Source organism: Schistocerca gregaria, chromosome 2, assembly GCF_023897955.1.
Source record: "Schistocerca gregaria isolate iqSchGreg1 chromosome 2, iqSchGreg1.2, whole genome shotgun sequence".
Taxonomy (NCBI): Eukaryota; Metazoa; Arthropoda; class Insecta; order Orthoptera; family Acrididae; genus Schistocerca; species Schistocerca gregaria.
In genome coordinates, this window is record NC_064921.1 from 298103440 (window position 1) to 298175528 (window position 72089).

A 72089-nucleotide genomic window follows, 5' to 3' on the forward strand; every position below is an offset into this window, starting at 1 on the left:
TGACTTTTATCTTCTCTAATCTGCTTAATTAGATTATTCCTAATTACAATTTATTCAGCTATTTAACGAAAACATCTAACGAAAAATAAAATAAATTTATCCCAACGTAAAAGACCCGTTATACTACATTGTGCTGTATCTATTAGTTTCTGTTTAAGTCAGAAACTTGTCGCTTATGCGATACGTAATTTTTCAATTTTCATCAGTCGAGTATACAAAGGGGCTGTTGCAATGAACAAGAGAGGAGTTTGACGCTAATGAACATGTAACTCAAAGAACAACACTGCTCTCGGCGGCTCGCCGAAACCGTAATGCATTACGAGTGCGTGCACAGCGTGAGAGAGTTGCTCGGCGTGGCGCACGCTGCGGCTGCCGTGCACGGCTGTGATGTGGGCGGCGTGCGTGACTCTGCGACCGCAGCAGCGGCCGGGCTGCGGTTCGCCGGCACGTGTGGACGCCCGTCAGCGGAACACAAACAGGTGCCCACCGTCTGCTTGCGGTAAGTGACGCAGTGCACGCAGTCGCGGTATCACAAAAACAACTGCAACTGAAAAGCATCGTAGTGTGTCCTCAGTATGCTCACATATGGACGAAAAAGTGGACGGGGAATCGAAATGAAAATTCATATGTTGAGAGAGAATGTGATGTTGTTTCAGTGATTAGAGGATCAAGTCAAATGTACAAAGAAAATAGCTTAGCGCCTGTCGCTTCGCTTGCGAAGACTGTATGGACTGCAGAGACTTTTATTTTATCGAATTTTTATGTGTTCACAAACTGCAACACATTCTAAGCCTTTCACGCTAATTGACTCCATATAAACATGTATCCAACATCCCTTAGAAAAATTTATGAATTTCTGTGCTAGTAAACCCATTGCGTTTTCTGATTTTCAAGCAGCTGAGCAGAGCTGAACGTACTCAGACATATCGCTCTTTACTTACTCTGATCAACACTAAAGTGACACACAATATTTTTAGCGCAACGCAATCTGACTGTCAATAATCCCTACAAAAGAATGTCCCTGACTAACAATAACCTATACCTTTCATGAATCACTTACCTCACAAAAATCTTCGTTATTAGAACTACTGCAAAACAGCGAGCGCCAATACTGCCAGCTAAATAAAAGATTCTAACTACTGAAGTAACTAACTACTGATAGGTATAGTCCCTATTTCACCCTCTTAGGGACTGAGTTCCAAAACCAATGAAACACGTGCATTTTTATTTGTAACCGAGAAGTGAAATACCAGTAGCCACAGATGTAGCTTTAAAAATATTTCAGTAGTCCTTCAATAATGATAAACTGTCAAAAAATTCTTACACGCAGTGGTTCATCCCCATAGGGTTAAATTTCCAAAAATACTGAAACACGTATTTCTTTATCTCTGACCGAGAAACCAAATACCGATTTTATTACGTCTAGCCTCAAAATTGTCACAAGAGACTTAAAAAAATCTCGTCTCCTATTTCACCCCTTCAGCGTTCGAATTTCTAAGAATACGTTCTTAAACAACATTGCAATATACACTCCTGGAAATTGAAATAAGAACACCGTGAATTCATTGTCCCAGGAAGGGGAAACTTTATTGACATATTCCTGGGGTCAGATACATCACATTATCACACTGACAGAACCACAGGCACATAGACACAGGCAACAGAGCATGCACAATGTCGGCACTAGTACAGTGTTTATCCACCTTTCGCAGCAATGCAGGCTGCTATTCTCCCATGGAGACGATCGTAGAGATGCTGGATGTAGTCCTGTGGAACGGCTTGCCATGCCATTTCCACCTGGCGCCTCAGTTGGACCAGCGTTCGTACTGGACGTGCAGACCGCGTGAGATGACGCTTCATCCAGTCCCAAACATGCTCAATGGGGGACAGATCCGGAGATCTTGCTGGCCAGGGTAGTTGACTTACACCTTCTAGAGCACGTTGTGTGGCACGGGATACATGCAGACGTGCATTGTCCTGTTGGAACAGCAAGTTCCCTTGCCGGTCTAGGAATGGTAGAACGATGGGTTCGATGACGGTTTGGATGTACCGTGCACTATTCAGTGTCCCCTCGACGATCACCAGAGGTGTACGGCCAGTATAGGAGATCGCTTCCCACACCATGATTCCGGGTGTTGGCCCTGTGTGCCTCGGTCGTATGCAGTCCTGATTGTGGCGCTCACCTGCACGGCGCCAAACACGCATACGACCATCATTGGCACCAAGGCAGAAGCGACTCTCATCGCTGAAGACGACACGTCTCCATTCGTCCCTCCATTCACGCCTGTCGCGACACCACTGGAGGCGGGCTGCACGATGTTGGGGCGTGAGCGGAAGACGGCCTAACGGTGTGCGGGACCGTAGCCCATCTTCATGGAGACGGTAGCGAATGGTCCTCACCGATACCCCAGGAGCAACAGTGTCCCTAATTTGCTGGGAAGTGGCGGTGCGGTCCGCTACGGCACTGCGTAGGATCCTACGGTCTTGGCGTGCATCCGTGCGTCGCTGCGGTCCGGTCCCAAGTCGACGGGCACGTGCACCTTCCGCCGACCACTGGCGACAACATCGATGTACTGTGGAGACCTCACGCCCCACGTGTTGATCAATTCGGCGGTACGTCCACCCGGCCTCCCGCATGCCCACTATACGCCCTCGCTCAAAGTCCGTCAACTGCACATACGGTTCATGTCCACGCTGTCGCGGCATGCTACCAGTGTTAAAGACTGCGATGGAGCTCCGTATGCCACGGCAAACTGGCTGACACTGACGGCGGCGGTGCACAAATGCTGCGCAGCTAGCGCCTTTCGACGGCCAACACCGCGGTTCCTGGTGTGTCCTCTGTGCCGTGAGTGTGATCATTGCTTGTACAGCCCTCTCGAAGTGTCCGGAGCACGTATGGTGGGTCTGACACACCGGTGTCAATGTGTTCTTTTTTCCATTTCCAGGAGTGTAGATTCACACCTTCTTCAAATTTCAAGTTCCTATCAATAGTGGTTTGGGCTAGGCGGCGGTGAGTCAGTCAGTCAGTCAATTACGACATTGACTTTTACGTGTAGAAGATTGGCCGGATTAACTAAAATATCAGTATCACAATGCACCTCCTCTACCATGGATGCATGCGATGATTAGATTAGTCCCTTGAATTATTTCCTGAGGCAATCTGGCCAACAGCAGTTGTAAATGGTTCTCCACATCGTGGATATTAGTAAATGGTACTGGGATGGAGATGACATCTTAGCCGGTCCCACAAACGTTCTGCCTTGGACGGATCTGGGAACTTGGTGGCTGCACGAGTACGTCAGTACGGTGTAGACGGTACATAGACACACGTTACATATGACGATGAGCACTGTACTGTTGAAAAATGGCGCCTTATTTTTGTAGCATTATTGACTATCAGATTTCTGTCAGTCACTGCAAGCCGTGAGGTGCAGTCATAACTCCCTGCACCAGCACCAGCACCAGGAATAACACCGTCCGTCGTATCTCTTCAACACACTGGAAGAGTGAGACCTCTCTCCAGGTCGCTGCCAAATTTTCCGACGTTACTCTCCTGGGATAGTGAAGGTAAGCAATTCGTCGCCAATGCCAGTGCGACGCCATTCATTAGAACTCCATACATCTCGGGGACGGCATAACTCCCAACGCAGCCCCTTTTGGTGTGTTAACGGCTGCCGCACTGTGGACTGGCAATTCCCTCCTTCGTTTGCCGCTAATCTCTTACCACTGGTACGGGATGACACACAATTTTCCTGTGAGTTCGTTACTGGTACTCGGATGGTTAGCACAGACGTGAAGGTGTTACTATGTGTTTGGACTCAATGCCACGCTCTCCTTGGCGTTCAGACGTGATCGACCAGAACCTCGACGACTAGTATGCTTGCCGTCACCTTCCCACGCTGTCCAACATAGGGTTACTGTAACACCCGAATCCCACATAAATCTGGATACTGCATGATTCAAGCTGACCGAATGAGGACCATAACGAAGCCCCTTGCAAACACTGTCAGGAGCTGATAAAGGCGTCTGACAGGAGTACGCTGAATCCTTCGCCGTGATCCCTCAACATGTGACGCTGTCATCCCACCAGGCCGGATGACAACACTCAATACAAACAAGAAAAATGCAATCTGCTGTTTGCTGTGTCTGACGGAGAGCTAAAACTTAATCATTTTCATTCCCATCGATGGCGTGCACGTGTTCGAAGTTACGTTGACATTGACCATGTCAGGGTGCTTCACTTTTTATGTCAGGCTGTGTATTTTTTTTCCTTGTCGTCATCGGTCTTCTGACTGGTTTGATGCTGCGCGCCACTACTTCCTCTGCTGTACCAACCTCTTCATTCACAGTACCACTTGCTACCTACGTCCTCAGTTATTTGCTGGATGAATTCCAATATCAGTCTTCCTCCACAATTTTTGCCCTCTGCAGTTCCCAATAGTACCATGGGAGTCATTCCTTCATGCCTGCCCCTTCTCCTTATAAGTGTTTCCCACATATTCCTTTCCTTCCCGATTCTGCGCAGAACCTCCTCATTCCGTATCAGTCCATCTAATTTTCAACATTCATCTGTAGCATCACATCTCAAATACTTCGGTTCTCTTCTGCTCTGGTTTTTCCACTGTCCGTGTTTCACTACCATACAATGCTGTACTCCAGACGTACGTTCTCAGAAATTTCTTCCTCAAATTAAGGCCTATGTTTGATACTAGTAGACTTCTCTTGGCCATAAATGTCCGATTTACCATTGCTAGTCTGCTTTTGATCTGCTCCTCCTTCCGTCCATCATTGATTACTTTACTGCCTAAGTACCTGAATTCCTTAACTTCATCTACTACGCGGCCATCAATCCTGATGTTAAGTTTTTCGCTTCTCTCATTTCTGCTACTTCTCATTACTTCCGTATTTCTTCGATTTACTCTCATTCAATTTTCTGTACTCATTAGATTGTTCATTTCGTTCATCAGATAATGCAATTCTTTTTCTCTTTCACTCAGGATAGCAATTTCATCAGCGAATCGTACCATTGATATCTTTCCACCTGGAATTTTAATTCTACTCCTGAACCTTTCTTTTATTTTCATCATTGTTTTTTCGACTTACAGACTGAACAGTAGGGGGGAAAGACTACGTATCTGACTTACACCCTTCTTAATCCCAGCACTTCGTTCTTGGTCATCAGCTCTTGTACATATTGTATAGTACCCGTCTCTCCATATAACTTACCCCTATTTTTCTGAGAATTTCGAGCACCTTGTACCATTTTACATTGTCGAAAGCTTTTTTCAGGTCGACAAATCCTATGAACGTGTCTTGATTTTTCTTTAGTCCTGCTTCCTTTATCAAGCACAACGTCAGAATTGCCTCTTTCGTGCCTCTGCCTTTCCTAAAGCCAAACTGATCGTCATCTAGCACATCCTCAATTTTCTTTTCCATTCCTCTGTATATTATTCTTCTCAGCATCTTGGCTGCATGAGCTGTTAAGCTGATGGTGCGATATTTCTCGCACTTGTCATCTCTTGCAGTCTTTGGAACTGTGTGGGTGATATTCTGCCAAAGTCAGATGGTATGTCACCAGACTTATGCATTCTACGCAGCAACGTGAATAGTCGTTGTTTTGCCACCTTCCATAATTATTTTAGAAATTCTCATGGAGTGTTATCTACCCCTTCTCCCAAAGCTCTTTTAGATTTTGATTGTAGTATTATATCCCCTTTGTCTTCTAAGTCGACTCCTGTTTCCTCTTCTATCACATCATACATACCCTCCCTCACATAGGGGCTTTCAATGTATTCTTTCCACCTGTCCGCTCTCTCCTCTGCATTTAGCAGTGGAATTCCCGTTGCGCTTTTAATGTTACCACTCTTGCTTTTAATGGTAACGAAGATTGTTTTGACTTTCCTGTATGCGCATTCTCTCCTTCCGACAATCATTTTTTTCCGATTTTTTCACATATTTCCTGCAGTCTTTCCACCTTAGCTTCCCTGCACTTCCAATTTATTTCATTCCTTAGTGACTTGTATTTTTGTATTCCTGAGTTTCCCAGAACATTTTTGATGTCCTCCTTCCATCGACCAATTAAAGTATTTCTTCTGTTACCCATGCTTTCTTCGCACTTACCTTCTTTGTACCTATGTTTTTCCTTCCCAACTTCTGTGATGGCCCTTTTCAGAGATGTCCATCCTACTGAACTATTCCTTATTGCTTTATCTATAGCCCTAGACAACTTCAAGCGTATCTCACAATTCTTTAGTACTTCCGTATCTCACTTCTTTGCGTACTGATTCTTCCTGACTAATGTCTTAAACTTCAGTCTACTCTTCATCAATTCTACGTTGTGATCTGAGTCTATATCTCCTCCTGAATAAGCCTTACAAATCAGTATTTCATTTCGGAATCTCTGTCTGATCATGATGTAATCTAACTGAAATCTTCCCGTATTACCCGGCTTTTCCCAAGTATACCTCCTGCTCTTGTGATTCTTAAACAAAGTATTCGCTATTGCTAGTTGAATCTTGCTATAGAACTCAATTAGTCTTTCTTCTCTCACATTCGTTGTCCCAAACCGATGCTCTCTTGCAATCTCTTCTTCTACTCCTTCCCCTACAACTGCATTCCAGTCTCCCATGACTATTAGATTTTCGTCTCCCTTTACGTACTGTATTATTCTCTCAATATTCTCAAATACTTGGTCTATCTCTTCATATTCAGCTTGCGACGTTGGCATATATACCTGAACTTTCGTTTTCGATATTGGTTTGCTGTCGATTCTGATAATCATAATCTTATCACTGAACTGTTCACAGGAACACACTCTTTGCCCTACCTTCCTATTCCTAACGAATCCAGTCCCGTTATAGCTATTTCTGCTGCTGTTGATACTACCCTACACTAATCTAGGCAGGTATCCTTGTCTTCTTTCCATTTCATTTCACTGAACCCTGCTATCTCTAGGTTGAGCCTTTGAATTTCGTTTTTCAGAGTATCTAGTTTCCTTACAACGTTCAAGCTTCTGACATTCCACTCTCCGATTCGCAGAACGTCATCCTTTCTGTTAATTATTTACTCTTGATCTCTTGGTCACCTCCCTTTGGCAGTTCCCTCCCAGAGATCCGAATGGGGGACTATTCCGGAATCTTTTTCCACTGGAGAGATCATCATGACACATTTCAATTAGAAGCCACATATCCTGTGGATATACGTCACGTGTCATTAATGCAGTGGTTTCCATTGCCTTCTGCATCCTCATGCCGTTGATCACTGCTGATTATTCCGCCTTTAGGGGTATTTTCTCACTCCTAGGAAAAGAGAGTGCCATTAACCTCTGTGCGCTCTTCCGCTCTCTTTGACAATACGGCAGCCATTTTTTCCCTTAGTTGATCTCATTTTGTTTTGTATTGTTCGTTGAATTTGTTCGGGGCGGACGTCTGATGACACCCGTTCAGATTCTTTGTTGATCCGTTCACTCAGTTGTTTTCTTTTTTTGTTTATTACAAAGGGTAGGTAACCCTCTTCCCGAACACGCTGAGCTACCGTGCCGGCTCACCTAAACCAAGGCTCTCTAGTAACCAGTTGAGAAGTGATTGCCAGAAGCAAAATTCGGTATGTACAGGAAGGGCGCAGATCTCTATTAGTAATAAAAATATTTAGATAACACACATCAAGTGTGTGAAAAAAAGGTAATACACAGAAAAGACGCACCCGAGGAAATCCTTTAAGTAAAACTGTGTACCATGTTTAAGGGAATAAGATATTACGATATTTTGAGAGCCTGACTTCTTATACGTTAAGAACCAATCAAACGTTCATATGGACAGACTTTTGGAAATCCAGAGATATAGGATGCACATACGATGGATTATTGCTTACTTTGAGCCTAGCTGTAAGAAGAAATTAGTCGGTCCCTGGAAATACGAGGCCGTGCTAGAAAAAAATGCCACCGATTTTATTTTTTATTTTTTTTTTGTAAAAATTCTTAAAGCTTTCTGAATAAAAGAAACGTTATTAACATTCTGCATCCTTATCCTTCTGGTCTAGATATTTACAGCCTTCTCTCGCTAGACGGCTCCGAATTGTAGCGTCTAACTTGCTGGTGGGTAACGTAACTATGTCGGTGCATGAGAAACAGCGTGCTATAATCGAGTTTTGAATCCAAAGAGTTCTTCCACACGTGGAGCACCGTCTCCTTCAGTGTAACAATGCTAGACCATAGAAGAGCTCAGCGACATCTGCAATAATCCTATGCCATCGGTTCATTGTCGTTGATCACACTCCATAAAGTTCCGAATTGGACCAATTAGATTTTCGTCTATTTCCAAAACTTAAAGGACATTTACAATACTTCACTTTCATACTGCTGCAGAGGTGGAAGCAGAAGTGAGGTTGTGACTCCGTCAACAATGTCAAACATTGTACTGTATTAGTATCAATAAAGTGGTGTGTCGCTGGGAGAAATGTGTTCGTCTTCAGGGTGACTGTGTTAAGAAATAAATATGTATACACGAAGAATGAAGATGTAGAGTGTTAATAACGTTTGTTTTGTTTAAAAATCTTTGAATGTTTTAATGTGAGGCATTCAGAGGCGTTACTTTTCAGCATGCTCTCGTAAATGCATGTGATGAAAATGAAACCAAAATTTAAAAAATAGAGTGTTAGGAAACAACTGTAGATGAAATAAATATAATATTTTCCTGAACGGCGTCAACTGACTGGGCAGCTACAAACAATACAAACTCAAAGTTACAGAGATTTTAATGAAACGTTTGAGTGAGATTCGTCTTCCAAACTGTCATTCTAGATTATGAAGACCTCGCGTTCATAGTCGTACATAGTACCGGCCTGTGCAATGTTGGTAGTACTTCGTACAGTGATTATGCTTGAGTGCCGAGGAACTGCACTAGTGCCTGCGTGGCTCGTTACTAGCAGGGCGCTGCTAAATCTTTCACGCGACACGGACGAACACTTCGTGACGCACGAGTGGAGTAGATGCCGCCCATGTGTTCTGCTGCTATCTCTTTAAAGTTACGGCATGGCTAATGGTTTCGTCGGAAGAAAATCTGTTAGTACCCAATGTGGTCATATAAACAAAATTAACGCACTTGCATTCCTGGTGGAAAGATAATCGAACATTGGAGCAACCTGTACTGAGAAACTAAGCGGAGTATTGAACCCTCTGTGCTTAGTTTAATGTATAGTATGTAACGTAAATATGTCAGGGAACAGATAGAAAGTGGTGCAAGGGACTCAAAAGCCGCGCATACTATACATCCATGCCGTAATAATTGACTTACATCCACCTAAAGATGGAAGTGTAATCCTCCGAAATGTGATGTGAATACTTTTTTTCTTTCTACACCCAGCGAAGGTTCGAGTCCTCCCTCCGTCCTGGGTGTGTGTCTTTGTCCTTAGGATAATTTAGGTTAAGTAGTGTGTAAGCTAAGGGACTGATGACCTTACCAGTTAAGTCCCATAAGATTTCACACCATTTCTTCTTTCTACACGTTTTAAAAATTGTTAAAATGACTCTGAGCACTATGGGAGTTAACATCTGAGGTCATCGTTCCCCTAAAACTTAGAACTACTTAAACCTAACTAACCTAAGATCATAACACACATCCATGCCCGAGGCAGGATTCGAAGCGCCTAGAACTGCTCGGCCACAACGACCCTACACGTTGTACTCTCTACAGATACCTCTAGAGTTGTGGAAATCATTGTCTGGTGTCTTAACACACGTCCTGCCACCCTGTCCGCGTTTCTTAAATATCCCTTTCTTCTCCGATTCTGCGGAGAACCTCCTCATTCCATATCTTATCAGTCCACCTAATTTTGAGCGTCATCCTATGGCACGCACCTCAAACCCTTCTATTCTCTCCTCCTCTGGTTTTCCCACAATAGATTTTTTTCGCCAGGAATGCACTCTTTGCCTTTATTAATCTGCTTTCTATGTCCACCTTGTTGCGTCCTTAACTTCCTCTACTACGTGGTCCTCAGTTTTCATGTTAGGTTTATCGCTAAAGTCATTTCTGCTACGCCTCATGATTTCCGTCTTTCGTCAGTTTACTCTCAATACATATTCTGTACTCATAAGTCTGGTCGTAACCTTCAACAAGTCCTGCAATAAGGTGCAAAATGTAACGCAATAAAGATGAATGGTTTCAGTAATTTTTATTTTCAGTTGATATTCGTAAGATTCACTGTGAAGTCTAAGTTGAACTATTCGCATTTAAAGCTGAGAACGAATGTTAGAGAAGTATTTTTCGTCTTAATCTCCATGTAGGTAAGACGATGGGAGCTGTACGATTGTTGCTTCTCGTATGCTTATATGCAGTATCATAAACCCCCGAAAATCGATTCCATAAAAATAATACTGTTTGTCGAGCCTCACACACTGAACTGTATATTTCCTTGATACATGAACACCAATTGCTATCTACCCACGGTTGGACCCCTCCTTTCTTCACCTGTTCTGCCCCTGACTTCGCAAACATGTTTTCGAGGACAGAATATACTAAAAAAAACTAACAACAAAGAAGACCAGACAGCAACATGTAGGTACAGAGACACAAGAATTAATGACAGCGCAGACGACCCCTAGACGATGCAGCTATGGAGATACTCTCATTTTCTGTAGCATTGTTCATAAATGCATTGCGAACTGCCTGCGTCACGATGATTAGTTAATACCATTTTGCGAATATTAGGTTCATAAACTGACCGAGTGGTAGGTTTCGAGTGAGAAGCAAGTACAGAAACAGTATTCACTATAGAAATCCCACGTGGTTACATTTGTATGATTTTTTTTCGATTCCAATGACATCATTAATCAATATCAAATAACGCATTGACTCTATTCGTTCAAGGTTTCCTGATCAGTAACTTTTAGAAAAACAGTTACAACTGTTTCCTTCAGTGCTGAATTTCGTGAAGGACAGCCGAAATGCGTTGTTGTGCGAGATTTCTAGCAAATTCAGTAGTTACCCCGAAGCAAAATCGATGTTGTGCCCCTTGAGTGAAGAAGATCGCCGGCCGGTGTGGCCGAGCGGTTCTAGGTGCTTCAGTCTGGAACCACGCGACCGCTACGGTTGCAGGTTCGAATCCTGCCTCGGGCATGGATGTGTGTGATTTCCTCTGGTAAGTTAGGTTTAAGTAGTTCTACGTTCTAGGGGACTGATGACCTCAGATGTTAAGTCCCATGGTGCTCAGAGCTATTTGAATCACGTTTTTTTATGAGATCGAATTGCAACTTATCGTAAGGTATAGCTGTCCTTAGTCATAGCGAAAACAGCAATACAGATGTTATGATTTTGCAAGAACTGTGGGGAAGGTTTGTTGCCATTATATGACCGTGTCACATGGTGGAAGAAAATGTTCAACAAATTCGACCAAGAAAATCGGAATTTCGTACACATTATCACAACACAAAACGAACCTCAGAAATATTTATACCATTTGGAAAATAAGCTGGAATCAACTGTTTGGATGTTTGAAACTGAATTGAACGGAACAAAACTGAAGCACTTCCAAGAAAATGATTAATTATTTTTTTGGTTTCGTTGGGCACATCGCGACCACTGCTTTAGAGATCGAAGAGTGGTTACTGCGGAGATGTATACAATTTATTTGACAAAAGTCATCGCTGAAATGAAAAATCAACGTAAAATGTCGGACCATTCATAATGGCGTCACGTTTGAGTGGACGTCCAAAAAAGCAGGACATTAACTCTTCAAACGATTCCAAATTAATTATTTTCCCTGTAGATTGTCAGAAGCTATCAGAAGCATTCCTTGGTAAATCAGATTAATGTTTCTTAATTTTACTATTCCATTCGACGAACATTTCGGCAGCAATTACAAGCCACTGGTGGCATCTCCTCTGTTCCTAATGACTTATTTGACACTAATTGTGCAGCTTCCATTGTGATTGATGATGGTAAGAACGCCATCAACTAAGAACCTCCGAAATAAAAATAGGCTACTTTCCTGTTATCCTCCTCTTTTTATTTCATTTCCGGTATGCTCTCATTTTCATACTGTTGACTTCAAAACTACATGGTTCCAACGAAAATTCTTAAGTAGATAATTGCAGAATCTCGTTAACCAGAAACAAGTTTTTCTATTGAGAATCCTCCGTAACACGTTGAGCCACCCAGCACATTTTATACATAAGCTATATTCTGGTAAAAGGTTGGTTTTCTTTCTCCTTGGAAAAAAATGTTTACTTAAACTCGCACAATACTCCAACAATGTCTAAATAGTTGGTCGTTTTCCTCTTCTTGTACTCTTACTATTTTCCTTAACGCAATCATGCAAGATATTTCGTAACGTTAACTAGTATCGGCAACCACTAACAATCATCAGAACAACTGAAGACACTGTCAAGTATTCATCACGTAACGTTTCGTCACATTTCTTCGTCTACGAGCTACTCCTGTCAAGGAGGGACTCTATCCATCGCATATACCAGAGGCACGCAAGAATTAATCTCGTAACTGTGCCCTGGCACGAGTGCCATAGCGCTAAGCCTAGTGCATACCTCCACCACCGCGTAGACCTGTTGTCTGATTGTCAGGAGATGAAAACTGCAAACGCGCTACATTTAAATAGCAATACAGTCGTACTGCTTAGGACTCTGTTTTATATTGCACATCGCTAACAAAACCAATGTTCGGTATTATACACTGAAGTGCAATGGCAAGAAAAGCGTTTCTGAAGAAGAGAAATTTGTTAACATCAAGTATCGATTTAAGTGTCAGGAAGTCGTTTCTGAAAGTATTTGTATGGAGTGTAGCCATGTATGGAAGTGAAACATGGACAATATATAGTTTGGACAAGAAGAAATGTGGTGCTACAGAAGAATGTTGATGATTAGGTGGGTAGATCACGTAACTAATGAGGCGGTATTGAATAGGATAGGGGAGAAGAGACGTTTGTGGCACAACTTGACTAGAAGAAGGGATCGGCAAGTAGGATACGTCCTGAGGCATCAAGGGATCACAAATTTAGCATTGGAGGGCAGCGTGGAGGGCAAAAATCGTAGAGGGAGACCAAGAGATGAATACACTAAGCAGATTCAGAAAGATGTAGGTTGCAGTAGGTACTGGAGATGAAGGAGCTTGCACAGGATAGATTAGCATGGAGAGCTGCATCAAACCAATCTCAGGACTGAAGACCACAACAACAACAACAACACTGAAGCTCCAAAGATTCTGGTATAGGCATGCTTATTCAAATACAGAGATGTACAAAGGCAGAAGACGGCGCTGCATTCGGCAACGGTTATGTAAGAAAAGTGCATGGAGCAGTTGTTAGACAGGTTACTGCTGCTACAAAGGCTGGTTATTAAGATTCAAGTGAGTTTGAACGTGGTGTTACAGTTGGCGGACGAGCTATGGGACACAGCACCTCCGAGGTAGCGTTGAAGTGGGGATTTTCCCCTACGACCATTTCACGAGTGTACCGTGACTATCAGGAATCCGGTAAATCATCAAGTCTCCGTCATCACTGCGGCCTGAAAAAAATCCTGCAAGAAGGGGACCAACGACGACTGAAGGGAATTGTTCACCCTGAGTGAAATGCCCGCCTTCATAGCTGAGCGGTCAGCGCGGCAGATGCCCTGCAAAGTGGCACGATTCCCGGCTGGGTCGGAGATTTTCTCCAGTCAGGGACTGGGTGTTGTGTTGTGTTCATCATCATAATGTCATCCCCATAGACAGGTAAGTCGCCAAAGTGGAATCAACAAAAAGACTTGTACCAGGTGACCGGTCTATCCAACGGGGAGCCCCAGCCACAAAACATTTCATTTTCAGCGTGAGAGAAGTGCAAGCCTTTCACAAATTGCTGCAGGTTTCAATGCTGGGCCATCAGCAAGTGTCAGCGTGCGATCCATTTAACGGAATATCATCGATTTTGGCTTTCGGAGCCGAACGCACTCTCTTGTACCCTTGATGACTGCACGACAGGGGACTGTTGATGACTGGAAATGTGTTGCCTGGTCGGACGAGTCTCGTTTCAAATTTTATCGAGCGAATGTAAGTGTACAATAACGGAGACGACCTCACGAATTAATGGACCCTGCCAGGAGGCTCTGTAATTGTGTGGGGCGTGTGCAGTTGGAGTGATATGGGACCCCTGATACGTTTAGGTACGACTATGACAGATGACACGTACGTAAGCAGTCTCTGTCTGTTCACCTGCATCCATTCATCTCCATTGTGCATTCCGGCGGATTTGGCAAATTCCACCAGGACAATGCGACACCCCAACACGTTCAGAATTGCTACAGAGTGCCTCCAGGAACACTCTTCTGAGCTTAAACGCTTCCCCTGACCACCATACTCCTCCACCAGAGATAAACATTATTGAGCATATTCTGGGATGCCTTGCAATGTGCGTTCTGAAGTGATCTCTACCCCATCGCACTCTTACCGATTTGTGGGCAGCCCTGCAGGATTTACGGTGTCATTTTCCTCCAGCACTATTTCAGATATTAGTCGTCTATGCCATGTCGTGTTGCGGCAGTTGTGCATGCTTGCGGGTGCCCTACACGATATTATGCTGTTCAGTGTATTATTATGTTTCTTGAATATACGACATAATTTTTCTTTCGTCCAAATTTTTAGCATGTGGATAGGCACAGAGAATTTCACAGACTTCAGCTCTCTAATTGACATATAATCATGAGTTATCTAGAACATGATCGAAAAACTGTCTTTCACACACAATCTTCTTCGAAATGTTGTAGGTCTTCTGCAACATCAGTATGGAGATCTCTATTGATCCATTGTCCACGGAGACATGGAATCTCTACCTGAGAAAGGCAATGTAGACGTGCTGGACGGTTTTAAAGTAAAAGAATTCGTATTAAACCGGAATTACTTAGAGACTGATCAGTCACATCATGCACAGGGGATTTTGCAAATGAAATGGCAAACGCTCTTGAAAACTGCTCGCAAACAGATGTAACATTGGGCAGTGTCCTCAAAACGTTTGGAATACCACAATGAATTCTTCAAACCTCGCGTTTTAACGTCAGTCAGCTTGCGGAGCAGGACTGTGATAGTCAGAATTCGCCCCTTCAGGTTGCGAGCTTCTTTTTAAATGCATCCTGAACTAACCAAGTGGAAGCTCTCTTGCATTATCTTACTATGAGCAGTGTGGAGACAAGTCCATTTAAAATGCGAAGTCTGTAGTCCATTCCAGGTATTATAATTTTCGTTCCTGAATTCTTTTTTACTTCATAAATTCAACAGTAGCGGGTCTTAAAACAAAAAATCGTTCCAGGCATTCCTCTTGACTTAATCAACGTACTTCGCAGTCTTCATAAGTAAGAGTGATTTCAGGTGTGCCGCAGGGGAGTGTCATAGGACCGTTGCTATTCACAATATACATAAATGACCTTGTGGATAACATAGGAAGTTCACTGAGGCTTTTTGCAGATGATGCAGTGGTGTGTCGAGAGGTTGTAACAATGGTAAATTGTACTGAATTGCAGAAGGATCTGCAGCAAATTGACGCATGGTGCAGGGAATGGCAATTGAATCTCAATGTAGACAAGTGTAATGTGCTGCGAATACATAGGAAGATACATCCCTTATCATTTAGCTAAAAAATAGCAGGTCAGCAACTGGAAGCAGTTAATTCCATAAATTATCTGGGAGTACGCTTTAAGAGTGATTTAAAATGGAATGATCATATAAAGTTGATCGTCGGTAAAGCCGATGCCAGACTGAGATTCATTGGAAAAATCCTAAGGGAATGGAATCCGGAAACAAAGGAAGTAGGTTACATTACGCTTGTTCGCCCATTGCTTGAATACTGCTCAGCAGTGTGGGATCCATACCAGATAGGGTTCACAGAAGAGATGGAGAAGATCCAACGGAAAGCAGCGCGCTTCGTTACAGGATCATTTAGTAATCGCGAAAGCGTTACGGAGATGCTAGATAAACTCCAGTGGAAGACTCTGTAGGAGAGACGCTCAGTTTCGAGAACATACCTTCACCGAAGAGTCAAGCAGTATATTGCTCCCACCTACGTATATCTCGCGAAGAGACCATGAGCATAAAATCAGAGAGATTAGAGCCCACACAGAAGCATACCGACAATCCTTCTTTCCACGAACAATACGAGACTGGAATAGAAGGGAGAACCGATAGAGGTACTCAGGGCACCCTCCAACACACAGCGTCAGGTGGCTTGCGGAGTATGGATATAGATGTAGATGTAGATGTAGATATAAAGTCGCTGAAAACTTCGTCCAGTTCCATCGAGAACTGTTGCGTCGTATTGCGAAATAATGAGTGCGACTTTAGTAATTTTACAAGTCATACCACAAATTTCTTCATGTAGGCCATGCCTGAAAATTTAGCACATAATAAACAGTTTTTTATGTTGCTGAGCAACAGTGGTAAAACAGTTTTAAATGATCACATCGTCATTTGACTGTATTGTTGCTTATTTAATTACGAACCAGATTTCGGCCTTTTATGCAATTTTAAAGTGACTGAGAGTATGTCATTAACATATATTGCAGATATCATGCTCAAAATTGGCCATAAATTAAGAAAAATATTCGCTCTCTACGAAATACCAGATATAAAATTATTATCTTGTAACGTATTTTTTTTTATTTTATTTATGGCCGATTTTCAGCTTAATGTCCTGAAATACATGTTAAAGACTCAAACTCATCCACCTGAAAATGGCATAAAATGACGTAACTTGGGTCATAATTAAATAAACAACAATACAGTCAAATGGCAGTGTGTTCATGTAAAATAAAGTAGTAAATAATGCTTCTTGATGTACAGAACAATGCATCCAGTCTAGCAACTGTTGTAATTATATGCTCTTTCATCGTCAGCTAAATCTTTAATTTCCTTCTGTAAGGTACTGTAATGTTGTTCGACAGAAAATTTGTAGTACCTGTCGATTATGCGACTCCATAAAATGTAATGACCCATCTCTTCTCTCATTCCCATTCATTTCTAGATTGCCTCTTTTTGTGCAGCGAGCCACTAGACCTATAAAAGTTCCTCAAACTTGAAAGTATCATTGATGACATTGTTCTAAATTAATTATTCAGCAGACCTGACTGATTCTGTGAACTTGTTTCTTGCACTCCTCCATTTTGCCAGAAATGCAACATGTATTTCACTCAGCAATAAAATTTGATAGAATAATGCCTTTTGTGCAACGCCATTAAGATGGTACTGGAAAACTAACTTTTGGCCCTGATGTTTACTTGGTTCTTTTTTTGGTGGGTAACTGTACTCTACTACTCATTTACATATTCAATTTGAGCGAAGGATTTGGATTATGATTCAGGCTGTTAGATTTAAACACATTGGTGATGTCAATATATATATATATATATATATATATATATATATATATATATATATATATATTGTTATAATTTTAAGTCATACACAAAGCTACCGTAGTATCAAACAGTCTTACAAAAAATTTTACAAAACGCTTACTGTGTCAAACCTTGGACATACAATACTCCTAACTTTGAGTATTATCTAACAAAAAAAATTTTAAATCATTATATATCTTCTCTCATTTACGTGCTAAGGTTTGGTCGGGGGCAGCGAGCGCGACCTACCTTACAGCTGTCATCACACCTAGCTGCGACTCCTCCCTTAAAGCTGTCTGCACATGTCTGCTTTCTCCGGGCACCTACCTGCGACCTCTTCGTTTTTTACTGCACGCGCCCGGCTTTTTTATCCATTAGAGAACCTCCTACTCAAAGATATTACATTCGCTCCACCTTGCGGTTGGCAACTACCGGCTATATTCTGGAGCTACCCTGATCAGACCTTAGCACATACCTTTCAAACTGCGAACCAATGCCGAAGAGTGAACAGCGCTGATACCACAATTTGAAGAGAATTGGGTCGCTCGAAAAATGCCCCACTGCGGTATTAAATGAAGTGTCGCGCTCTGTCGTGTGCTTCCAAAAAGAGCCCAACAAAGTTGAGACAGGCCGGGCCTCGGCCCGCACACCCAGCAAGCGAGCAGTTTGTCACAAGGTAACCGGCTCTGGTATACTCGCACAAACTGCCTTCCACGGATCGCGCGCTTGACGGAAATAACGATCTTGTAACGCCAAAGTCTAAACCGGGCCTATAGTGGGCCTGCAACACAGGTGGGGAGAGAAAACACGCCAGCCGGCCGGCGATCTTCTTTGAAACACAATTAGGCCGAGCTGTTTGGGATATCGCGGGCGGGGCGCTTTGTTTCGGCGTCTCACAGTGACCCGTCGGCATGGCCGCCCAATTAGCGCTGTCCGCTGCAGTCGGGGGGCGGCGGCCGGGCCACTAATTGGAGGGCAGGCCGGGCCACAGCCAGGCACGCGCCGCCTCTCAGCCGGCCCTCAGTCGCCGCCGCCGCAAAAATTGCGACGCCCCGGCCGGGTCCGGGCGCGCTGTTTACGGACACCGCCGTGCTGTGGCCCACCGCATTGCGGCTCCAGTCGCACCTTCCCCACTGACAGCAGTGTGCAACCGCTTACCGACGTGGGGCACCCAGTTCTGCAGCGGGACGCACTGGACTATACCGGAAAACACCAAGAACTACAATCCGGTCTCATCAGCTCTTGTCCTTGCATTCCGTGTTTTTGCCGCAATTGTGGCAGAAGGCATAGTGGCAGAAGGGACCCCATCGTGGGGATATAGGCAGTCAAACTGCTATTCAAGTCAGTGTGTATAATCTATGTGTTGCGTAAAATTCGTACACTGCCCATTGCTTTTCACAATATACACAGGGAGTTACAAAAAGGTAGGGCCAAACTTTCAGGAAACAATCCTCACACACAAAGAAAGAAAATATGTTATGTGGACATGTGTCCGGAAACGCTTACTTGCCACGTTAGAGCTCATTTTATTACTTCCCTTCAAATCACATTAATCATGGAATGGAAACACACAGCAACAGAACATAGCAGCGTGACATTAAACACTTTGTTATAGGAAATGTTCAAAATGTCCCCCGTTAGCGAGGATACATCCATCCACCCTCCGTCGCATGGAATCCCTGATGCGCTGATGCAGCCCTGGAGAAAGGAGTATTGTATCACAGCCGTCTACAATACGAGCACAAAGAGTCTCTACATTTGGTACCGGTGTTGCGTAGACAAGAGCTTTCAAATGCCCCCATAATTGAAAGTCAAGAGGGCTGAGGTCAGGAGAGCGTGGAGCCCATGGAGTTGGTCCGCCTCTACCAATCCATCCATCACCGAATCTGTTGCTGAGAAACGTACGAACACTTCGACTGAAATGTGCAGGAGCTCCATCGTGCATGAACCACATGTTGTGTCGTACTTGTAAAGGCACATGTTCTAGCAGCACAGGTAGAGTATCCCGTATGAAATCATGATAACGTGCTCCATTGAGCGTAGGTGGAAGAACATGGGGCCCAATCAAGACATCACCAACAATACCTGCCCAAACGTTCACAGAAAATCTGTGTTGATGACGTGATTGCACAATTGCGTGCGGATTCTCATCAGCCCACACATGTTGATTCTGAAAATTTACAATTTCATCATCAGAATTGAGGAAATACAGTACATACTGACGAAACTAAAATGAGCTCTAACATGGAAATTAAGCGTTTCCCGACACATGTCCACATAACATCTTTCCTTTATTTGTGTGTCAGGAATGTTTCCTGAAAGTTTGGCCGTACCTTTTTGTAACACCCTGTATAAATGACCTAGTAGATAGTGTCTGAAGTTCCATGTTGCTTTTCGCGGATGATGATGTAGTATACAGAGAAGTTGCGGCATTAGAAAATTGTAGCGAAATGCAGGAAGATCTGCAGCGGATAGTCACCTGTTGAAGGGAGTGGCAACTGACCCTTAACATAGACAAATGTAATGTATTGCGAATGCATAGAAAGAAGGATCGTTTATTGTATGATTATATGATACCGGAACATACACATCGTGTATTTTTTGATAGGGCTAACATACTTAATTCATTCCTGCTTCTGCTAATTATGTGTTTTTGTTCTAGCACTTTTAATAAATACGCTTACGCCGAGGATATTTATTAGCAAGCCACTTTCTTTTCTCTACTTGGTTTTATCTTAAATATCAGCATTTTTGTGAACAGTAACGATTATTCTGCAATCTTTAGTTTTACCAGTTAATAGCTCCTTAATACCTTTTACTATTTTAAAACTGTAAGGTGAGTCGTTTCTTGCAAGTCAGCAAGCTGCTGTTATTTTCTTTGCATGGCTTTCCTTTAACTACTATCGTTATTTATAGACGTTTTTATGTATTTTATTGTATTAACCTCATACTCCTTTGATGGAAGTATTACTTACCCACTTAGGTTGTGTTGGTTCTAGTTACGATTTAAGACCCTTACGTATCGGGAAATTTTTTCCGTATCAACAGTTTTCTCAGATGCCAGTAATTTAAACTATACCTTATTTTTTGTTATACCCAAATGCTATAGCTAATTTTTAAAACCTCGTACTGTTTTAATAAAGTATGTTGTCTCTTCTCCTTGCAAATGTGATTACATATATTTTAATTATTTGTAATTGTACTTGTTACTACGTAATGCGTTCGACGTATTCGGTTGTGGTTGACACAAGCGCCGCCTAGCCCACATCGGTGGTATTAGTACTGTACCTCTTATCGCATACCTGTTGGCATCTTTTGCTGCAGTGCCTGGCAGACCTGTTTCACCAGAACACTCTCTACCTTGTAGCATATATGTTCTACTCACGTTTCTGTGCTGTGTACACCATGATGATCCAGTCTTGCCACATGTAAGGTATTGAACTGTCCACATATTTCATTCGTTTTACATTCTTACTGCCTCCAAATTAACTTTATTTTATTTTCCTTTCCATTTAGTTCTTTTTCGGTTCGGATAATACTTGTGAAAAGCTGATGCCATAGATAATTTTTAATTTTTTCATTTTATTGCGATTGTGATAATCGACGAATGAAGATTCATCTGATACATTATCCCATGTATGCTGGCTGCTCATTTTAGAATCATGCTTCGTTATGATTCCGTTTGTTAAATTAATTTTGTTGTGACCTCTTCAGATAATAAGAGAGAAACGCGTAACTGGTATTAATAAAAATCATTTTGCTACCGACATTGCTTTTGTCTATTAGGTTTTGGTTCGTCATTGTTTGTACTACACCCGTTTGATAACTTTTTCAGCGCTTGTAAATAATTGTTATAGATGAATATTTAACTGAAATTAATTGTAAATTCATGTAGGAGTACAGCATCTCTTTTTAATGATCTATGTTGAATAATGGTTTTTAAGAGGGTGTAGTAGAAAATGTTTTTGAATAAGAGTTCAAAATGCGTTCTAGAAACATTTCAGTGAGATTGGACTGTTTTATTACTCATCACGTGTTTGATTATCATTAAATAACCTAGAAGCTTGTACTCCTTATGATACGAGAAGTGATGAAGTGGTGTGTATTATCTTACGTAAAATTTTTTCCTGGTGACACTTCACGTTATTGCCAACATTTACATAATTTGAGTTGTCCTCCTGTTTAGTATATATATAAGTTGGACAATTGTGACGACTAAGAACCCATCAACGGAATTATGACGACTCTTAGTTGATGATTGATGACTGTGTTCCCAAGCGTAACAGAAACATGAAGATCTGTCACAGAAGGCTTGTACGCTGTCTCGTCGATATGTTTCAAAATAAAACACTGTAATCAAAATATAAATGTACACTTAGGGACACAACAGCAATACCAATACGATAAAGTACGTGAGTTTTGTCTGCCATGTCTGGATGTCTGATCTTCCTATACGAGTAGGCTGAGGTTCGCCCCTAAAATCGTTCATGATTAATATTTCATTGGAATACTTTATGAAACTGATTCAAATACCTGACCGCTCACTTTTATTAAATTGTTTGCAATTTCTCCATGTCGCATCTGGAAAGTGAAGGGATGATTCCTTAACGATGCCACTGTCATTGCGTTTGTACCATCCGTTTATTTGATCTCTAACTTACCTTCCTTCCATCTTTCTAACTACGAACATAATACTCGTTCTGGCTACTCGTTGTGCGAACCATGTTGGTGATAGTACGTGAGGACTGTAGGCTGCCTGAAATCTTCTTTTTCCAGCCTCGTTGCGTCGTAAAACATCATTTGTTTGTGAAATGAAGAAGTAAAATATGACACAGCTGCACTTTCCTTCCGCCAAAACTTTAACAGAATTAATCCCTGACACTCTGTAAGCGAGTAGTAATCCGCATAAGCAATTCATAAGTTACGAACAACTACGACGGAACAGACGGTACACTTCTTATTCAGTTATGAAGTAGCGCAGCGCACGCTCGCAGATGGAGTTCCAGCTCGGTTGCAGAGGAGTGGAGAGGAGGGGGGGGGGGGGGGGGGGGTCGGGGAGAGGGGATGCGGGTAGGAGACTCTGGAATTTTCGATGCACCCCTGGAGTTTAATTTATAAGGCCGCTGTAAACAAAATCAAGAACTTGGCAATCTAATTTCGGCGTACCCTTGGCAGGGAAATTACGGCACAAAGAATGCTGAGCGACGCGAGGATTCTCACGGAGCACACTAGAGGGTTCGCATCGTGCGGCTTCTCCGGCAAATTGTGCCTCCCTTCCCCTTCTCGGAATGTGGCACTATCAGCATACCTCTATGACGGAATGCCAACGTGGGTGGAAGAAATGCAAACGTATTTGTAGCTGCTTCACGAAAAAAAGAATAAAATTGAAGGGGCATCTTGCCAGTAATCTTCAAACTGGTTGACTGTTAAATTGACTTATGGCTTTCCCCAGGCATAATACACTATACATAGTGAGCATACGTTTTCTGATGACTACAAAAATTTATTACTAATGACCTATTGTAGGTACAACTGTGCGGTTTGTTGTAAATGGAAGCTTAACTCCTATAGATTTTAATGGCTACCCTTCGAAACGTGCTCCGTTTTTTACCTGTAGAACAAAAATAATATAAAAGAGAATGGAAAATTATGTTGAAGACGATGTTAAGGCCGGCCGGGCGGGCCGAGCGGTTCTGGGCGCTACAGTCTGGAACCGCGCGACCGCTGCGGTCGCAGGTTCGATCTAGTCTCAGGCATGGATGTGTGTGATGTCCTTAGGTTAGTTAGGTGTAAGTAGTTCTAAGTTCTAGGGGACTGATGACCTCAGAAGTTAAGTCTCACAGTGCTCAGAGCCATTTGAACCATTTTTTGTACGATGTTAAGCTTTAGGAAAGCACCAGAAATGCAATCCTCACGTTGAATTTGTTAATGGAAGGAAGACTGAAGAAAACTCAAGGCACGTTCATAAGATATGCGACCTGGAAAAAGCGGACGACAATGTAAAATGGCGCCAGATGTTCGAAACTCTGAGAAAATTAGGATTGATATACGGGGAAAGAGAGGCAATAAGCACAAGAACCAAGAGGGATAAATAAGAGTGAAGACGAAGAAATTAGTGCTAGGATTAAATACGGAGTAAGACAGGGATCCAGTCTTTCGTCTCTTTAGTTCAATCTATACATTGAAGAAACAAAGACGGAAATAAAACGAGGTTCAAGAGTGGGATTAAATTCAGGGTGAAATGACGTCAGTGTTGGTGAAACTTCTTGGCCGAGACTCGAAGTCGAGACCTTTTCCTTTCCACGGCAAATGCTCTCCAAACTGAGCTATCAACGCACGACTCACGACTCGTTCTCACAGCTGTACTTCCGCCAGTACCTCGTCACCTACTTTCTAAACTTGACACGAGCTTTCCTGCGAACCTCCTGTGGACGCTCCGCTGCAGAATGAAAATTTCATTCTGGAAACATCCCCATGTCTCTGGCTAAGCCATGTCTCGGCAATATCCTTTCTTCCATGAGTGCTAGTCTTGATTGGTTCGCAGGAGAGCTTCTATGAAGTTTGGAACGTAGAAAACGAGGTACTGCCGGAAGTACAGCTATGAGAACGAGTCGTACGTGGATAACTCAATTGGTAGAGCACTTTCCTTCGAAATGCAAAGGTCCCGGCATCAAGTCTCGTTCCGGCATACAGTTTTAATCTGCCAGAAAGTTTCATGTCAGCGCACACTCCACTGCAGAGTGCAAATTTCATTCTGGATCAATACTGGTGATCACGAAGGAGGCGAAGTTAAGTTGTTATGCTAACTAGAAAGCGAAATAACCCATTATGGACGAAGGAAGGACAACATGAAAAGCAGACTAGCATAGCTAAGAAGGATAGTGCTGGCCAAGATAAGGCTACTAGTATTACACATAGGTCTCGAGGAAATAATTTCCTAAAATGTACATTTGGAGCAAAGCATTGAATGGTTGTGAATCATGGACTTTGGAAAACACAAAACACAAGAGAATCGAAGATAAGTGATGTGGTGCTACGGAACAATGTTCAAAATTAAGTTGACTAGTAGCGTAAGGAATGAGGAGGTTCTGAGCGGAATCGATGAAGAAAGGAACTTTTGGAAAACTTTCTCCGGAAGAAGGGACAGATGGATAGAAAATGTGTTAAGAAGATAAGGAGGAACTGCCATACTAAAAGAGGGAGCTGTAGAGGGTAAAAACGCAGTGAAAGACTGAAATTGGAATACATCCACCAAATAACTGAGGGTGTTCGTTACAAGTGCTACACTGAGATGAAAAGGTTAGCACTAGAGGGATATTCGTAAGCGGGCCGCATCAGACCCGAAGACTGCAAATGTCTTCGTTTCTGCCCATATACTTGACAGCATTCCTGCCATCATCAACTCTATAGCATCTCTTATTCGTGCTGTAGGAATCTTTAAATCAGGGAATGATGAACTGAAAACTTTCTTCCTTAATGTAAAACCCAAAATGTCAAGAGGGGTTAAATGTGGTGAACGTTGTGCCTCTGATGTTGGACCGTCTCTATTGACTTTATCTGTTCGGTAAGGTTTCATCCAAGAACAGGAGCTCATGCACCATTCTGCTGAAACACGTCCAGGTAAACTGTTGCCGATATGGTAAACTCATGAAAATAGGCAGTCCAATAACAGTGCTCTGCCTCAAGCCATACCAAGCATTCACTTTCGGTCTGTCCCTTACCTGCTTACCATAATATGTGATTTCTCCGACACCCAAATCCGGACATTATGCCTGTTTAGTTTCCCAAAGATGTGTAAAGTCGCTTCATCAGACGAAAACATTTTATTAAGGTTCAAATGGTTCAAATGGCTCTGAGCACTATGCGACTTAAGTTCTGAGGTGATCAGTCGCCTAGAACGTAGAACTAATTACAGCTAACTAACCTCAGGACATCACACACATCCATGCCCGAGGCAGGATTCGAACCTGCGACCGCAGCGGTCATGCGGTTCCAGACTGATCAGCCTGGAACCGCATGGCCACACCAGCCGGCTTTTATTAAGGGAATCCTATCCGGAAAATGAGTATGACACGATTCGAAACGTCGCGCTGTTTTATTACTTTCATGCATTATTCATCGCACAAAAAATAAATGGAAATGAGCTCACTGAATTGTGGGCCGGGAGGCCCCCATTCGGAGATGTTCGGCCGCCACACTGGACGATTTGCGCGCTGGAGATGGGGATGAAATGATGAGGACAACACAACACCTAAACCCTGAGCGCCGGCCTGTGTGGCCGTGCGGTTCTAGGCGCTTCAGTCTGGAATCGCGTGACCGCTACGGTCGCAGGTTCGAATCCTGCCTCGGGCATGGATGTTTGTGATGTCCCTAGGTTAGTTAGGTTTAAGTAGTTCTAAGTTCTAGGGGACTGATGACCAGAGATGTTAAGTCCCATAGTACTCAGAGCCATTTGAACCATTTGAACCAGTCCCTGAACGGAGAAAAATGTCCGGCCCCTGCCGGGAATCGAACTTGGGCCCCTTGGCGTAGCATTTCACCGCGCTGACCACTTCTTTTTTTCTTCTTCTTCTTCTTCCTCATTTCTTTGGGTATTGTTCGTTGCGTTTGGTCTGGGACGTCACAAGACATCCGATCAAGTTGATTGTTGATTCCTTTACTCAGTTTCTTATTACAGAGGGCGAGCAGCCCTCTGGTGGAACACGGTGGTCTACCGTGCCGACCCCACTCAGCTAACTGGGGCGCACTATTCATCGCACATTGCTGCATGACCTTAACCTTATTCTTATGAAGTCGTTGTTTTCTAACACTTCACTGTTATTTAATACAACTGAATACATTTTGTAGGCGTTGCTAAAAATACTAATATCTCTATAATTTGAAGTTTTGCTGTAATCATCTTCTTCAAACAGTGATAACACTTGTGTAATAAACAAATTTTCTGGAATTAATAGCGAATAGTGTCACTGCTAAAAGTATAACAGACGCAGAACCAATCCAATAAACATGGGCCACAAGTAAGCTGTTCGCTAATTGGGAATCCGAGGTAACCGTCCTCATTTAAACATGAATTAGCGTCCTCATTAATGTAAATGTTTGAAATGTAATCTTGTCAACTGCCCCGAACTAATTGGTCTCCAATTTCACATATGGCCCATGGTCGGGTGAGTGCAGGTCAAGCATGCCTCATCGGCTCATTTTGCTGCCGATTTACGACATCTAAAGCGCCAGTATCGTCCAGAATGAACAGATCAAGTAGGTGTCGAACGTCGACCTCCAATAGCACCTCATTACAGTCTACGAGATTTTTGTGTCTCGGTAGGCTGAAGGCGAATATTAGCTGTTTCTTTGAAAACCTTTCTGAACACGCGATCAGATAAAGTGACGCTAAAGCTCCCTTCTGGAAGTAGCGTTCCGTGATATTCCTAACACGATTAAGGCGCTGGTTCTTAAGAATTGGTATACCAAATTTGCAGCCCAGTTCTTGTTAAACTGGAGAAGACGACGCCGCATATTGGGATATTTCTACCGAAATCCTGGCCAGAGTTATTTTTGGTAGTTTTAATCGTTTAAACCGCTAACTTTAATTTGTAACTTAATTGTGAGTGTAAATACCACTCAATTACTTTACTAGAAACCTTAGAGCGACGTCTAGGATGACTAAATATCCATTTGTTTGCTTATCTGTCTTTCTTTCAGTTTGTACCACGCTATTTTCAACAATTTCCAGTCTTTTGGCTTGCGAAGTTCACGTGCAATCAGTAGATACCCTTAATTTGCTGTATAGGATTTGGTGGTGATTAGTGCTTCTACCAGGTTAGCCAAATGCCTCGTCATGTACATGACAGCTACGTAAGTAATTGATTTGCGGTAATATCTCGCAGTAATTTTTTTTAAATATTCTCTCAAACTAATTCAGTAACTGTAGCTACATGCACTACAGTGTTTCATGTACTTTGTTATACAAACATGTATTGAGGTGTAAATGTTAGTGTGTGTGTAGTGTAGGTTGGCTATTACATTCATCTTTCTAATAGTCCCGATCATGATAGGCGATTCTCACACGCTTCTACACTACATTGTCCAACTTCAGCTCGTGTTTTTGTTTATACATAAGATCGTGATATTTTGGAAGAGAAAGTATGTGGAATACTTGTAAGTTTTCTTTTCTTTATTTACTAAAAAAAAAGAAATTTATGGATTTAAAACTCACTAAATGTGAATAAATAAAGTTCTGTAAGTTCACATGAATCATATAGATTCCATTCCATTCCATTAATTAATAAAAACAATGTATTATTTAACAATCTTATAATTACATAGCGAAAATTTGGAGTACTTTTTTTATCTTTGCCATTGAACCGCAGTATTGCACCAATAAGGACTATACCTCAAGCCCTACAAGCACCGACACATATTCAAAACTGCTAAAGAAGGTTGGAGACGAACTAACTTATTATGCTGCAAATGGTTTCAGTGTCGTTACTGTGTTATAAATGAAAGTAATTAGTGAAGTACAAGCTGTTACAATCCTTTAATATTTACATCTGTTTCAGTCTGAAACAAATAATTTAATGGAGCCACAAATTAGAATCGAGCGAGTATCTTAATCAAGATAAACGTTCCCCGACTGAAAAAAACTCTTCGTCGGCTGTTGTTAGGAGCTAAAAGACATTTCTCAGTCCGCTGAAAATTGGGTTATGAACCCACCTGTCCGTCACTTACTATAAAATATACCTGCTACAATCGTACTGCAAACTTTAATTTACTCACTTTTGGCCAGTATTTTGATACAAATACTCAACTGCGCCGATCAGATGGGACACGGAAACAGAATCTGCCACTCCAGTGAGTCTGTCGTAGCGTATGAGGCGAGACATTCACAATAAAAATACTATAATTACGTGTTACTTCAAAACAATAGATAGAAACCATTGAAAACAGCTGGAAAGTCACCTGTAGGTTACGTTGGACTACAAGTGGCTATCAGTGAGGAATGTAAAAACGTTGAACCAATCAGGCTATAAAAGAACATCTTCTTTCGTTCCCATGATTCCTATTTGTTTTACAAAAACCCAATTTACCCGTCGAATTGACACTGATAATGTAACTGGCAGCTAGGGATTAACGCTCACTATCTGTAGGTAAATCGAGAAAAAATTAAACAGATATAAACTAGCGTCAAATATACTATACGACACTGCACATAAACTGATAAAGTTCAGCTTACGCTTCGTTTCATGGCGACTTGTTGAACGACAAAAAAGGAAGAGGACCGGCAGTAAGGGTGTGAGGTCGACCTTTCGCAAGCCCATCAGAAGCACAGGCGGCGGGAGAAGTGACGCGACACTGTCTGCTGGCAGTAATGTAATTAACCGGCCTGTGAGCCACCGAAAACTGTTCGCTCAAGGGCGTATAGTAGCTTTGAAGTAATTGTTATTTGCGCTAACAGCCCAAAATCGAGTGGAATTAAATTTAAATTCGAGGCACAGCAAACATGTAAATGCGTGAATAATAATAAAGTTAATTACCGTTTTTGCGACCTAATGATTGACACAGTGGCAATTATTAAATCTCTCTGTCTATGTCACTGTATGACTTTTGCTCGTGGTTCTCTTGCTATATTTTCATCTTAATTTCTATAATTTCTTGAACCAAGCAGATCATTTTCTGGAAGGAACTATTGAAGGTCTTTAACGAGTGTTTAGATAACGGTAAAGTTGTCACCCGAATCCTCTTGCAGGTTGCCTATCTACTGGCTTTCAGGGGCAAAAGCATTGGTTTTCATTATTTCATATACCTACTGTCTGAACTTAGAAATTTGAAATACTTTCTTAATCTACTTATTACGGGGTAGAATCTTACATGAAAGGGTTTACAGAATGAAACAAGTATTAAAACTGTAAACTACGTATACCCCTTTAGACAGCGTAACTCACGGCGCGCAGATTGTCGGAGTTATATACATCCAGTATTTGAAAATGAAGGAACTTACCGACTTTGAACAAAAATTTTAGAATCATTTTCTCTTTGCCACCTCCATACAGTAAAGAAAGAGAAGAAGTTTATCGCGTAATACATTTTTGGTTTTCATGCAGCGGAACTTCAGCAACAGACATGTCGTTTTACTTTATTGCTTCTTTACTACGAACTCTATTTGTAACATGTCTTGGCTTCTGTTTATACTGCTGAAAGTACTTGTAAAATTATATCGTTGTACAATACACAGTGCAAGAGATGTGACGTCATAAACATTTAGATGCGAGAAAAGTAGCCTTATTTAAATAGCAGCCCAAATTATCCAGGGCACATGCCACCGCTGTTTGACAATGAAAGCATATGGTGAGTTCCACCAAAATTTAAACACAATAAACTTTTTCGCTTTAAAGGCTCTAAATGTGTACCGTATCTTGGAAACAACTTTATTGTGTGTGTGTGTGTGTGTGTGTGTGTGTGTGTGTGTGTGTGTGTGTGCGTGCGTGTTTGTATGATCTCGCAGAAAAAGACGAAAACATTACAAAAACTATACGGCAAACTTTTATTTGAGAAAATTTTTCACCTCTGGCAAGCATAGCTGAATTAAACGGCCAGCCCAAGCGTTTTGGCGACGTATATCTCTCCAGACCAGAAACAATTGATAATTTCTTCGTATGTGTTTGAAAATACATTTTTCCATTGTAAAGTTTTAATAATATTATTTTGTTTGTGTAAAGTACCGTGCTTTGCTGGGTAGCACGCTATTAAGGTCAGTGGCATATTTCCATTGTTGGTCGCCTTCACGACATATAATATTAATTTTGTTAAATACGGCCCAGAGAGCCAAGATTTGCAAAAGACAAGTAATAGTCGTAAGAATTTGCAGATTTAGCTTCAAATTTCTCTCGTATTGGATTGAATATGCCAAGTACGTAACCTAATGGAAGGTAGAATGCGAAATTTTACATTACGTTAAGTAAATGATATTTAATGAGCCTAACAAAATAAGATTATATTGTCTACACATACATGGAATCAGATACCTGTGATACACAGTGGTAAAAAGTATCCGGACCCCCCCCCCCCCCAAATGTGTTTTTCATATTGGCTGCATTGTGCTGCCACCTACTGCCAGGTACTCCGTATCAGTGACTTCAGTAATCATTAGACATCGTGAGAGAGTAGAATGGGGCGCTCCGCGGAACTCACGGACTTCGAAAGTGGTCAGAGGATTGGGTGTCACTCGTGTCATACGTCTGCACGCGAGATTTCCACACTCCTAAACATCCATAGGTCCACTGTTTCCGATGTGATAAACTGGAAACGTGAAGGGACAGCAGAGCACAAAAGCATAGAAGCTGACCTCTTCTGTTGAGTGACAGAGACCGCCGACAGTTGAAGAGGATCGTAGTGTGTAATAGACAGGCATCTATCCAGGCCATCACACGGGAATCGCAAACTGCATCAGGATCCACTGCAAGTACTGTGACAATTAGGCGGGAGGTGAGAAAACTTGGATTTCATGGTCGAGCGTTTGCTCATAAGCCACACATCACGCCGGTAAATGCCAAACGACGCCTAACTTGGTAAACATGAGACGATTGAACAGTGGAGAAACGTTGTGTGGAGTGACGAATTACGGTACACAATGTGGCGATCCGATGGTAGGGTGTGGGTAAGGCGAATGCCCGGTGAACGTCATCTGTGTGTAGTGCCTGCCAACAGTAAAATTCGGAGGCGGTGGTGTTATGGTGTGATCGTGTTTTTCATGGAGGGGGCTTGCATCCCTTGTTTTGCATGGCACTATCACAACACAGTCCTACATTGATGTTTTAAGCACCTTCTTGCTCCCCACTGTTGAAGAGCAATTCGGGGATGGCGATGGCATCTTTCAACACGATCCAGCACCTGTTCATAATGCACGGCTTGTGGCGGAGTGGTTACACGACAATAACATCCCTGTAATGGACTGGCCTGTACAGAGTCCTGACCTGAATCCTGTAAAACACCTTTGGGATCTTTCGGAAAGCCGACTTCGTGCCAGGCCTCACCGACCGACATCGATAGCACTCCGTGAAGAAAGGACTGTCATTTCGCAGCTAACCATCCTGCACCTGATTGAACGTATGCCTGCGATAGCCGAAGCTGTCATCATGGCTAAGGGTGGCCAGCACCATACTGAATTCTAGCATTACCTATGGAGGGCATCACGAACTTGTAACTCATTTTCAGCCAGGTGTCCGGATACATTTGATCCTTTAGTGTAAATAAGAGTTCACGTTTCAAAGAATCTTAGTCACTGGTGTGAGACAAATAGACTGCATGTTACTTAATAATTCCTCATCTCCGCAAGGATATTTAACAGTAATATTGAAAGTAATTGTTTTCAGATTATTTAAAAGTGAAGTCATTAAAATTACCATTATTATTTTTAACCTTAAACGTGTTTAAAGCAAAGACAGTATTCACCAGGTACTGTCATTACAAACCAAACCAGAACAACGAGACTTTTTCTTATTATTTCATGCTACACTTGCTGAACGTAAAATGTAGCACGTTAGCTAATATGCAAACTGATCACACGTTTAAAACTGTCTTTCTCTCCGAAATTCGGTCCTTTAAAGCAATCAAGAAGGGAAAGGGGGGTTGCACTGTATTGTATTAACTGGGGACCTAGAAACGACGAAGAGGCCTCGTCCCCGCCGTAGCCTTCAGTGGTTCACAACTCCACAATACGCTACAGCAGTCCACTCATCCCACCGCCACCCACACCGAACCCAGGGTTATTGTGCGGTTCGGCCCGCTGTGGATCCCCCGGGAAAGTCTCACACCAGACGAGTGTATTCCCAAATGTTTGCTTAGTAGAGTAATGGTGTGTGTGTGTACGTGGAGACAGTGTTTGCGCAGCAATCGCCGACATAGTGTAACTGAGGCGGATTAAGGGGAACCAGTCCGCATTCGCCGAGGCAGATGGAAAACCGCCTAAAAACCATCCACAGACTGGCCGGCTCACCGGACCTCGACACAAGTCCGCCGGGAGGATTCGTGCCGGGGACCGGCACGCCTTCCGCCCGGAAAGCAGTGCGTTAGACCGTTCGGCTAACCGGGCGGACTGGGGGGTTACTGGTCACTTCCTAATCAGCAATCGTATTCAGTAGAGGTGTTCAGAGGTCCAACAAACGGACAAGGGGTCACTACTGTGTTTTCTACTTGAACACTCCACTTTTCTGTAAATGTTACGAGAAATTTGAATACAGACGCCACCTGGAAGTAATGTCCATGAGAAGTAGCAAATATTCAAGTGTTAAAGGAAGTCCTTCTTCTGCGTACGTTGTTCTGCTTTGAAATAAAAACTTTATTTTATTATTTGTCTGTTAGCTAATGTCGCCCCGTTGAACTTGATCAAGCTGCATCACGGTACAAACTGTTGTACTTAGCCGCCTATCCACACATCACTATCGGGGAAAAAACATGTGATGGCGTCCTAAATAAGCGTTTCACACAACTGTGGTCAGTAGTGGTGCAAATGTCACAGGTATGGAGTCCAGGTTTTGTCATCGCACCAGTATACATAGCACATTAACAAACATTGTTGACATAGTCACTAACGTAACCATTTAAGTAGAAACACATGACAGCGTCAACGTCTTAAAATCAAGTAGGACCAAACACTGGGTAATTTACGATTTATTTGGTCATCGAGACATTCATTTTCTCAGTTTCAGCGTTACATGCCGTTCCACGCTAAGACCATTGCGCAATAAGTGTGACGCAGTATCAGAAGAGAGTACAAGTTTCGGGTTCCCTGCAGAGACAGTTGTGTTGCGACCAACTGTTGAATCACAGCGTGAGAGTGAAATGGCGTGGCAACAGGAAACATACCTCGGCACCAGAGTAGATGCACGAGCGACAGTACGATTATAGTGGGCAAAACGCATAAGTTGGAGACAATTCAAGATGAAACTCGCGATATATACTGCATGATTAAATAAGACGGGAGCCACCATATTATATGGATTTCCCCACTAGGTGTCAAGAGAGACTGACCTGCCAGTACAAAAGGAGAGAGCGTATTGTGTTTGCAGTAAGAATGGGTTAGTGACTTCGAACCTTGACATGTCATTGTAAGTCACTTGAGTAACAAATCATCAGGGACATATAAACCTCCTAATTCTACCCAAGTCGACAGTTGTGATGTGGAATGGAAACGTAGAGAAACCACCACAGGTTAACCAAGACCTGGCACACATCATGTACTGAAGAGCAGGGACAGTTGAGTATGGCGGAGGGTGGTTGTAAAATTCGAATGAGATAATTAGTAATAAGTTCCAAAGTGCTACCAGTAGTCCACCTATCACAGTTTAGGGAGTTAAAAAGAATTGTGCCCAACGGTTGATCAGTTCATGAATCACAATTGCAGTTAATGGTAGATGATGCTTGAGGTGGTTCAAAAGCGGCTACACTGGGAAGTAGATGACTGGAAACGAATGATCTGTAGTGATGAATCTTTCTATAACGAAAGTACAATCTAAAGGTTTGGGATTGGTGAATAACCGTAGGACGCTTCCTGCCAAATTACGTAATGACTGCAGTGAGGTATGGAGGTGTTAAAGTATGATGGGTTTTCCTCATCATTATAGTCCTCCTTTTACGCTTAAGAAAATGCTATCTGCGGAAAGCTCTACATCCCCATACATATTCCTCAAGCCACGGTATGGCTTTCCTTTCCTCAACTACACTACTAGCCATAAAAATTGCTACAGCAAGAACAAATGCAGATGATAAACGGCTATACATTGGACAAAAATATTATACTAGAACTGACATGTGATCACATTTTCACGCAATTTGGATGTACAGATCCTGAGAAATCAGTACCCAGAACGACCAACGCTAGCCGTAATAACAGCCTTGAAACGCCTGGCCATTGAGTCAAACACATCTTGGATGGCGTGTACAAGTACAGCTGCCCATGCAATTTCAACATGACACTACAGTTCATCAAGAGTAGTGACTGGCGTATTGTGACGAGCCAGTTGCACGGCCAAGATGACCACACGTTTTCAATAGGTGAGAGATCTGGAGAATGTGCTGACCAGGGCAGCATTCGAACATTATCTGTATCCAGAAACTCCCACACAGGACCTGCAACATGCGGTCGTGCATTATCCTGCTGAAATGTAGGGTTTCGCAGGGATCTAATGAAGGGTAGAGCCACGGGTCGTAAAATGTAACGTCCACTTTTCAAAGTGCCGTCAATGCTAACAAGAGATCACCGAGACGTGTAACCAATGGTGGGCGATACGCCAGTATGACGATGACGAATACACGTTTCCAATGTGCGTTCACCGCGATGTCGCCAAATACGGATGCAGCCATCATGATGGTGTAAACAGAACATGGATTCAACTGAAAAAATGACGTTTTGCCATTTGTGCAACCAGGTTCGTCGTTGAGTACACCATCGCAGGTGGTCCTGTCTCTGATGCAGTGTCAAGGGTAACCGGAGCCATGGTCTCGGAGCTAATAGACCATGCTGCTGCAAATGTTGTTGAACTGTTCGTGCAAATGGTTGTCGTTTAGCTAACATCCCCATGTGTTGACTCAGGGATCTAGACGTGGCTGCGCAATCCGTTACAGCTATGCGGATAAGATGCCTGTCATCTCGACTGCTAGTGATACGAGACCGTTGGGATCCAGCACGGCGTTCCGTATTACCGTCCTGAACCCACCGATTTCATATTCTGGTAACAGTCATTTGATCTCGACCAACTCGAGCAGCAATGTCGCGGTACGATAAACCCGCAATCGCGATGTACTACAATCCGACCTTTATCAAAGTCGGAAACGTGATGGTACGCATTTCTCCTCCTTACACGCGGCATCACAGCGTTTCACCAGGCAACGCCGGTCAACTGCTGTTTGTGGCTGAGAAATCGGCTCGAAACGTTCCTCATGTCAGCAGGTACCAACCGAGTGTGATGCTCTTGAAAAGCAAATAATTTGCATATCACAGCATCGTCTTCCTGTCGGTTAAATTTCGCATCTGTAGCACGTCATCTTCGTGGTGTAGCAATTTTAATGGCCAGTAGTGCAGTATACACAGCTAGGGTAAAACGATTGAAAATATTTTTCCGTACGAGCCATGATTCCTCTTATTTTCGTGACCTTTCGCTAAATGTATGTTGGAGGCAGTTGAGTCGCTGTGCAATCAGTTTCAAATTCCTGTTCACTTCATACCCTGTGGCAATTCGATGGAAGTGTTTGGGTTTGACGAGTGTCTGGTGAACGTTGCCATCATTTGTAGTACGAATGATGGCAGACAGATGAGGTTACAGTAAAGAGGTGTTTTCAGTGATTACGTGTGGTCTTCTTAACGCACATAACATAAATTTATATGCAGAAGGTAATAAACATATTTTGCAGTATTACGTACTGCGTAAAGCAACATTTCAGAAGTGATAATGCATCCTGTCATAAAGTAGCATCGGTGAGGCAACAATAATATTCCTGAAATGGACTGGCCTGCCCAGAGTCGCTATCTGAACCCAACAGAACTCGTTCGCGATGAGTTAGAGCGTCTACTTTGCTCCAGATCCCAAGGCTTTCATACTCAGACATTGAGATACCTCGTTGAAAGTTTCCCTAGCAGAGTTCAAGCCATCACAAAGACGAAGAGCGGTCACATTCCACATCAATGTCCTCCAACTTCGATCAGATTATATATGTCCTGTCCAGCCGTAGTGAAATGGTGCCAACAGTTCGACCGAGGCCGCACTGGAGTGGGTGAAGTTCGTCGGGAAGTCCAGATCTTCCGCCATGATGTTTCCATCTTCACAGCATGTTGAAAGACCATTTGGAGGGAAGGGAATTTCCAACGAGGACGTTCATACGGCTATCCTGGAATGGGTCCGTGGCAAATGAATGGATTTCTATTATCGAGGTACTGAAAGATTGGCAGACCGTTCTGACCATTATTTACAGGTCCTTAAAGATTATGTTAAAAGATAGTTTCACGTATCGGTGACATTCTGAAGTTTTGCACAGCAGTCATTAAAAGTTACTTGTGAAACGTAGTTTTCCAAGTCTCCTAGTTCCACAATAATTTCGTGTCCCTTTCATTTTTATTTCTGCTCTACATTTTTTTATAATGGCTGAAGTGCCTTTCGGCGTTGATTAACTTTTCCCCATCCCACTGAAGACAGTAAAACGATGTCCTCCTCTGATGTAAATAAACGTACGTCTACCTCCCTTACTTCTGGTGTACTGTTTGTTAAAGACCATAATTGAAGAGGCAGCACGTCACAGAAAGTTTTCGTTTGTAGGTCTACTAAATATGGACTGACGTATGGCAACTCTATTGCCTCTTAAAACGCGTCGATTGCATCTAAGTACGAGAATGGAGGTGTTAGAATGTCGTCCTTGAGAATACATGACTTCTCTGTGAATTTCATTGATTAAATTTTCAGTCCAGACACATCATGATCCTGGAGAAATATTTCGGAAGATTTTCTACCCTTCATATTTAGGTGAAAATTCTCGGCCGCACTTCTAATACGCCGCAGAATGCATGCTGGCCATTTCACGTTGACAAGAAGCGTCAGTATCTTGAGCAAATGTGTCCAGCGGTTCAGATGCTGTTCAACTCAAATATTTCTGGAACGTTATGCCTTCGCGTCAACATGAACCGTAGGAAAGGCGTTCTCAGGAGAGCTTCCGTGAAGTCTGCAGATAAAGCGAAGGGGTATTCGTGGAAGTGCAGCTGTGAGGAGGGGGCGTGAGTAGTGATGAGATTGCTCAGACAGCAACCACTGGCACTCCAAAGCCAATGGTCCCGAGTTCGAGTCCCGGTCTGGTATATTGTTTTAATCTTCCTGGAGGTATTCACGTCCATTAAACATAGCATACTCTGTTGTTCTCGTTAGGTTTATTACAAAGATATGGGTATCAAGTTTGATTCCTCAAATGCAGAATTTTCAGCTGCTAATATAGTCGATATCAGAGACAGATTTAGCCTTGTTTCATTACACGATATGCGACAGAATTTACAATATTTATAAATTAGGCTGCATCTGCTTCAAATATCAAATAGATTGCGGTCTTACGTGAAATTTCATATTATCATAGGAAAGCGTCGCGTCTGGGTTGAAAAGTGCTTCATGTTGATGCACGTATGAGAATACAAATATAAATTGTGAGTTGTTAAGAAAATTTTAATTTAAAAACAAAAACATATCAGACTTTCGAATAAGTGTACTAACACGCCTACTGAGAGGCAGTGAACTTGACATCAGAGAATGACTAACCAGTCAACCAAAGTGACAGTTCAGATCTTGTTTCTCTCAGAGACTTGAAAGAAAGGTAATGTCAGAAACTGAATGAATTTGTAAACCATTGCAGTGAGATGTAAATAGTAACTTCTCATTATAAAAAAAGTTCACACGAGTCTACTATTGATATAGTTATATCGTAAAAATTGTAACACCAGTAACTACAACATCATCGAGCGTTCGCAATGGCCACAATTTTTTGTTATAATTTTATGCAGTAGTGGCGAGGACTTGTGGACAGAGTGAAGAGGTTTCTTCAATATCATAGCACACTCCTCAACAGCTCTCTTGGGACGTTGGAACTTCTGGAAGACTTTTCCTTTGCCCTCAGATGGAAAGTTAAGTGAGGTTCAAAAATGGTTCAAATGGGTCTGAGCACTATGGGACTTAACATTTGAGGTCCTCAGTCCCCTTGAACTTAGAGCTACTTAAACCTAACTAACCTAAGGACATCACACACATCCATGCCCGAGGCAGGATTCGAACCTACGACCGTAGCGATCGCTCGGTTCCAGACTGAAGCGCCTAGAACCGCTCAGCCACCCCGGCCGGCCCAGTGAGGTCAAACCAGCCAAATGTGTTGGCCAACTTTAGACGGCTTCACATCATATCCAGGGAGTACTCATTTTTTAACGTATTATTGAAAGATTAAATATTCTACTGATTTTAGTTCCTGTGATATTATTCAAGACAGGTTAAATCCGCAAATTATTACACAAATATAAAGCTATTTGCCGTTTATGTAAGCGATCCGGAAATGATCTACAGTGGCTTATGGTCGTTAGAAAACTTTTTTGTGTTTACGTAATTATTAAAGAAGAAGAGCTTCTCAGAAAGGAACAAACTAGGTTGTATTTTAACTATTGAACTAGATTCTGAAATTAAGCGCAAAGTAATATTTTTACAACACATTTGTGTTTGTTTTACTAGCAGTGGCACACGTAATAATTAAACAGGGCTGGCACAATTCCCGCACCCGACGTGATCACGAATTCACCAACTCCCAATTGAGATAGGAATCATTTCGATGCTCGAAGCAACCTCTTTACTGCGTCCAGACTGCACTAGCGACTGCAAATGTATACTACTATAGAATTTGATGACATGAATGGAAAGCTGTTAGTGTTTTACTGCCATTATAACTTCATATTTTCTTTTATTTCTGTTACTAATATTGTAATTTTAGACTGGAATTGTATATTTTAGAATTAGTTTTTATACAAGTAAAATTATTTAGCAAACTTTATACCCCAAATCGACTGTTTTATAAATCGAATCTTTTGTAAAATTTAGCTCTGTTGCTATAAAACCTTTTATCGTAGTAAACTGGTGAGTCGTCATTAGATGCCAAGTCTTTTGCCTTACAGTTAGCTGGTGTGTTAGATTAAAAACTGCAAGCCAAGTACGATTAGTGTGAGTTTGAAATTAAACATTCTCATCTGTTCAGAATTTCTATTCATAATCCCATAGCTGCTTCAAGACTTCGACAACATATCCTGCGAGAACATCACTTAATGAACATACTTCACGATGTTTGAGAGTTTTGTGAGGTACACAGCCCCCACTGCAGCACTTACGACAGCATCAGTTTAATTATAACCACCCGGTAATGAATCTTATGCCTTCATTTCCAAAGACAATGAACGCTTGGGAAAGGATCTTTCTTTTTTCAACAAGCCGAAAAAGTTAGTAAATTGACCAATTGCGAGAACGTGTATTAGATGCTTTGAATAGTAACCAAGGAGATAATGTATGTACTCCATTATCGTAAAAGACGACGATTGCAGTACTATCATAGGTACAGGGGGTCAATACCACAACTTGTGGATATGATCGAATATAAACGATAACACGTGAATTGTCACTCATGTAAGACCATTGCTTAATGTATATACTGTACTATTTGACAATCGACTAATGTCGTTATCCAGACAGTAACACTCAAGGGGAAAAAAAAATTACACTGCCCACCTCAACGGTATTCTTAGATGCTGTTTAAGAAGAAAAGCTCGACAATTTTCGTAAAACTATATTAGTTTAGAAACTCAGGTTGAATAGATATTTTGCATAGCTATTGATAGTAGTTCTCAGTTAAGAGCACTCGTAATAATGAACGTAAATCAAGCTATGAAATCACCGTTTTTCCTTATGCAGATGGACGTTTGAAACGCTATGAACTCTACCGCTTTCTCCAAACCGGAAAATCTGCTTTCTGGCAACTGAACAAATACACTCTGCGGCGCGTAATTCCACCACACACCGTGAGTGTAATTTCCTGTGTTTCAAACGTCGTATATTCCCACGATGGCAATTCCCATTTGGACCGCTTTCAAGACACGGTAGGGAATACGTTTAAAACCGCTGCCGCCACGGCCTTTTTCTGTTGTTTGCTTCGTTTTGCGCTCAACGGACTTCATTTTGTCGGAGAACAGTTACCAAACATTTTGCTCATTCAGGATGTGCTCTGGAGCGTTCTTTTTTCCGCTTCTGGCAGGAAACAAGAGGCGAGAATGATATTTCAAACACGCGCTGGTGTGGCCCACGCTACGCGTCTGCTCTTCATATTCATAAATTTCAGTCTGCAGCAGAAGTCTCGAAATGGAAGCGTTACTGAGAGTGTGCTGAAGCTTAGATGTTTTGATATACTCGCCGCTGGCACTTTCATCAAGAGCGGAAACTGGGGACATCGAGAGCTTGCATAGTAGCTGTAACGATGTTGTATTATTTGATAAATAGCTCAATAATAACGACCGAGAGCCAAAAGTGCTAACCTGCAGGTTTCTCAACTTTAATTATAATACGTTTTCAGAGCTAAACTATGCTGTCGTACAACGCTGCAATTGTCTTCAACGTTCGTTACTGTCATGGGGTTTGCAAGTTACCATTGCTTCTCGACATTGTTCGTTATGGAAAATACAATACTTGACGATATTATGTGTAATTAAATGACTTACTTTTTAAGAATTCATGTTATTGAGAATACTCAACTGGGATTGTTAAATTTCGTGATGAAGCTGCAGCGGATCAACCACATTTGAAGACGTCAAGGCTTTCTGAAACCGGCAGTGCAATCATTGTACTTTTTAAGCGATCTTGATGTAATACATTGTTTTATAAATCTAAACTGAACTCCACCCGAATAGGCCATGTTGACCAAAAGATACCGACCGGCCGCCGGGTCATCCTCAACCCACAGGCGTCATCTGATATGGATATGGAGGGGTATGTGGTCAGCGCACAGCTCTCCCAGCGCACCATCCCACTGGATGGTCACCCAGCCAAGTGCTAGCCAAGTTCGACAGCGCTTAACTTCGGTTATCTGAAGGGAAGCGGTGGTACCACTGCGGCAAGGTCGTTGGCACATTGTTTTATACGTACACTAAATAGGTAATGTACTTCTGTTCGGCAGTATGTTACTTTTCAAAAGAGCATACGATTATTTCGTGGGAACAGCTCTACCAATGGACTTCAGGAGTAGGTAACAAGTCCTCATTGTAACACATTAAACAGCGCAAGAGCTTCTACAGTTTCATTTCAGCTGTTTGATTGTATCGAACTCAGCACTTCGTATCACTGAGAAATTATATTTGTGGGGATCGCAACTCCAGAAAATTGTAGCAGTGTGCAAGGAGACCTGCTGTGAATCGTCGTTGGGTTCAGATTCTCGCAGTAGACCCTAAGAACAAACACATATATTTCATATAAACAAGTGGATATACTTTCATATGATGAAAGACCTATTGCTAATTTTCACGATTTTCAATCAGTCACTCGTATCCCAACCGTTGAATATAGTGCTGGAAAAATTTAGAGCCCCCGGGAAAAAATTATAAACCCTATTTAGAAGTTTTGAATTCATTGAAAATTTACTGTAGAAGCAATACTTATGCTGTACATGGAATGATTACTTTTATCAGTCACTAGCTCAATCGATTCTTACGTACAAGGTGTGGAATCATGCTGAAACACAAGTGTTAGTATGCACGCATAAACTCCACAGGCGGCACTGCAGACACTCATCCTAGCATGTAGTTGTGACAAATACTGTCTTGGGATACGTTATTCCAAACTTGCTCGAATAATAGCTGTGTATGAGTTGTGGAAGGGCGAGTCGCACGAACGACATGTTGTCACATCGTGTTCCACACTTGGCCAATTGGAGAGAAATCTAACGTTCATGCTGTCCAGGAAGCTGCTACATGCCTTGTTAGAGCGTGCTGAGTTTCACGGGAGGTATATGGGCGAGCATTATCCGCCTGGACTACAACATCAGTTCTCTGTTGGAAGAACTGCAGGTGAACTAGTTGAAGAACATTCTGGACGTATCGGACGTCGGTTATTCCCTCCTAAAACGCAATAGGTTACCGCAGACCAGACCATAGTACGTGTGGGGACATCAGTATGTCAAGAACGAATGCATTGTTCGAGAGAACGCTCATCAGGACTACATTATATGTACGAACGACCATCACGTACATGGGGGCAGATTGTGCTTTCATCGCTGAAGGCCACGGAATACATTCCATCCTCCATATCATTCCCAGATGACACTAGGGCCGTACAGGTCGATTCCCTGGCGTGAGGGTAATATGGGCTGGAAATGTGGGTGCCCCACATCCACTTCTTGTAACCGATTCGCAACAGTTTGAGTTAACACTTGACGAATCACATTTTCTCTTCTCTCTTTCGTGGAAGATATATGTTGCCAGCTGTTGATCTTACACTACGATGATCTAGGTGGGCATCTGTTCTGCTTGGACGTCCTGAACGTGATCTACTGGTGAGAGAATGATCACAAGTCGGCTGTTGCCAGCAACGCTACACAACAAAAGAAGCCGTCCAGTTGTGTGGCATTCCTCGAAACCATCATCCTACCACTTGAAAGAGCACAATTTGACCCCTCCCAAACTCTATAAGGAATGAAGCATTGTACCAGCGTGCCTTACATGTTTACTCCATACTGTAGTTTATGGCCATGGGCATTCCGAGGGTACAGTACATTACCTTATTAAAATGTCTGACATCGCTCGGATGGAATATTCTGTCAATTGATCAACGCCGACATCGTCTTATAACAGAACAATATATAAAATGCATATAGAGACATAATGTTATAAATATTTGCAAGATGTGTAAACTGTGATTGTATTTTTGTTCTGATTTTGTTTAAAAAAACATTTGCTGAACGTTGGTCAGCTTCCTCGAACATACTTTCCTTTTGGCTTTTTCTTTGTCTTAACGTATGGCGTAAAATGGCTTCGTTTTTATTTCTGTCACATTTAGGCCAATAATACTTGCTGGAAAGTTACAATGTTTAACCTAGTATTATCATTATTCCTTGTCCTAACATTGATTTTTAAATGTTTCTGGTGCCTCTTTTAAAGCTGAGCGTCGAGGTACATTGGACATTACTAATATGGTGATGCTAAAGATCGGTCGTCCTTGCTTCAGCCTAAAATGCACATCAGATGGTCAACAGAAGAACCTCCATGTATTCTAAATTAATATTATTAAGTAAGATACTTTTTAAAGAATCAGTGCAGTGCAAACCAAACACTAATATTTCTCCTCAGGGTCATGCATCACCCTGTTATCAACGAGGCAACAGACATTGATTACACAATTTCCGTCTCAGCTCCCGTCGTTAAGGTAATTTACCTTTCACTCATTGCTTGTTATCTGAGACAGTCAATCTATAATATTTATTTCAAGAAAGTGAAAAATTTCAGTATTTCCAGAGATGCTAATTTATTTTCGACAGTTTGTTTGGGAACATGTGGGGAAAACGGTTGAGAATTGTAACTACACACCATCGGCAGCTACGTAAATGATTAGAGCTGAATGTCCACTAAAGTGCATTGTGTCGTTAGTGTCGTTACTAGGCCTGGGGAGTCTGGAACATGAATAGCGTCAGAAGTTATCACTGTGAAAGACACCCTGACTGTATGTGAAAAGGGCCTAATGTGGTTCTCAATATAGTTGGCCAGCCGAATCGTGCAGTATCCGGATTGGTGAGGCTTTCGGGTGTGACACTGGCCCGATGTTGGTGTGCGTGCAAGCGTTACGGCAGGCACCAAGCAAGGTTCCCGTTGACCGTCTCTGTCTCCACAAGGGGTGCACCAAGCACATTCTAACTTCTTCGCATCTGCGATTGCCATCCGAAAACAAGTAATGGACTCCCTGGAACATTCTGAGTCATTTCACATCATTGGTCGAAGTCTAACAACAGTCACACTAGGGAGTTAATGTTCCATTCATTGTCGGCTTTTAAAAATACAATACAAAGAGCTGCGTTTGGAAGGTTGCGGAGACCGGGAAGCGTGGACTGCTGTTGAATGGCGTCGCACTGTATTCAGCAATGATTCGCGGTTCTGGACTACCGCAGATGATCGTCGTCACGGTATGCTGGCGAACTGGTAAGGTGTCTCGTCGCATTCTTCCAATGATTTGGAACAGCACGATGGTGTTACTCATAGCGTCATGATTTCAGGTCACGGCTTGTGGTGACTGAGGGAACTGTAACACAACAGTACCTCGCGGACACCGTGTATTCTGTCACCTTTTATGCGACAGCACTGTGGTGCCATTTTTCAACAGGACAGCGACCGTCCACACCTGGCACATATCAGTGTTAGCTGTGTGCCTGACGCTGAGGTGGTCCCTTAGCCATAAAGCGCGGACGATAATCCTTTCCAGAGCCGGAGTCCTGTATATGAAGGAGCAGCTACAACTGTGAGCCAGGTTATCTCAGGAGAGGACACAACTGCGTTACACATCAGTGAGTGCATCAAAGCCAGAGAAATGCAACGTCATACTGATAAATGAGAGCATACAGATAAGTCCTTCTTAAATCTGACTCGGTTTTCTGATCACAGAAATAATGCGATGCACTCTCCAAACACGTGAAGTTTTCTTTGTCCCCTTCCGGCTGCTTCATTTTTTTCTCACGCATTGTATGTTTTTTTCGGGAAATCAGATAGCAGTGTGAGATTCATGGGAAAAAATGCTGAGTCTCAAGTGGACTGGAACTGTGGAGAAATTGACTATTCGAAGAAGAGCAGCGCATATCGTCAATGTTAAATTTCGTAAATGCGAAATCGACACGGAGACGCTGATGCAGTGCTACTTGAAGAGTATTGAATACCACAGAGAGGTTTGCTGTTAAAATTCGAAGGGCGTAGTTTCCAAGAAGAGCTACCGGTAATGTTACCTCATGTATGCATGTCCAAAGCAACTTTGCATCGTAATTAGAATAACACAGGCACCGCAATATCGTTTTTACGCGCCGATACCGGGCAAGCGACTTCCATGTACAACATCTGACCTGCGCGGGAACATACGCAGTGGATGTGCAAGTTCAGGTCGTAGAAGCGTGGTTAACGACGTATTGGTGTTTGTGTCTGACGGTGAGTCGTGCACGGATAGCCAAATTGTTGCCGGCGCGATAGCTCAGCGTGTTCGGTCAAAGAGCTGGCTGGTCTCTGCAATACAAAACAGAGTTAAGGGATCAACAACGAACGTCAACCGATGTCATGTGACGTCCGCTACGGCCAAATACAACAAACACTAACGAACGAAATGAATAAAAAAAAGTGGTAAGGTGACCGCTTGCGAGGAGCAGGAAATTCGGGTTCGAGTCCCGGTCCGGCACAAATTTTTACCTTCGTCATTCCGTTCTGTAGCTGTTGATTGTCCTTATACACAATTGTGAATACATTTAATGCATATATCACAAAGTATTTCCCGATAATAGAAGTCTACATACAGCTTGAGGCGGTTCATCTGGCCTCTATGGTCTCCACATTCCATTTAAATACCGCACAAATTCTGTCCCAGGGTTGTGGAACTAGAAACTTTAGTCAAATGTGTATGTCCGTCCCATAGTTTTATGTTGTCACAAATGATCAACACTGGGCATATTTCTTCAGAGTAGAAGAAATATCTTACTGAATATTGTTTGACTTCACTGTCTAGTATAAGCAATTCGTTAGAAATCGTGAAATATTTATGGCCAACCATGCACGATGCCTCACGAACAAACAGCCACATAAATCTAGTCCTCGGGCTAAGATTCAGAATGTATTCAGTCTACAGAACTGATGTCAGCCTAAGTCATATTTTTCTGCCTGGACCATTTTCACAGTCGTAATCGAAGCTTGTCCTTATTTCCGTGATATACGGCAATACAATGACAAGTGGAGCATGAAATACGCATACAGCTCAACGATTCGGAGAGGATGAAGATATTAAGAATATGTCGGTGCTGCCTACATCCGTATTTAGTACTAATGACGATGGCAAAATGAAGCGAATTCAGGACGATTTTGGAGATGTAAAATGTTTATCTTCTACCCGACAATCCGGGAATGCATTACGGCCGGCCGTGAGTAGCCGAGAGGTTCTAGGCGCTTCAGTCTGGAACCGCACGACCACTACGGTCACAGGTTTGAATCCTGTCTCGGGCATGGATGTGTGTGATGTCCTTAGGTTAGTTAGGTTTAAGTAGTCCTAAGTTCTAGGGCGCTGATGACCTCAGGAGTTTAGTCCCATAGTGCTCAGAGCCATTTGAACCAGTGCATTACGAATGGTGTAAATGATTCCGCCTCACACTGCACCCTTCACGACACAAGCTTGGAAGCCCAAACATAAAAGACTGTATTATGTTAAATACTGTTCTCCAATACAGACTGCAGTAAGGTGAAGTCGGCCAAGGTGTTAATCTCCAATGCAGTGAAACACCAATTCCACTCAGCAACTGCTCATAACTCGTAAGGTACGCATCTTAGAGCCCATATTTAGTGGATTTCTTTTCTTATTTTAGTTCATACTACCTCCTACGAAAACATAGAAATCAAAGCGCTTGCAGTGGAATATATGTTTCACAGTATCGAAAATGAATTAAGTGCTCGTGTCACTTTAGGCATGCATTTTAGGTCCCATACTTTTAGGGATATTTTGTTTTTGTTTTAGTCCATACTACCGCCCTACCCTTCGATCTTAGTAACAACAGTACCAGTACATGTGTCCCACCGTGAGATGTGTCAGGGCGATTTCGCTTACAACTTTCAATTTCGTTTTTTTCGGCGTCAAAGTTCTTTTCCTCAAACTGATGCACTTACCCTTCATCATCATACCTGGAAAATCTTAACGTCATCACGGAATCATCCTGTATAGTGGTCCTAAACATTTGACTGCTAGAGAATTCTGCATTTGAATGTAAAATCTGATATTTTCGAATTTCCTGTTCTTGTTCTCAAGTAAGCTATCCTATTTAAGTGTTCCTGGCCGTCCTTTATCTATACAAGAAGTCTACTATGTAACGTCATGTTTCGAGTAAATACACACTCAGGGCTCGAAGTAATGAACAACACCAGTGAAATGTGCTTGCTTGCTTACTTGAGATGTGTCTTCTGATACAGTTTAGTATCGCAGAAGCCGTATCACCACGTCCCACGTCAGTTGTCAAATTCGAATGCGGCACGCTGTCGAACCGCGTGAACAGGCGAGCGACACAATGCGAAGCGGTCGTTCTGTCCGACATGAGCTGTCAGCTGCGAGGCGGATGAAACAGTAGAGAAAAAAGTGTTTCCGATTTTCCCGCAGTATAAAATCCTGTATGTTAACGAATCAAAGCTACATCAACTCCTGTAGTTTGTTTTTTGGTAGGGGATCTCCTTTTTCTTTAAAAAATTAACAACGGCTTCTTTCGGTTTTGGGAGTTTTCTTCAGTATATAATACTTCTCATTCCATTATAAGAAAACTAATTGTTGCAAAGAACTGATTGTTCCGTGCCTTGCAGTATCATGTCGCAGCTTGATGAAGAAGTGTCAATTTTTTCGATATTTGTTATAGTCACGGTGATAATTCTGTGACTTCCTCTCTGTTACTACAAACCGAGACCTTTCTGACAGGAAATAACGAATCTAGTCGCACAACGACGATACTCCGCAAGCACACAATTTGAATGAAAGTCATTTGCGTGGAACAATGTCAAAAGCCCTCTGGAAATCTAAAATTATCGGAATCAGCGCAGACCCTCTGTCGATAGCACTCAGTGCTTCGTGTGAATAATGAGGCAGCTCTGTTCACAAGTGTAATCCGTGCTGACTATGTGTCAATACACAATTTTGAGGTTTAGCTTTCTAACTCAGGATATGTTCCTAAAATGTACTGCAAATTAATTTCGGAGATAAGAGATGTGTAAAATGTTCACGTTCTTAGGAATGGATCTTCCGTCGAAAGAACATCTGCACAAGATTGCTAAATATTGAATTATTATACCAACATTCTCCGAAAGGAACCTACTTTGTATACAGTCTGGACTGGAAGTCTTGACTTTGTTGAGTGACTTCAGTTGATTCGCCACACCGAAAGTACCTACCCCTATGTATTTCATACTGGTAGCTATTCTTAATTCGAATTCTGGAATATTTACTGCATCTTCTCTGCTGTAGGATTTTCGGAAAACCTTGATCAGTAACTGTGCTTTAGTGACACTGTTATTAGTAACACTACCCTTGCTATCGCGTAGTGAAGGAACTGATCACTTGATGGACAGATTTCAACTTTTCTAATATAGCTAGAGTTAAATTACTTCTCATACGTGCTGATTTTTCATTTATTATGAGACGTGATTCTGATCTGAAAATAAATACGGTAATACAAGGTGTTGGATCCCAGATTGTAAGATATTCGAAATATTATAGTACATGCTCTAGTTTTTAAAAGCTGGAACCAAAATGAGGGAATAAACGGAAACTCTGCTTCTCAAAATACTTTAGCAGAACCACTGTAATATTGTTTGTAATAACAGGACCTACTATGCTTCTAGTTGATACAAGTATCAAATAAAATTCCCTTCTAAAAGAAGCAGAACGCTAACTGGGATTACGCAAGACTAAATAAGCACAAATCTAACCGCACATAATAAAACGAAAGACTAACTTGCAACGCTGGGGCTTGGAAATGAGGTTACTGACGTAGTCTGAAGCATTTTTAATTAAATCAGGATACCTAGAATAATTAATCTGGTTGTATTTCGAACCAGTGGAGCGGAAACCTTACATGTGTAGGAATGAAGAACGCCATAGTGAAATTCATCTCCTTTCTGATCTTTTATTTTCATTTCAAAAAGGACCGAGACATTCGTGGATTTTTTTCTGGTAATTGGGACGTTTGTGAAGACTAGTAGATTAAAACTATATCCGGGAAATTTCCCGATGACGTACAGCAGTATACGCACACTGTATTGAATGATTCCGCTATGGTTAACAATGATACCTGCTATATAAATAACTAGTGTTTAAGGCAGTGGATTCTGTGTCCAGATATTCGCGTATCCCTACGACTGATTTAGGGTTTCTGGTGTCTTCCAAAGCATTTTAGAAACTTTACAGCCGATTTCAAATCCTACCATTGTTCTCCATTTACAGTGGTCTGGACATCAATAAAAAATATTATTGATATGTTCTATGTAGTTCACTCTAGTAATAATGTCAAAGAAACTGATGAAATAATATATTTCGTTGTTCAGTTGTTGAACAACGTGTACAGCTGCACGCAGAAATCTTTTAAGAGAATAAATAACACAACAACTGAATAGAGCACATGTGGATGTCTTACCCCTTGCCGACTTTGTGATACTACACACATCAAAAAAGTTTTGCATCAGCTCAGTTCCGAGAGTTCCGGAACCTGTACAGAAAATTGGAATAGAAATCAACATAAACATCATTCCACCCTTTTTATTCCTCATGAAAACCACACATTGCATGTTCTACCTCCATACAGCGAGGTCTTCAGAGGTGGTGGTCCAGGTTGCTGTACACACTAGTACCTCTAATACCCAGTAGAATTGATGCATTCCTGTATTCGTCGTGCCATACTATCAACAAGCCCATCAAGAACTGTTGGTCCAACTCCTCAACGCCGATTCGACGTAGATCCCTCAGAATGGTTGGTGTGTAACTTCGTCCATAAACAGCCCTTTTCAATCTATTGCAGGCATGTTCGGAGATACAGATGAGGGTGTATAGGTATTCTGTAAAAGTGTCTGAGCTTACAAATGGTTTCCGTTTCGCCAAACCTCAAGAAACCAACATTCCTAAGAAATCGATAGAGCGACAAGCAGGCTCTACCTAGAGAACAGCAGAACAGCTAAGGAAACTGTAATCACCGAAGCAGATAGGTGCTGTGAACGTAGAAGCCACACCTGAATTAAATCAGTCGTGGTAGACCGTAGTGTGATAAATAGTCATACCATAGATTAGAGCACCAAAAATGCTTACCTATTCTTTCTCATTCTTGGATTCTGTGATGAGAGACCACTGTAATTAGTGACTTAGTCTACGAAAATAATGGCTTACAACTTGGTAAGCCTTGGAACCGCGCTTTAAGTATAGAAAAAGAAAGGCGTCCCGTACAGTGAGATCCGCACCCGACAGAGATAGCGCGGGCACTAGAGGCCAGCCGGCCGGTGTTGCCGAGCGGTTCTAGGGGCTTCAGTATGAAACAGCGCGACTGCTACGGTCGTAGGTTCGAATCCTGCCTCGAACATGGGTGTGTGTGATATCCTTACGTTAGTTAGGTTTAAGTAGTTCTAAGTTTTAGAGGACTGATGACCTGAGGTGGTAAGTCCCATAGTGCTCAGAGCCATTTGAACCATTTGAACTAGAGGCCAGAGCTCGGATCTGTGCGCCACTAATCTCACCACCATCCCACCTACCAACCAGCCAACGGCGGCGCCTGCAGAGAAAGCGATAAAAGTGACCGCCAGCGTATACATCAGTGTAGCTACAGGCCCCTCAGCTTGTTCCCTTCTCTCTAGAAGGTCTTCAAAAGACTGCACACGAACAGGGTGGTGTAAAACGTCACTCAAGAGAGATTTATTCCAGACGAACAGTTTCGATTTCGGAGTGGCCACTCCGTCTCCCATCATCTGCTGTTGCTGGAGGAGTCGGCGATGAGGAGGCTAGAAACAAGAGTACCTTGGGACGATGTTTCTGGATGTGTACAAGACATTGGACTGTGTGTGGAACGACGGCCTCGTGTACAGATACTCTGAACTGGGGATATAGACGTCTAACGGGGCCCTTATTAGGTCCCGCCTCGCTGGTAGGATACTCCATGTGCGGCATATGACGCGTCGTCCGTAGAGCGGCCAATACTCGTAGGAGTGCCGCAGGGTTCGGAGCTCCTGTACACTGCCGACGCCCCGCGGGTGGCTCGCGTAGAATTGTCGCTTTACGCCGACGATACCACACTGTTCCTCCGCAGAATCAACGTCCAGGAAATGAAACGCGGTCTACAAGTCGGATGCCACGCACTGGGATCGTGGGTGGCTAAGTGGTAATTTCAATTCAATGCCAACATGATGGGAGGATCCAGCCCATGGACGAAGGTCGCAAAATATCTCGAAGGGGTCCTCGACAAGAGGCTCACATCGGCTCAGCTTATAGGCGGCATCAGAAACAGAGCAGTGGGACATCTCTCCGCCCTTAATGTTCTGCTTCTTTCCCAGTCGTCGCTGTCTCCGCTCCACGGCATGACTCTCAACCTCACACCAGTTCTAGAGTACGAGACCGCTGACTCACACGTCGCAGCGCTGCAGAGGGTGTAGAACCGAGCTCCGAAACTGGCTCTGAACCTCCTGAGTCTGTATTCAAATCGCCGGAAGACGGCTCGCGCCTTCTACGAGAAGTCGGGCCAATCCTGCAATCGGCTAGTCCTGGGACTGGGCCACCAGCAATACAGCACGCCGACAACGTTAGCCGGATTATCTGCGTAGCTGCCTACTCACCTCCACATCACCACAGGCCAGTCTTGTGTGCGAGAATGATTATCTCTACAGCAGATTGAGGGAAACAGTCTCCACATCACCCGAGGCCAATGGAGTAAGTCAGGTAATCGTTACACCACAAAGAGACGTTCACCAGGAATTACATTCTGATGTTGAAGATGCGCACATGGTAAGGACGGAATGTTCGCCAGGTAAACGACTAGACACTAAGTCTAGCAGTCTTCAGGGACCATCATAAAATGGCAATGAGTCTGTTTGCCGACGTATGGTGAATGAATTACGTCTTGACCCGGACGGACACCCGATAATTGAAAATGATGCAGTACACTACCGGTGCAGCACAAGTGGTTCGTAGCACAATCGCCAGCGCGCGTAGCTGAACATGGTGCTACGTGTACCCTTGTTGACACAACGCCAGTTACGACTGCAATGTGCACGGGATCATCAAGATTAGTTCTTGGATCAGTTGGTTCGTGTCACTTGGTCGTATGAATGTGACATAGCCAGTCAATAACAATTTTAGAAACATGGCCGAGGGGATGCTGTACGGCAAGCCAAGGTTCAGGAAAATTTCTTTCTATCTTTATCTTACATACTTCATTTACACAAGCTCCAAAATTTTTCAATAAGAAAACACTTCCGGCATTTTAATAAATATAATGGCAAAGATTAGAGGATTTAAATGAAAAACATATATCGTAAACTAAAGACCAACTCAAGCACTTGAAAGGTTTACATTCGCCCAGTTCTTAAAAGAAGTGTTAACTGCTTAAGAAGAACAAATTGTTTAAGAGACTCCCCAAAAATGTGCCTTTAGCTCAGTACAGCAAATGTGTATCAAATCCTTTAAGATATTGAACTGAAAATGAGCCCAGGATGTTTATTACGAAACTTACATTGTTCTCTCATTTAAAGAAGTAACAGAATTTTTTTAAATAAAGGTGTTAACCGTGTAAGAGACACCACAAAAAGTGATTTCAAGGTGAGCTTATAATCATGTATAATTACTGTAAAACATTAGAATTTCAGTCATACCACCACACATAATAAAATGTTACAATTTCTTTCAGTTAAATTAACAACGGGATAACCCCTAAGGTATTAACTATCTTAGAAAAAAAAATCATTTGACAGTCCCCCTCCCACAAAATGTACTTCCAACTCATTTTTGCAACTGGGTAGAAACTACATCACGTAACTGTTGATTCTGTAAGCTGTTTCGAGAGTCGTCGTATCTCAGTTGTCGCAGGCGTGGGCGTCCTTCTTCCCCGTCAGACCTGTGATATCTCCTGCAAAGCGTGGTCCCCGTGCCACCATAATTAGAACACACTAAGACGTATTTAACTGTCGGTTCCATACCACTTGCCCAGAAGTAGTTTCAGTAAATACGCACAGGAGGGGAATATACGCCCGGTGCGAAATAGTTCTGTGCCTTTATGAAACCACTGTCAGTATGGAAAAGCTGAGCTACCAAGGGCTCGAAAGGTAAGGGGCATGACCCGCAGCCCCCAGGCGGCCGTATCGAACAAAAACAAAAGAGGCATATGGAGACCCACCAGAATAATCCAAGAGGTGGCCGACAGAAGCAAAGGTTAAACCAAACCCGTGCAACATGGTTCACCTTTGGAGAAGACAGTAACTTCTACAGTTCAAGGGTGGGGTTTAAGGATACACAACAGTTACCTCGACGAGGTCAAGAAATATCTAGAATAGAACACCGGGTGGGCCTTCAGATTGTGAGGCAACGGGTGAGTCGTGGCGCCCTGAAAATATTCTAACTTCATAGTCGGCGTGGCTGCACGGGCCGCTCGGCAGGCCGGGGCTCGTCAGCAAGTGCGTGGTGCTGAACATTAGCCAGAGCAAGAGGGGTGGCCCCAGCGCATGGTCCAGGCTGAATGCGTGGCTGGGAATTCCATGTTGACGCTGTGTAGAGGACTGTGCTTTGTGTCGAAGAAGGAGATTTGTATGTCAAAGCTCGTGGACTTTATGAAACCATAATGGTAGACATTTCACAGTTCATGTAGAAATTAATAATAACCAGGAGAATCATAATAACTTAAAAAGGAAGATGCACATTACCATTATTTGCACGACGATTCTGATTGTGTAATCAGATTTTAAGCAGCTTTATTAGTTTACAGTTTAGTATCTGACTGTAAATTATTCAAGTAACACCCAGCAACGAATTTCCTAAATCTAAATGTTTCATCTGATTTTGTCGATCAACGTATGTTTAGAAAGCTATAGTGTAAACCTAGATTGGTATGAATTACAGGCATTTAACTTGAATAGTATGTGAGTTATTGGAAATCAAAGTGACCGATTATTATTGATTGCGTCAGGCCATAAGTACTCGACAGTTAAAAAAAAAAAAAAAAAAAAAAAGGGAGCAGCATGCTTATAAATATATTTATTCGTCTATGTCTTTGTTTATATCCGATATATACTATTCATGAAGAAATTCGTTAAATATTTACTGTGTTTTAGAAAGCACAGGGACATTAGGCTACTGGCCTACCTTTTGTTCTATTCCTTTGATATATGTTTATTTAACTTATGTATTTCATAATGTGTGTTAGAGGGTGTTTATGGTCCAGCCGCACGAATATTTATTTAATTTCAAGTTATTTAAATGTAAATCCAGTATTTCGTATGTGTTTCAAATTGTTTGGGAGTGTGCGTTGGGTTAGAGACATGGCGGGAGTGCTGTAGCCAATCTCAGAGCTCGTTACTACGGTAGGCGACTATCGAAGGCAGTGGAGAGACGGGACGGAAATGGGGGAGCAGCATCGGGTCGCACAGGATACAGGGGCAGTGCTGGATGGGAAGGCACGATTGACGATTGCGGGAAATACTTGGAGAGTCTGGAGAAGTTTGCGTGTAGTCGTGAGAGATAGAAATATTTCGTAGTGCCGCCTTGTGTGCTTGTGAGAAGACGTAGTATGCGTTTCGATGTGAATATCTCACGAGTTATGTTGTTGTTCATAACTAATTACATGAAGTAGGAATCTACACTCCTGGAAATGGAAAAAAGAACACATTGACACCGGTGTGTCAGACACACCATACTTGCTCCGGACACCGCGAGAGGGCTGTACAAGCAATGATCACACGCACGGCACAGCGGACACACCAGGAACCGCGGTGTTGGCCGTCGAATGGCGCTAGCTGCGCAGCATTTGTGCACCGCCGCCGTCAGTGTCAGCCAGTTTCCCGTGGCATACGGAGCTCCATCGCAGTCTTTAACACTGGTAGCATGCCGCGACAGCGTGGACGTGAACGGTATGTGCAGTTGACGGGCTTTGAGCTAGGGCGTATAGTGGGCATGCGGGAGGCCGGGTGGACGGACCGCCGAATCGCTCAACACGTGGGGCGTGAGGTCTCCACAGTACATCGATGTTGTCGCCTGTGGTCGGCGGAAGGTGCGCGTGCCCGTCGACCTGGGACCGGACCGCAGTGACGCACGGATGCACGCCAAAACTGTAGGATCCTACGCAGTGCCGTAGGGGACCGCACCGCCACTTCCCAGCAAATTAGGGACACTGTTGCTCCTGGGGTATCGGCGAGGACCATTCGCAAACGTCTCCATGAAGCTGGGCTACGGTCCCGCACACCGTTAGGCCGTCTTCCGCTCACGCCCCAACATCGTGCGGCCCGCCTCCAGTGGTGTCGCGACAGGCGTGAATGGAGGGACGAATGGAGACGTGTCGTCTTCAGCGATGAGAGTCGCTTCTGCCTTGGTGCCAATGATGGTCGTATGCGTGTTTGGCGCCGTGCAGGTGAGCGCCACAATCAGGACTGCATACGACCGAGGCACACAGGGCCAACACCCGGCATCATGGTGTGGGGAGCGATCTCCTACACTGGCCGTACACCTCTGGTGATCGTCGAGGGGACACCGAATAGTACACGGTACATCCAAACCGTCATCGAACCCATCGTTCTACCATTCCTAGACCAGCAAGGGAACTTGCTGTTCCAACAGGACAATGCACGTCCGCATGTATCCCGTGCCACCCAACGTGCTCTAGAAGGTGTAAGTCAACTACCCTGACCAGCAAGATCTCCGGACCTGTCCCCCATTGAGCATGTTTGGGACTGGATGAAGCGTCGTCTCACGCGGTCTGCACGTCCAGCACGAACGCTGGTCCAACTGAGGCGCCAGGTGGAAATGGCATGGCAAGCCGTTCCACAGGACTACATCCAGTATCTCTACGATCGTCTCCATGGGAGAATAGCAGCCTGCATTGCTGCGAAAGGTGGATATACACTGTACTAGTGCCGACATTGCGCATGCTCTGTTGCCTGTGTCTATGTGCCTGTGGTTCTGTCAGTGTGATCATGTGATGTATCTGACCCCAGGAATGTGTCAATAAAGTTTCCCCTTCCTGGGACAATGAATTCACGGTGTTCTTATTTCAATTTCCAGGAGTGTATTTTATCTATGTTATTCAACTTACATTTTATTTAATTTCTGGACCATTGACACCAATAAGTGTTCTAAGGAAATAAAAGGAATTCTTAAAAGAACTTCTGATATAGTCCTCATAATTTAAAGTCGTCAAAATAGGACCTGATGATTTGATTTAATTGCCATATTTCGTTTATAAATTTCTATGTTACATTCAAAATTCGCAATTGCCGAGTGACAGGAACCTTCGACCATTCTAGTCACGTGTGTATTCATATTGTATACTGTAGACTCAGCAGTATTTGGCATGTAATGTGGCAACTACGTATCCCACCCTCTAGGCAACGAAACCAGCCAAAATGTCTGAGAGTACGTAGTTGAAGCCTGCAAGATTAAGTGAATAAATATGAAACAAGTGCTACCAAGGTGACACTGTCAAGGCTCATTCTTTCGGAAATTCACGTAAGCAAACAGCTAAGCCATCAGTCAAAGCACTAAAGGCACTCCACCATATGAAAGAAGAAGGTGTCTAAGTAGTGGAAAAATGACCAGGGCAGGCGGTGATTCCACTCAACCAAACGCAGACACTTGTGGGCCTCTTTCTGAAAACCGCTGGGGCCTCCTCTTACCTGTTCAGGTGGTCGCCTCCTAGCTCACACTGTTGCTTCCGACTGGCCTGAGCCGCCCCAACAGACTGCCCTGCGTCGATCACTCCGCCTGGCGTAGTGCCGATCGCACCTTCTTGCGGCCACCGTCGCTGCCGCGAAGCCAGCGCTCCCACCAGAATAAGAACATCTCACAAGTGTACAAACAAAGGACAGACAGACCCCGGGGATTCGAAGGAAACTGAATCGCACGGATCAGAATCGCCACGTCAATGGATATGTCCGGACATTCCACAATCAGGTGCATGAGAATGGCTGCTCGGAACATGTGGGTCTTAGGGGCATTTTTTGCTCCGGGGCCATTCGACTGTACTTCAGTAGCACCTGTGGTAGTTGTGGAAAACACTACGGTAGGTGTCGCACAGTGAATAATGTTGGGGAGCATCTGCATCCCTTCCTGCTTGATGCCGTCGCCGACGGCGATGGCATCCTCCAGCAGGAAACTACTCAAGTTCTCCACTGGTGTTATGAGCTTAAACCATGAACACCTGCTTTAATGGCTGTTTTCGACCACTACATTCCAATGCATTCAGAAAGATATTTCTGGTGTTCAGAAATGCTGCTGTTTCAACAATACTAAAGGATAGAATGTTGTAAGACTTAGTTAGCGGTTACTTTGCGAAGGCGCGAAAGGTCTGCATTAGCGTCCTTGTATTGGTGTGCCTGCCCGTGGGTCGTTTTGACGGCTGATCACGCGACCTCCGGCGCGACAAAGGTACTGCGCGCTTTACGACTCCATCCGCGCGGGTGTCGGTTTACGGCAACTCGTATTCTTCGTCTCTGTCGGCTCGTACAACACACCGCACATTCCGCATCCAGGAAATTCACCTATCCCTGCAGGCTGCTGCTACTGGTGGTGGTAACCGCACTGCAGCCAAGTCGTCAGCCACCAGAATTTTTCCATGCACCCTCTTTATTGCATTAATGATTAAATGTCTGCATACTTGCACATGCTACAGACAGCGGCCCCATGTGAAAAGTGCTGGTAATATAAGAAACCTGTATGGGCCATGTACGTAGATTTACAAAGGTGCACTGTAGCATCGACAGAGTAAGCCTATACAACTTTGGCGTACATGAGAAACAAATTAGCCTGGTGGAAGGGCGCATAACAGGAGCGAGACCTAAAGTAAGATATACAGGAAGAATGGCAAAAGAAGTGGATGTGCGTACTGCAGTGTACGAACTGCTGACAACTGCTGACGTATTATCACATACGTTATTTAACATTGCCCTTGAAAATCTCGTACGCGAGATGAAGAGAATAGGAAAGGGCGTAAATTATTATTATTTTGAGCTTTTCCTCATTACAGAGGTTTATCTCCAACATAATAATTTACTTGGAAATTACAATATAAACAATAACCGTTCTTAAACTATATTCTCAAAATATTTCTCCAGGTGTTTCGATCTTGTGTGTCTTCTTCCTCTGCACCCATTCTCCTCATTGTGTGCTGTACACTTTGGATCCAGGCGCTCATAGGGCGTCCTCTTCTTCTTCTCCCCTCCGGTTCCCACTCCAGTATCAATTTTGGTATTCTGGTTTTCTCCATCCGTCGTACATGCCCGTACCACTGTAATTTCTTCCTATCCATTACGACATATATTCTTTCTTTTATTTCCATTCTCCTTATTACTTCGGTGTTCCTTATCTTTTCTATCCTGGAGATTCTTGCCGATCTACTCCAAAAGTCCATCTCTAGAGCTTGTAATTTTTTAATGTGCTTCATGTTAATTGTCCAGGTCTCCGTTCCATACAGAACCACACTCTCTAATATGGATTTGTATATTAATTTTTTAGTTCTGCTCATTACATTCCTGCTCCATAAGACTGAGTTAAGCATTTCAATGACCCTCCGTCCGCTACTAATTCTTTTATTGATTTCTGATTCTGATTTTCCCTCGATTTCAAAAATGGATCCAAAATAACAGAGTGTTTATCTTTTTGATTTTCATTCCTTCAATGTATAGCTCATCTGAATCATTAGTCAAGTATTCTGTTTTTTGGTGATTAATCTTCAAACCCCAAGTTTTGTATGCTACTGCTAGTTGATTGCACATATAGTTAGCATCCTCCCCATCTTGTGCTACGACTACTTGATCATCAGCAAATAATAAATGATGTAGGTAAACTCTATCTCTTATTTCTAATCCCATACTATTACATTTACGAGACCATATTCTAAGGCTAATATCTATATAGATTTTAAATAATGATGGTGACATGGGACAGCCCTGTAAAAGGGCTTTGCTTGTTCTAAATTTCTGTGAAAGTTTATTACCAACTTTTAGTTGGCAAATGTTATCTTTATACATCTGTTGTATTATTTTAATCAAGGAAGGGTTTATGTTTGCTATACGTAGTGCTCTCCAAAGTAATTTTCTTGGAGCAATATCATACGCTTTTTCTAGATCTATGAAAATTAATCCTATATTTTTTTATTTTTCCCTATGTTTCTCCAAAATCTGTCGTAATGTGAAAATATGGTCTACACATGATCTCCCAGCAGTGAACCCACATTGTTCTTCTAGGGTTCTAAAATCCTTTTCCTGTTTGTTTTTAATTACTTCCGCAAAAATTCTCATTAAAATGTTTGTAACACAAATTCTTCGATAGTTTGAACAAATTTTGCGATCCCTTTTCTTAAATATTGTATTAATGTAACCTATCTTCATCTCATTGGGTGTTGACTCTCCATGTATCATTTTGTTGAAGAGCTGTGTTATCAGTTTCACAATTTTGTCACCACCATATTTCAGACACTCCAGATTGATATTGCCTGGTCCCGGTGATTTACCGTTCTTTCCTGTTCTCAACGCCTGAAGTACTTTACTTTCTAAAATCTGGATCTCATCATCTTCATGTCCTTTATCTAACCCCTGTTCCTTCTTCTAGATATTCTTCTCTGTCCTCATTTAATAATTTTCGGAAATACTCTTCCCATTCCTTTTGTGTTATCAGTTGGAGATTAGTTTTGCTTTTTGTATCCTGTCGAAGCCCTTTCAATACTGACCATGCTTCTTTTGCTCTCCCAAATCCTAATTTGATTTTCACCTTGGCACATGTTCTTTCCCATGCTTCATTTTTTGCCATCCTTATTTTTTTCATCACTTCATTCTTCTTTTCCTTGTATATTGATCTTGTTTCTTTTGATTTATCATTCAACCACTCAAGGAATGCATTTCGTTTTTCTCTAACGAGGACCTCTGGTTCCTTTGACCACCACTCTGCTGCACGGTCGTGGTTGCTATCTTTTTTACCCAACACCTCTGTTGCTATGATTTTCACATTAGCTTTTATATAGTCATATATTTCCTCTGTACTTCCTTCAAATGATTCAACCAGTTTCCTTTCCATCCTGGCCGCAAAGAGTGTTTTGATACTTACGTCTTGTAGGCTGTCAGTATTAAAAGGGCGTAAATCTGAACACAAATTTGCAAATTATAACGTACGCAGATATGATAGCTATAGCATAGTCAAGATATGAAATGATGAAAACAGTTGAGAACTTGAGTGGTAGTGTAAACCAGAGAAGACAAAAGTGGTGGAACTAAAAGAAGAATGACCCAAAATGAACTTGCCGGCCGCTGGTGACCGAGAGGTTCTAGGCACTTCAGTCTAGAACCGCGCGACAGCTATGGTCGCAGGTTCGAATCCTGCCTCGGGCATGGATGTGTGTGATGTCCTTAGGTTAGTTAGGTTTAAGTAGTTCTAAGTTCTAGGGGACTGATGACCTCAGATCCCATAGTGCTCAGAGCCATTTGAAGCCAAAAAGTACTGGAGATTTACGTATTCAGGAGGTTAACCTGACGGCAGTTGAAAATTTAAAATACTTACAAGCATACCTCAGCCGGAGTAATGAATCCAGCTAGAAGTAAACAAACAAATTCTTATGCTTCCATATAATACAACATACTGGAACCAAATAACGAAAGATAAAATTATGGAGTATAGTAAAATACCTGCCCCAGTGCATTTATTTGGCATAGGAACGCTGAGTACCACCAAGAGCGATAGTCAACATAGTCAGATAGTTTGAGAGGAACGACATGAGATGGATTTCTTGGCCATTGAAGTAAGACACAGGGTGGAACAGACTGAAAAAGTGAGAAGTATAAACCGGTTGATCAAAATGTCAGTATAAATTTGAAAACTTAATAAACCACGGTATACTGTAGATAGAGAAGTAAAAATTGAAACACATGCTTGGAATGGCATGGGGTTAAATTAGAACAAAAAAAAGTTCACAAAATGTCCGACCGATGGCGCTGGACCGGAAAACTGCTACCGTGACGGGTGAGAGGTACGCCGATATGTTACAGAATCGCATTATCCCCAGCCTGGATCATAAAAACCTGCTGGAACGTGTGATGTTTATGCAGGATGGCGCTCCACCCCATATTGCTAGACGCTTGAAATATCTCTTGCGCGCGTCGTTTGGTGATGATCATGTGCTCAGCCGCCACTTTCGTCATGCTTGGCCTCCCAGGTGCACAGACCTCAGTTCGTGCGATTATTGGCTTTGGGGTTACCTGAAGTCGCAAGTGTATCGTGATCGACCGGAATCTCTAGGGATGCTGAAAGACAACATCCGACGCCAATGCCTCACCATAACTCCGGACACGCTTTACAGTCCTGCTCACAACATTATTCCTCGACTACAGCTATTGTTGAGGAATGATGGTGGACATATTGAGCATTTCCTGTAAAGAACATGCTCTTTGCTTTGTCTTACTTTGTTATGGTAATTATTGCTATTCTGGTCAGATGAAGCACCGTCTGTCGGACATTTTTTGAAGTTTTGTATTTTTTTGGTTCTAATAAAAACCCATGTCATTCCAAGCAAGTGTGTCAATTTGTACCTCTCTGTCTACATTATTCCGTGATTTACTTAGTTTTCAAATTTATACTGATTTTCTGATCAGCCGGTACTTTAAAAGGCCAATGTTGTGCAAAAAGCAAAGGTTTAGTGACCGCAGTAGGCTGGACACGTTGCAGTTCCAAAAGTAGTTATGTTAGGCAGAAAGAGGGAAAGGCCTCTCGGGGGAGTCTACGAACAGTAACACCCGATGCCCTGGGAGTGAGGCGGCCGCGAGATGTGAGAACGATGCCCATCTCCAAACAGCGTGGTGCTGGTACTAACGACGGGACGTACCCTTCAAGTGCCGGGAATACAGGGTGAACGAAAAACGGAAGCACTCTTAGTCTGGGACAAAGATCTGAGAAAGCCATCTGGTCTCACTTCAGGCAACAACATTACTGGAAGACGACATTTAAAATCAAATCAGAACGTTCGTATGAGTATTGTCCTAGAACAATCAAAATTGCACTAAATAAAAGTTATAGTCTCAATAAACATCAAACGATATAGGAATCTGTACAGTGGTTCAAAAACTAGGATCCTCATGCAAGAAGTATGATAAGATTTTACCATTTGTCCAATTAAATATAACAGTGACTGAGTATTAGTAGACAGAGTAGCATCCAGTCTCTAAACTACACGCACAACTACTAAAGCTAGAACGGTCACTTGTTAACTTTACTGAACTTTAGCCCGCTTAAAACTATGCCAGGTAGTAAAATGTCATTGAAGTGATTGCCACTAGCCGTACCTTAAAATAAATTTTCAGTTCAGAGTGGGGTCTTCACTCCTTGATAAACAAACAGGCACTAAACTGATCAAATACCTAAGTAGAAACTAACCTGATCAGCATTAACAGAAACGCCCAGCATATGGCACTAGCCTTAGTAGTTATAACTATTCAAGAATAATTTATCACTGAAGCATTGGACCAGTTGTCGCAGTAGAACTTTACAGATGAGAGCTCAAGAGAGTCACTGAGAAAAATTGACTGTTACAACGGACGCACGTCCACTTCTCGTAACGAAATAGGAGGGAGGGGAAATGGAAATTTGTGGGAAGTTCCTATGGGACCAAACCGCTAAGGTCATCGGTCCCCAGGCTTAAACAATACTTTAACTTATGCTAAGAACAACACACACACACACACACACACACACACACACACACACACACACACACACACATGCCCTAGGGGGGACTCGAACCTCCGACCGGAGAGCCGCACGAACGGCAGCGAGGCACCCTACACCGCACATCTACGACGCGCGGCACATGGGACTAGCTAAGTAAATACACACAAAAAAGCAAGGGGCTACACCAAAGATCAGTAGGCCGCCGAAATTAACATGTCGTTTTCATTTTTCAACCTATTGCAGACCATGGGCTAAATTGCAGATCAGTCTGCCAGCAGAGGCTACTTTTCAAAAATTATGTAGGCTGAACCACCAGAAACTGGAACCGCAAACATATTGCAAATGGAAAGCGCTCTTGCCGGCCTGAGTGGCCTTGCGGTTCTAGGACCTACAGTCTGGAACCGAGCGACCTGCCTCCGGCATGGATGTATGTGATGTCATTAGGTTAGTCAGGTTTAAGTAGTTCTACGTTCTAGGTGACTGATGACCTCAGAAGTCGCATAGTGTTCAGAGCAATTTGAACCATTTTCAAAGCGCTCTTGAAGTACGGTTTTCTCAGAATGGATTGGTAGTCACGGGCTCCTCTTGTTAGCTGATAAACAGGTCCCAATAATACTTTGAATTTTTTTCTTTTTGCGCAAACAATCACTGTTTCAATGAAACAATGCCTATTGAGGTTAACAAACTAAACGTAGGGTAAATGAAAATGTTACTGGTATTTGTTGTAGGATTCTAGTACAAGTCGTTAAAAAAATATCAAACGTTTCGTGTTTGTTGTAGTCTGCTCAGCCCCCTCCAGCAAACGTCTCATGTGCTCTTTTACGATCGGCACCACTTTAAGGGATCCAGATGTCTTTATTTCCAAAAATCCACAATAATCACTTACTGATTAAGGTAATTATTTCTTTTATTAATGAGATAAATATTGTCAGTGTTTTGTTGTGATTCACGTCCCACACCACATCCTTAGAGCGGATGAAGGGTATTGGTAGGTTCACCTGGCATCTTACGGCAGATACCGTTTTAGGGGGTTACACATGAGTAGTAGACACACACACACACACACACACACACACACACACACACACACACACACACACACACACACATACAAACAAACAAACACACACTTGATAAATGAGGTAACGGGGAGATAGTAACGACACAAGTATACGTCACACAGTGTAGGAATTGCTCTATTTCATTACGTAGAAGTTATTTCGATAGTCTCTATCATAACTTAAAAAATACTATGAATGGCAGGGCAGTCGTAAGAAACCTGTATAAACAAGCAGTGAGATGATGGAGCGGTGAGGGCGCATATGCCTTCTTACGGCAACAGGGTAAAGTATGGTAGCCACTGTAAGGTGCAGCCACCAACCAGCCTGCGAAGTATACAACAGAAACCTGTAACTGTGTTTTAAATGTATAGCCGTAAATAATGTTATTTTTTTGGTATTAACCTCTATATGTTGTTAAGTAGATCTTACGTTTAAAGGTATTATGAACCTTTGTAATGAAATGTGTAACAAGTCATTCCTTCAGGGTGAAGTTGAAATGTAAAGGGACTTTCCGCGGAGGGGTAAGGCGGGAGAAATGTTGTGATAGTGTGTGGTACAAACCACGTACTGTATTGTGTGGTGATGAAAAGGAGGATAATCATTGCTTAAGAGCCTCACATGGACGGGAAATTATTACTACACATAACTCTATAGTATTAAGCAGCTATTTGTCAGCCAAGCAGAAGTGGCAATGTTACATCGAGTTCCGGTGGGAAGTCGTTGTTTTCTGTGAAGGAGGTAGACATTACAATGTAGCATTACCCACTGTACTGGTCAAATAGTAAGATGGGAATTACGACTTGGAAGCCACTGTGTAAAAGCTGCTAAACCGTCCATCGGCAGCAAACTCTCGTCAAAGGCTACAATTCGTTGCTCGACACGACAAAAGGCCTGGAGCATTTATTTCTATGGTGAAGTTCCGTATATTCTATTTTTCATAGTGATGGCAATATTGTAAAAGTCATATTTGTCGTCCTCTTGTGCACGTTAAGTAATGCAAGTGTTTAAAAGCAACAAGCTTTACACAGTGTTGTTATTTTAGTATATGTTTAGTATGTCCTTCTCACATACTGTGATATATATTCAGCAACATTTACTGATCATAAGCTAATTATAAGTTCTAATGTTCAAATGTGTGTGAAATCTTGTGGAACTTAATTGCTAAGGTCATCAGTCCCTAAGCTTACACACTACTTAACCTAAATTATCCTAAGGACGAACACACACACACACACACACACACACACACACACACACACACACACACACACACATACACACACACCCATGCCCGAGGGAGGACTCGAACCTCCGTCGGGACCAGAACTGATTATAAGTAGGCCCACATATAAAGTGCTTAAAGTGCTTAAAACTATTATTGCCATACAAAGCAAAGCATCAGATTGTGTACAAAGTACCAGCTATTTTAATACATTGACAAGTATAATCAAATCATTGCAAAAGAAGACAACAAAAGTTATTGTGCACATTTTCATTACTATTAAAAAAATTAATACTGTGGTGTTCAGGACATACGATTTTACTGAATTTATGGTTAAAATTGCTGTAAGCACTATGGGACTTTACATCTGAGGTCATCAGTCCCCTAGAACGGACAACTACTTAAACCTAACTAACCTAAGGACATCACACATCAATTCCTAAGGCAGGATTCGAACCTGCGATCTTAGCAGCAGCGCGGTTCCAGACTGAAGCACCTAGAACCGCTCGGCCACAGCGGCCGGCAATAAATTGGTGTTTCAAAAAACGTGCATTGAAGTACTCTCAGTTCAAAAACCTGTACATTGAAAATTATCAGGGAACATCAGTATAAGAACTCATTTTCAGTCAGTGGTCAATTATGCTTGAAGATAATTTTAAAGAAAGATGTTTATTAGTTATAAAAATTAGAAATAGCATCACAAGAGGAGCTACACGTCTTCAATGCTTAGCAGGATCTTTTCAGTCAACATTTCAATGGTATTTCAATTAAAGTGTTTCAAGTTTAAAATAGATTTATTCTCAGAATGAGATTTTCACTCTGCAGCGGAGCGTGCGCTGATATGAAACTTCCTGGCAGATTAAAACTGTGTGCCGGACCGAGGCCGGAACTCGAGACCTTTGCCTTTCTAGGGCAAGTGCTGTACTAACTGAGCTACCCAAGCACGTCTCACGCCCCGTGCTCACAGCTTTTCCTCTGCCAGACTTTTATTGTCTGTTCTCCTTCCCCTTGTTTGCTTGTCAAGTTAGTATATCGGTACCAATTATTCAAAATTGGAGATTGCGTGGTAAAAGCGTAGCTCTGCAGAGCTTAGATTAGTGAAATCTACACTGCACGCGAGTGTCCGTCCATCATAATTACGGGGACCGATCAACAACCATGATCGTTTATAGGCGAAAACTGATCCATATAGGGATAGAGGTGGGTGTGACGTGGCAAGGTGGCAGTGTTTGTGTGCTCCTCCTGCTCCTGCAGTGCGCTTTCCGGAGGCCGACCACGCACCTGGTGCCGCCGTTGCGTCCCGCAGTGCCTCTGGGCCACTATCGATTGCGACCGCGGCCGGCGGAGGCGAGCTGGTTCGGTCGGCCCACGCACCTGGCCGGCACGGAGACCCTGCGACAACCCGACACACCTCGAGGCCCGACGTGGCCCCCGCAGGGGCGCGCCGTTACCCCGTGCAGGCACTTGCTGCGTCCGTCATGAGACCTACACCTGTTGTATGGTGCAGTTAAAAGTAGCCCGCCTCCCCTATGAATGGGAAGCAATACTTTGACTTCTGAAACAAAAGGCTACTGCAATGGACAGTTTTAGGCAATAATCGATTGTTAGCATTTTTCTATCAGCATATCAGTTTTTTGAAAGAACAGACACCATATCTATATAAGTACACTAGTGGCCATTAAAAGTGCTACACCAAGAAGAAATGCAGATGATAAACGGGTATTCATTGGACAAATATAGTATACTAGAACTGACATGTGATTACATGTTCATTTTGGGTGCATAGACCCTGAGAAATCAGGACCCGGAATAACAGCTGGCCGTAATAACGGCCTTGAGACGTCTGGGCATTGAGTCAACCAGAGCTTGGATGGCGTGTACAGGTACAGCTGCCCATGCAGCTTCAACACGATACCACAGTACTGACTGGCGTATTGTGACGAGCCAGTTGCTCGGCCACCAATGACCAGACTTTTCAATTGGTGAGAGATCTGGAGAATATGCTGGCCAAGGCAGCAGTTGAACATTGTCTCCATCCAGAAAGGCCCATACAGGACCTGCAACATGTGGTCGTGCATTATCCTGCTGAAGTGTAGGGTTACGCAGGGATCGAATGAAGGGTAGAGCCACGGGTCGTAAAACATCTGAAATGTAACGTCCACTGTTCGAAGGGCCGTAAATTCGAACAAGAGGTGACCGAGACGTGTAACCAATTGCACCCCATACACCACGCTGGGTGATACGTCAGTATGGCGATGACGAATACACGCGTCCAATGTGCGTTCACCGCGATGTCGCTAAACACGGATGCGACCATCATGATTCTGTAAATAGAACCTGGATTCATCCAAAAAAAATGACGTTTTGCCATTCGTACGCCCAGGTACGCCGTTGCCTACACCATTGCTGGCGGTCCTGTCTGTGATGCAGCGTCAAGAGTAACCGCAGCCATGGTCTCCGAGCTGATAGTCCTTGCTGCTGCTAACGTCGTCGAACTGATGGTGCAGATGGCTGTTGACTTGCAAACGTACCCGTCTGTTGACTCAGGGATCGAGACGTGGCTGCACGATCCGCTACAGCCATGCGGATAAGATGCCTCTCATCTCGACTGCTAGTGGTACGAGGGCGTTGGGATCCAGAACGGCGTTCCGTATTACCCTCCTGAACCAACCGATTCCATATTCTGCTTACAGTCATTGGATTTCCACCAACGTGAGCAGCAATGTCGCGACACGATAAACCGCAATCGCGATAGGCTACAATCCGACCTTTATCAAAGTCGGAAACGTGATGGTTCGCATTTCTCTTCCTTACACGAGGCATCACAACAACATTTCACCAAGCAACGTCGGTCAACTGCTGTTTGTGTATAAGAAATCGGTTGGAAACTCATCTCAGCACGTTCTAGGTGTCACCACCGGCGCCAACCTTGTGTAAATGCTCTGAAAAGCCAATCATTTGAATATCACAGCATCTTCTTCCTGTATGTTAAATTTCGCGTTCGTAGCACGTCATCTTCGTGGTGTAGTAATTTTAATGGCCAGTAGTGTCTTCTATGCTGATGCACTCATATTACCCGTACTCTTATAGGACTTGGTAAGAATGTCTTCCACGAGTAATGTGTACGTTGGGTAGGAACACTACGAATGTAGTGTGTGGACATACAAGGCGAGGATGTGGGTCTCGCGGGAGGCGTGGGCGAGATAGTACCTGCAATCACATTATCTTCTGTGCCCTCGGTGGCTCAGATGGATAGAGCGTTTGCCATGTAAGCAGCAGATCCCGGGTTCGAGTACGAGTCGGGGCACACATTTTCACCTGTCCCCGGTGATTTATATCAACGCCCGTCGGAAACTGAAGGTATTAAAATACAGGGTGGCCCATTGGTCGTGACCGGGCCAAAGATCTCACGAAATATTCGTCAAACGAAAAAACAACAAAGAACGAAACACGTCTAGCTTGAAGGTTGGCCCGCTAGATGGCGCTGCCGTAGGTCGAACGGATACCAATCAATATATTATTAAATAGCAACCCCCCTTTTTATTACATATTCGTGTAGTACGTAAAGAAACATGAATGTTTTAGTTGGACCACGTTTTTCGCTTTGTGGTAGATGGCGCTGTAATAGTCACAAACATAGAGCTCATAATTGTAGACGAACAATTGGTAACAAGTAGGTTTTTTAAATTAAAATACAGAATGTAGGTACGTTTGAACATTTTATTTTGGTTGTTCTAATGTGATACATGTACCTCCGTGAACTTATCATTTCTGAGAACGCATGCTGTTATAGCGTGATTACCTGTAGATATCACATTAATGCAATAAATGTTCAAAACGATGTCCGTCAACCTCAATGCATTTGGCAATACGTATAACGGCATTCCTCTCAACAGCGAGTAGTTCGCCTTCCGTAATGTTCGCACATGCATTGACAATTCGCTGACGCATGTTGTCAGGCGTTGTCGGTGGATCACGATAGCAAATATCCTTCAACTTTGCCAACAGAAAGAAATCCAGGGACGTCAGATCCGGTGAACGAGCGGGCCACGGTATGGTGCTTCCACGACCAATCCACCTGCCATGAAATATGCTATTCAATACCACTGCAACGGCACGCGAGCTATGTGCCGGACATCCATCATGTTGGAAGTACATCGCCATTCTGTCATACAGTGAAACTTCTTGAAGTAACAACGCTAGAACATTACGTAGGAAATTAGGATACATTGTACCATTTAGATTACCATCCATAAAATGGGGTCCAATTATCCTTCCTCCCATAATGCCGCACCGTACATTAACCCACCAAGGTCGCTGATGTCCCACTTGTCGCAGCCATCGTGGATTTTCCGTTGCCCAATAGTGCATATTATGCCGGTTTACATTACCGCTGTTGGTGAATGACGCTTCGTCGCTAAATAGAACGCGTGCAAAAAATTTGTCATCGTCCCGTAATTTCTCTTGTTCCCAGTGGCAGAACTATACGCGACGTTTAAAGTCGTCGCCATGCAATTCCTGGTGCATAGAAATATGGTACGGGTGCAATCGATGTTGATGTAGCATTCTCAACACCGACGTTTTTAATATTGCCCGTTCTCTCGGAGATCGTTTGCTACTGATGTGCGGATTAGCGGCGACAGCAGCTAAATCACCTAATTTGGCATCATCATTTGTTGCAGGTCGTGGTTGACGTTCCACATGTGGCTGAATACTTCCCGTTTCTTTAAATAACGTAACTATCCGGCGAACGATCCGGACACTTGGATGTCGTCCAGGACACCAAGCAGCAAACATAGCACATTGATCACAATAGCCATATATCAACACGATATCGGCATTTTCCCCAGTTGGTAAACGGCCCATTTTAACACAGGTAATGTATCACGAAGCAAACAGCGTCCGCACTGACGGAATGTTACGTGATACCACGTTTGTGACTATTACAGCGCCATTATCAAAAAAGCGAAAGTAGTGATCCAACTGAAACATTCATATTTCTTTACGTACTACACGAATATGTAATAAAAATGAGAGTTCCTATTTTTTTAAACGCAGTTGATATCCGTTTGACCTATGGCAGCATCATCTAACGGGCCAACCATAGCGTTGTCTGGTTTCCCCCTTCAAGCTAGACGAGTTTCCTTCTTTGTAGTTTTCTCGTTTGACGCTTATTTCGTGAGATATTTTGCCCGGTCCATATCAATGGACCACCCTGTATAATTCTAATTTCCTCTTTGCGGTCAGCTAAACCACTTTTCCGAACGAATAAAGAATTGAAATTGTGGAATCATAAGTGAAAACAAGTTCGGTTAAGCAAACTCGCGAAATTTTCTACGTTAGTATCCAAATAGAGGACTGCCAGGAAAGAGAGCAATACAGAGTCTGTATAAAAACTGACACACCTACTATTCAAAATGTAAAACGATAAAGATTTACTTCAGTTCGTACACAAAAAGTTATTGCAGTCATTCGCCAGAGAATTATTGGAGCCCAAAAACTCTACACGTAAATTGGCTCAACAGCCTTATGTAAATAGGAGTAGTTGCCCAGTGGGTGTCGAAAAATTTTAATCTGAAGCCATATCGTGTGTCGGTTGTGGAGCAATTACGGGATTATGACAGTAAGAAACGTGTAGATTACTGCACGTGGCTTTTGAATAACATGGTTTGTTATTGCCATTACATCATGAGTGATTAAGTATGGTTTTATCTTTCCGGTTATGTAAATTCACAGAACACACAGCTAATGGGCAACGGAGGACCCTAACATTGTGTGTCAGCAATCTCTCCGTGACAATAAAGTTGGCTTCCGCTCTGCGTGACAGGAACGCGCATCATTGGTCCGCTATTTTTTGACACTATCCTCAACACGATTGCATACATGGAAATGTTTGGTAAATTGGTGCTCAATCCATTGAATATGATAGACAATACAGCTTCTTCCAGCAAGATCTGCAACGTACCACACATTGTGGTATCCCTGGAACTAGTCCATCGTGTCTTCACTGAGGGACGAACTGTCAACAGACGTATATGACTATCACGTTTTGCCGGATCTAAGAACATGTGGGTATTTTTTCCTGAGAGGGACAATTGAAGACCAAGATTTATGAAACAAATCCACGCACAATACAGGAACTGAAAGACAACATCAGCCATGAACATCAAGCCTAGTGTATCTGAAAATGCTTAAATGTGCATAGCTGTGTATTGATGTTGCAGGGGATCGCTCAACATCTTCTATAAATGGTAAGTCCATTTCAGGACTCCGTTTCTGTAATTATACTGCATTTCCGTTATACTTACACTGCCTACTCTTATCTTTGCCACACTTTGCATAAGCACTGTCAGTTCAGCAGGAACGCGCAGTTGGGCAGAACCTAGGGGCCCCATGGCCTACTCGCACGCAGAGCACTCGAATAATCTTAGATTTTCTTCAACTCGCTGAAGCTCGCCAACTAATTCCATTACAAGTATGAACCAGGCATCAGTTGCTTGTGGAAGAGTGGCACGATGTTTTAATTTCACTTAACACCTTTTGGGTCGAAGAAAAACGAGATTTTGGCAAGGGAGGTCGACAGAAATGAAAGCAGAAGAATCCTGACACAAATAAGTGGATGTAATGTCATAGATAATGATCCATGTAGGTGTCATCCACATTCTCTCAAGAAGGGTGCCCCTAGTGGGCTACTCTTCCTCCGGAATCTCTCCAGCTGAGCCGTATGGCTAGGATGTCCTCATCAGGAGCACTTCTCCCTCGAGTATAGCTCAGTGGATCACTGAGACACACTTTTCAGGAGTGTATCTCATATATCGTTGTGGATTGCAACGAGCCCTTGCTGCTGTCTGTGGTATCGCATCGCCAACTTAGGTGTAGTAGCACGATCTGTATACAACACCACAAAACTTTTCCATGGACTGCTACCTTAATTCTGGTGTGTAATACACTACTGGACTCGACGCTATATTGACCTCAGTGTGAGGACGCTGCTGTGCTGAGAGGGAACAAATGTGTCAAAGCAAAGCAAATATTTTATTCATTCATTTAATAAAGTGAACATATATGTCGTGTGTTTTAGTTTGATGAGCCTTTTTCCAGAACAAGTAACACACCCCATACCTGTGGCTGGACGAAAGGAGTTTCATCTGGTCACAACAAGTTTGATATACACCGTGTCCAAATCTCGACTTTTCTCCAAGTTCGATAGGTGGGAGAAGACTGCAGAGACATGGCATTTGCGCGTGGTGCAATGAAGTTTCTAC